Source organism: Grammomys surdaster, unplaced genomic scaffold, assembly GCF_004785775.1.
Source record: "Grammomys surdaster isolate TR1022 unplaced genomic scaffold, NIH_TR_1.0 185, whole genome shotgun sequence".
Classification (NCBI taxonomy): domain Eukaryota; kingdom Metazoa; phylum Chordata; class Mammalia; order Rodentia; family Muridae; genus Grammomys; species Grammomys surdaster.
Genome location: NW_021604630.1, coordinates 15875149 through 15936096, shown reverse-complemented (window position 1 = coordinate 15936096; position 60948 = coordinate 15875149). Strand labels below are relative to the sequence as shown.

General features: G+C 38.1%; 1 protein-coding gene across 1 annotated transcript; it reads left to right on the top strand.

Moving 5' to 3' along the window:
- Positions 1-1529: 1529 nt before the first annotated feature.
- Fgf20 (fibroblast growth factor 20) lies at positions 1530-9502 on the top strand. The gene is made up of 3 exons (XM_028768299.1): positions 1530-2061; positions 7419-7522; positions 8676-9502. The coding sequence occupies exons 1-3, from the start codon at positions 1776-1778 to the stop codon at positions 8919-8921; spliced, it is 636 nt and encodes a 211-aa protein (XP_028624132.1). The 5' UTR covers positions 1530-1775; the 3' UTR covers positions 8922-9502.
- Positions 9503-60948: the final 51446 nt, after the last annotated feature.

Here is a 60948-nt window from a genome sequence, read left to right as displayed (position 1 = left end):
AAGGAAGAGGAAGAGGAAGAGGAAGAGCCAGCCTTCAGAGAAAATAAAATAAGCCAGTCAAATCCATCTGAGCTCCCAAGTCTAGGCTTTTTCTGACTAGAGCACAACACAAGACTGAGCTTCTAATCTTAAGTTATTCTTTGAAACTCTACGCACAGGGAAAGAGTAAATCTGATCAGTGATTCTCAGTTTTTCTGCCACTTACAGATTTTCACTAGCCAGCTCTTGAGGCTGTTCAGTGGAACAAGGTCTTAACATTTCACTAGATATACTTCTAATGCCTTCAGGTCAAGTTTTTATTTTGCAACTATGATTAGGCACTCTTAAAGCTTACCAGTAATTTTGAAATCTCTGATATTCATCAAGAACCAAAATTATTTCTGTGTAGTTACTTTGACATTTTTATACTTGAAGAGTGAATTTAACAACAACAACAACAACGACGACGACGACGTCAGTTTCTAGGAAATTACAGCTAAGACAAAAGGAAGTGTTCTTAGCTTAGATAAGGGGACAAAGGCATCTATCCTTTATATCACTATTGTAGATAGTATTTTTCATTCACAGCAAATTATAAGGACATAAACCAGCCTATTTGAATGTACTGTTAACCGCCCCCCCCCGCACCATTCATGATTATACTGTGCTATTCGACTATTCTAATGAGAAGCCCAGGACCTCCACACACAATTTATCATTTCCATAGACATAAGGCAATCCTGGTTATATCATTTGCTGAGCTAAGATAAACATTAAAGAGAACTTGAGAAGGAGGTGTGGGGGGGAGGCAAGGCGTTTCTACCCTAAGCTTGATTATGTAAAGAAAATCCCCCATCTAAATGATAAAAGAAAAGAGTAATGCTTGTACATTTTATTAGTGTTTTAAAATTAGTGAGTTAAACTGTCAAAGCTTTGATTTTCCTTTCATGTGTGTCTGGGCAGGTCTAAGCCTCAGGTAACGCCCTTTCCCTTCTTCCTCCTTGCCTTTCTTTGCACCTGTCCACTGCAGGCTCCCAGCAGCTCCAAGGAGTCCAATTCTCTAGCGCCCTCATTTCCCCCCTCCACGTATCTCCGGTTCTGTACCCCCCCCCCACCCCGCCCCATCTATATTCTGCAAGCTGGGCTCTTTCTCTCAACTATCTCTGCAAGTGAGCTCACATCAAAGGTGGTTGGTTGTTCAGCAGCGGCTAAACAACATCGTGGTTGTCTCAGAGACAACCTAGTATTCCAGGTTGTCTACTGAGCCTCCCCGAATTTGCTAGCTGACTGACTTTGGCCAAGTGCAGGAATGAGTTTTCCAAGTGCACCGTTTTAGTCACTTCCGAGGAGCAAAACGTGTAGAGAGAGGAGGCTGGTTTAAGATTTCAAACAAAACCAACCTCCCCGGCGCGCAAGAAAGGACTTCATTAGCATATGTCAAGAGGACCCGCATATATACCGGGAGTGTATGTACACAGGACTCTGATCTGATCAGTTTGCTGAGCTGGAGCTCCAGCCCCCAGCCCCAGCCCCAAATCAGCAGCCTCAGCTCTAGATGTTTCTGCAAGGCCAGCAACCAGCTTTCACCTACCTAAGGAGAGAAGATCCATCCAAGACGGTGCCAGTGCCTTGCACTGTCCCTACAGGGACCTCACAGGAGTAACCCAGCCTTAGCTTTTTTTGGTACTTATTTGGCTATAATTTTTCTGCATTCACCTCGCCACCCTCGCTATACTTTTTATTGGGGGAGAGGTCTCCTGTCTTCTGGAATTTCAGTCATCCTGTCCGGCCCTTCCATGGCTCCCTTGACAGAAGTCGGGGCCTTCTTGGGCGGCCTGGAGGGCTTGGGCCAGCAGGTGGGGTCGCACTTCTTGCTGCCTCCTGCAGGGGAGCGGCCGCCGCTGCTGGGGGAGCGGCGGGGCGCGTTGGAACGGGGTGCCCGCGGCGGCCCGGGTTCCGTGGAGTTGGCGCACCTGCACGGCATCCTGCGCCGCCGGCAGCTCTACTGCCGCACCGGCTTCCACCTGCAGATCCTGCCCGACGGCACTGTGCAGGGCACCCGGCAGGATCACAGCCTCTTCGGTAGGTACAAGCATCCCTCCCCTGAGCCCTCAACTCCCCTCCTCTTCCTCTTCTCGCCTCCCACCTCCAAGCTGGCGGAACGGAATGAGCTGGAGCTGTGTGCTACCTGAGCCCCTAGACATTTTGGGTGCGTGGTTCCGGGCTCAGGCTTGTGAGAAATTGTTCTACCCTGTAGGAGCACAACTCTTGGTGCAGGGGGAGAAAGGAAGGATGGGTCCCTCACTCCGGGGTACAATGCTGCTCTGTTTTCTCTGCTGCCTGGGGCACAAAGTGTTGGACTAGGAACCACATTTTGTCCCTCAGCCTTGCCTGCAGTCTTTCCTTCACAGTCAGTTTTATTATTTGAGGAGGTTCCTATACAGAGTTTTCTTTCTTCCACTTCTTCAGTTCTGCGCCTACCTTTTTTGAAAATTAGTAACGGGAAGCATTCCAGTTCTTAAAACATGCCCCGCAGTTATGCGGCTAGTCTGCCCGTGTCTCTCTCTGAAGGGATGGTTCTTAAACAGGATGTGAATCTTCACGTGTCTACTCATAGGACTGCCTGGCTGCAGTTCTCTGTTCTGGTTGGGGGTGGAGAGCGAGGGAGATGGAGAGAAGGAGGAGGGAGAAGGACTGAGCATGCCCACCTGGCCAAGATTCCCTTTAGAAATTGCGAAACTGGAAAGCAGAGATCTTGGTATTGACCTTAGGTAAGAGGAAATGGGGGAAGCGAAAGAAGATATGGCTGGGAACACAGAGAATCTTTTCTACATACAACAGCAATGCCTGGGAGCAGAAGGGGTTAATAGGATGAAGGGACTCTAGATTAGATCAGTAAAGTATCCACTCTTAATGACTCCCCAGCCAGGCAGGTAGCTAGCAAGTGCCCCCCCCCCATGTGAGTCTTGCTTTCTTGCCCGCACAACAGACAAGACAGGTTAAATCAGATAGTTTGCTAAAGGTGCTTTCTGATCCTAATATCCCAGGATACTTCCCCTGTGGCTACATTTTTCATCAATTAACCTGCTAACACGCCCAAGGGACTTCCCTTATCTAACCTGTGATGTCGTTGAAGGGTGTCGTTTTATTAAAAAAAAAAAAACCCAACAACAACACAATGTCTTTTATTTGTCAGCACCATGAGGAATCGCGACACACATCTTTCCTTTTCAGTGTGGCATTTCCGGAGCATCTCATTTCGGAGTGGCTCTCTCGTGTCTCATTCTCTTCTTCTTACACTCCAATTTCTTTATGCACTTGCAGTGCTCATTAAAACTTTGGTGAAGTGTAAATCTCCACTGGAGAAGCATTTGTAACCTTAGAAGGGAGGAGGCGCACCATGTGGTGGTCATTTGGCAGCACTTAAGGGCTTAGAAAACTGACTTTTAAAAAACCCCACGTGTTTGCAGCTCCCACTGAGCCGTTCCAAATTCCCACTGACAATGAGTCAAGAGTGCCATGACCTAGTGGCCAACCTGGGGTCACTTTTGGAAAGGATTTTTTTTTGTTCTTTGTTTTTTGTTTTTAAATGGAGGAGGCTGACATTATGATTCTAAAGAGTTTGCTTTGCCTGACACCAGCTGGTTTACTTCTCTTCCTTTACGAATGACTGTATTGTACTCATTACATTAAAAATCTCCCCAAATGTGGTAACGCTTTTAGGCAAGGCAGCCAGAAGTTAAAGGTAGGCTACAGGCAATATCGACTTTTCTGCAACATACCAATGAGGTAAGGAAACACTTCCTTTAAGCCCCTTGTAATGTGGGTGTTATCTCTTCCACTGTGTTCTGTCTCCTTAGAAGACAGATTCTATTGGAAGAGATTGGTGGATACTCGAAGATGTGGTAACATTCAGTAAGCTGTACTGAAATCTGATCCTTTAGAAATGGGTGTGGCATATTCTTACTAATACACTGTAAAACTTATATGTTAAAAGATTGTTTAGGAAAATATGCTTCTGTGTTGGCTTAAGTCATGTTTTAGTGAGAGACTCTATAGAGAAACAAAATATTCACTGTTACATAAAAGAAAGACTGCCCATATTAGTATGTGAACCTAAAGGAACAGCCTCTTTATACTTCTAGTGCTCCGAGTGGCCTAGACACCTTAACTAACTGCCAGAGGATGAGGGACAAGGTCATACTTAGTGTGTGCAACACTGTGTGCTTCTCCATTCTCCTTTTGCTATTGCCTTAGTAACTAAGTATTAAATAACATCCCCCCCTTTAAAGAAAACTGACTTCTATAACATTAAAATATTAAAAAAAAACCCTCAAGGATGACTATTTAAGATATTACCTACCACTAAAATAATGTTATACTAATTTTAATTTAAACAATAAAAGCTCAGAATTTTAAAAACTTAAAACTATACCAGTAGGACATCATCAGAGAGTTAGCAGCGAGGCTAAAATAATACCTTAATTGAGCTTCCTGAATCTCCCTAGCAGAGTTTTTTCTGCACTGCAGTATAGACGAAAGACTTTACCTAACACGTAAACATAGAATCACTCCTTTAGAAAAAAGTGTAGCCTGAGATCAAACATATTCTTTTAAAGCTTTCTCCTTTATTCTTCTTTACTCTCCCTAGATTTGTCTGATGTGGTCGCGTTGTGGGTTGACTCACCTGTTTATTATGATTTAAGAAAAGGCCAGCTTTGAAAACGATACCAGGAAGACAAAGGACCTCCAAGTCTTTTTTATGGGACACTGGGCATTAGAAAATCTACCTAAAATCTGTGATTACCTCTTAAGGAAAGTTCTTCATGTCTATTCTTTGGGAAAGAATTAGCTTAGTTGCCACCTCATATTATAAATAAGAAAGACTTGTCAAATCTCATTTAAGAATCAAACGATTACAAATTACTAGGTGGTATACTATTTCTTTGGTGAGAAAAAGGATCAGAATTTAAAAGTGTGGCTAAAATCTTTAGGAGGGACATAAAAAAAAACCCACACGTAATGTTTCCCCCATCAATTCCATGAGCCATGGCAAAAATCATTTATGCCTGGTTGTGTATATGGTTTTATATGTTGTTTAAAATGTTAAAACTATTGGGTATAATTATTCTAAAAAAGACATGGGTAATCATTTTTACTTGTGTAATTACATATTTTGGACAGCATTATCTGAAGATAAGATTTAAAGCGTAGGTGGAGTGCGTCCTGGGGTAGGAACATGGGGTGCTCGTCAGCCATGCGCCCTTTTTAATCTGGGTGAATATTCAATATAATTTAAAGTAATTATGCATTTATAATTATATCCTGGGTGAGATTCCATTTATATGTATTTATGCCAATTATGTTTCAGGTTTATGTTTTCGTTCCTGACATGACTCTTCCACTTGGGAGCTTCTTAGTGGCTGTGATTCTCCTTCACTCCTCCAGTTCATAGTTGTCAGAGTGCTTGTGCCCTGTGAAGCCTAAACCTTCCTGATACATCTTATCTTCCGCACTTTAGCCTCTCCATTAGGGACACTTACTCTTTTAGGCCATTTACAGGCTATTTAGTAGGGTATTGTGCTGTCAGATCCCTTGATAGCTCTAGAATTCTACTAGTCTGAAATCTTAATCCTTCAAAAGAGCTCATCTGCCTTAATAAGAATCTACTCTTTTTGTTTGTTTGTTTGTTTGTCTGCCAAAGAGTGAATTAATCTTTGGGTAGAATAGAGCCTTCCATATCAGCAAACCATCAGATTCTGTACTTTCTCTTCGCCTTGAGAGTATCACAAGTTCAAACAGGAACTTGTACAATAAATCAAGAAATGGCTTAAGAGCAAGAGTCAGGGCAACTGGTACACATTTATGCTATTTGTAGAGCTTAGGGTGGGGTAAAGGGGTGAAGGCACAAGGCAGATGCAAGTACAGAATGTATGGTAATACTTGTTTAGCAGTCTTATGAAAGAATAATAAAAAATTTATCATTATTCCAAAGGTTAGTGTGTACAGAAAAAAAGAAAGAAAAAGAAAGAAAGAAAGAAAGAAAGAAAGAGAGAAAGAAAGAGAGAGAGAAAGGAAAAAAGAAAAAGGTATCCCAGAGATAGAAGTTGTGTCTTTTAAAATTGTAGACTGTTAGTGTATTAAGTTGAGAACTTTCAAAATTAGTTTACCTCCTAGTAAATCAAAATAACTTCAGAACATTATGGACAGAAAAAATCTATTTGCATGTTAAACTCTTAGTATCTTGTCATCCTATATATTGAATTACAAAGCTTTATTGCTTCTCTGAACTGCACAACAGACTTTTATAGATCATGGAATATAGCACATTTTGCAATCTACAAAGTCTAAAAACTATTGTGCTTCCCTCAGTAAACCATGCCGTGGAGCGTGGAGTAGAACCATTAGACTAGGGCTCAGAAAACGTAAGTTCCAGCACCATTTTTATTAATTACAAAGATCAGGTCCTTTAGCATTTCAGTCAATGTTTCTGAGCCTCAGTTTCTTTCCATCTAGCATGGGAATAAAAACTTCCCTTTTAATTATCAGAGATTATTTTTAAAGCTGAGGTAGATATTAATTATTAGCTCTTTGTTTTTAGAATTTTATTTTATATGTATGGAATTTGCCTGACTGTATGTCTATATGCCACGAGTGTGCTGCAATGTCCCAGGAAGCCAGAAGAAGGTGTCATATTCTCTGGAAATGGACCTGTAGCTGGTTTTATGCCATTTGGGTGCTGGGAACCAAACCTGAGTCCTCTTCAAGAACAATGTCTTAGTTAGATCTTCTATGGCTGTTATAAAACATGAGCTAAAATAAACTTGGGGAGAGAGCCACACACACACACAGAGGAGAGATACAGAGGATACAGGATTTATTTCATCTTTCAGTTTCCAGATCATTATCATCACTGAGGAAAGTCAGCCTAGAAACGTAAAGGAAGCAGTACTGTTACTGGCTGGCTTCATGTGGCATACTAAGTTCACTTTCTTATGGTACCCAGGACCATCTGACAAGGGATCCTTATGCCCACAGTTGGCTGGCCCACCAGCAAACCTAATAGCATTTTCTCAATTGAGATAACTCTATCTTGTGTCACGTTGACAGGAAATCTTACTCAACACAAGCTGCAAATGCCCTTAGCTGCTGATCCATCTTTACAGCCAAGAAGAAGCCCTTTATAAGCTTTAAAATAAAGTTAGACCCATATGAAGTGTAAGAGTTGGTCTGATTGTTGTAAGCAAAATCCAAATAATTCATGGAAAATGCTTATAATTAACTATTAGAGTCACAGAAGACCAGGAATAACTTTGTTCACCTGTCATGGTGAAGTATTTATTTGTTGAATGTTTAAAAGTGTTGATATTTATTGCTGTCCATTCTGTAGTTATATATTCATTAACCAACCCAAATCTTTGTTTTGCTTATAAATTCAGGTATCCTGGAGTTTATCAGTGTGGCAGTGGGACTGGTCAGCATCAGAGGTGTGGACAGTGGCCTGTACCTTGGGATGAATGACAAAGGAGAACTTTATGGATCAGTATGTATTATCATTTTAAATGATTATTATAATTCTTGAGATAATGATTATATATTTTAGTTAAAATCTCCATAAATATTTTCTGATAGACATTATTACATATAGCTGACATAACAGATATTTCTACATATGGATGCATGTGGAAATTAGAAACTAATATTCTAAATTTAAGCATACTGTGGTCATAATGTAGTTAGTTGTTCAGTCTCCCTTTTTAAAATTTCAACCAATATTGCTACAATTGTATCTGGTCTTTCTGTCCCAGATCTTTCCAATTATTCTATATTTTAATCACTCTTACCAGAAACAGAACTCTGGGTGTCAGCCCTGGATAAAGACAAAAGTATGCATTGTATAGTAATCTGAAGATAGAATTACAAAACATTTCATAGAATTTTGAAATAGCACATGCACACAATGTTCATGGTATGCATTGGAATAAATAAACAATGTGGTTTCACCTTTAAAATATATGTATTGCATATGACCACATGCACAGAGAGAGGGGAGAGAGAGACAGAGAAAGACAGAGAGAGAGAGCCACACACAGAGAGAGGGGAGAGATACAGAGAGAAAATTTTGAAAAAATAAGAAAGCATCAAATCTCTACTTCATTTTTTTGATATTAATGGTAGCACACTCAAGAGTTAATCATGGAGACTTTATCATTGAACAATATATTAATTAGATGATATCTGATTTGAAGTGATGAACTTGAGTTAGAATTTTTTTTAAGTTGTAGCAAGATCTTGGCTTGTCCAAATTGCTAGTAGAGATTTGATGCTTGTGCCTTGGGTATCTATCTCATGGTGGGACAGGATGAACTACAGATTGCTTAATGATGTCGGTGGAGTGGTGATAACGCAGAGCACAGGAAAGCTCAAAATACTTGTTGTATATTTGAAAATAAAATTGAGCATTGGAAAATTTGGTCTAAAGTTCCTTGAACTAATTGACTAGATTAAGTGATATAGAGGGGGAAAATTCCACATGCTGTATGAACAATATGAAAACATAACATTACAGTGTGACATGACAAGGCTATATCTATAAGCAAAGAAATAATAATGCAGAGTTGAGACTTTTGTAAGGAATTTGTCTTGAAGGCATTTCTAAAATTCTATATTTCTTTTTTTTTGTTTTTTTTTTAAAGGAGAAATTGACTTCTGAATGCATCTTCAGGGAACAATTTGAAGAGAACTGGTATAATACCTATTCATCCAACATATATAAACATGGAGACACTGGCCGCAGGTATTTTGTAGCACTTAACAAGGATGGAACTCCAAGAGATGGTGCCAGGTCCAAAAGACATCAAAAGTTTACCCATTTCTTACCAAGACCAGTAGACCCAGAAAGAGTTCCAGAATTATACAAAGACCTACTGATGTACACTTGATGAACCTAGCGCCATTATTTTAAAATCAGAGTTCCTGCTGTTAAATAACACTGAAGAAGACGTTCAGGATATTACAGAGTCTGCTTTTCATTGAAAGGCTCTATTTGGGAAGAATAAGGAATTAACTTGAAGCAAAGCAAGATAATTCTTTTTAAGTGGATTGCAGTTCCTTAGACACATTGGCTCAGTCGTACCAGTAGACTGACGCTGAAATCAGTTAATCTGTGGATAATGTGAACCTTGCTGCTGACGCCTCACGTCTCTGGATAATGTTTACTTGGACAATTACCTTCAAAATAGATACTTCATGTTGAAGAAGTGGATTGAGATGACATGATTACTGCCTCCTAAATTCTGAGGACCTTGTAGAAAGGTTATAACATTATACATAAAAAAAAAAAATAAAAATACTAGATGACTTTGATCCTCAAAACATGCCACACTGAGATGGAACTTTTCTTTTAGAAGAATGGACCTATTTATACATTTTTCAATTTACAAATATTTATTATATATTTATTTATTAAAGAGTTTATTTTTACTGGTATATGAAGACTATACAAAATAAAACAAACAAAAAGAACAACAAAATGTCTTTATTTGTGCTGTTGCATTATTTTGTTCTTGAGATAGAAAGGAGCCTTCATTATTATAACACATTAGCCACAGAATAAAATGTTTGCTTGTTTTTAAAAATTAAGTACAGCATAGATGATAATTTTATGCATTTACTTGCCTTCCAAATGTAACATGGGTCCCTTATGACCTTGAAAACTGTTTTAATTGATTTGTGTTGAACTTAACGTAGGTTTGAAAGGGAATTAAACATCTTCATTTTATGTTTTTGATAGCACTGATTTTTCAGGTGAGAGCTGTTCTGTTTCTAGAGGATAATTTTAAAATGAGAAAAGTCCAAGTCCCCTAGGGAAAAATCTTTAGTATTTAGAACATATAATGTTGAAGTTATCAAATAATAGAGCCAATTTATATTTACTTATTTTATTGGCTTGATATAGGGGAGAAAACTATTTTCTATCATCACGTGTGATCATAGAAAGAATTAGTCCTTTTTTATAGCATGTTTTACAAGGGGAGGGGGTAAGAGGGTCCAGGTGGTGGAAAAGTACAAAATCTTCTTGGCCTGTGCCTTGAAACATGTCATGGTCTATATGGTACACTGCCTTGAATTATGATCTACCTGCAGTTCTTCAGAAGATATGGTACACTGCTTGAGTTATGGTCTCCCTGCTATTCTTAAGAAGACATGGTACTCTGCTTTGAGTCTATCTGCAGTTGCTAAGCAGGATCTTGCAGTTGCCAAGCTTCAGAGGACATTGTGCAGGTGGGGAAAGGTAGGGGGTAAGGGTAAGGGCGAGGGTCCTGGCTTCTGGCATCTCCCCCTTCTCTGTTTAGTTAGAGAAGGCGTCTTACATATATATATTTGTGTATATATATATATATATATATATATATATATATATATATTCTCATACACTGAAAAACTAACATGCCATTCCTGAATAATATGGTTGACTTATTTTCACTCTATATTTTTCTCTCAACAGGACTCTAAAAAGTTCTAAATCACCTGGGTGTCTCTACTGTACAAGCCCTTTATAGAAACATTCTAATATTTTATTTATTTTGTAGTTATCATTCTTAAGCTCAAACTTTTATGAAAATTATGTGACAATATTCCCTTGTATATTCTTAATGATAATGTTTTCACTCATAATGTTATCATCAAGTAGATTACCAACAGTAAGCTACACCTGTTTATTCATGTTTAATAATTACGGAAAATAATGTCTTTTACTGATAATGATTAAGGTGAAATATTTCCTCTTTTGGATAATATTCTTTAGGAAAAATGAGTTTGACATTTAATTGCAATTACTTAATGTGAATTTTCTAAATATGTAAATTTTACCCCAATTCATGATACATACATAATATAAACTTTATTTTATCCTGAAAAAAAAAAAAAAAGAAAGAATTAGTCCCCGTAGAACTTCCATCATCAATGGTAAGGTTGTAACTACCTGAGTTTGGTGTTCTTCCCATTGCTACATCAAATATACATTAATAATTCCTACACAGCAGACATTGTGATGAATACCAAAGAGTGTGATGTCCAAGAGGAAGCCATCCCTGAGTCCTGGGGCTCCATGTGTGGTCAGAGAGAATTTTTGAAAACGAGTAAATTGACAAATATTCAAGTGTGAACTGAAATGTACTTCTACAGCTAAACAAGACATAGACACTGGAAAAAAAAAAGAGGGAGAGAACAGACCCAGAGAAAACTTTGCTAAAGAGGTGAAATTTCTGGAGGACTCAAAACAACAAGAAGGAGTTAACCAGGCCAAAAAGTGTAAATAAGGGAAACAATGAAGGCTCTTCCTTTCGAGAAAGCAGTTTTTGTTTTATCTTTCGGTTCTTTTGAGACAGTGCCTATGTGGCTCTAGCTAATCTAGAATTTGCCATGTAGACTAGACTGGCCTTGAACTCACAAATCACAGATTAGCTTGGTAATAAATGTGATTACTAATCAGCAGAAGAGCTTATGATGGTAATGTAATCTCTACAGTGCAGCTGAAGGAATGGTCTCTGCCTTCTCTGGGATTCTGAGTATTCCTTATTTTGCTGGTGCTCCCCACACCTCATGCTGTTGTGTAGTGGGGGTGTTACTGTCTTTCCTTTGGGTTCATGCTTTAGGGGTCTTGTTTTGGTATCATGAATATCTAAAGCTCACTATCTGGTTGAGTAGCAGGTTTATTTTCACCCAATCAATTGCCTGCATTGACTTCTTCTTTATGAGAGATGCTGGATAGATCTGGTTTGTCTTATTACTTACTTTCAGGAACTTGTGGGACGACATCTATTCTTTGCAGATGTGGAAATAAATATGGTTACTATTTCTTACGAATGAAGGAGTTAGAATAGAGGGAGACGCATCAGAAACTAGAATAGCATCTTGGTTACTTGAACCTAGATCTGAAAATCTCTCCTTCATCATACAGTGCCATAACATTTTCTTCATTATACAATTAAACATTTTAGCAGACATAGTAAGCCTTTAAACTATTTATCTAGTTTAAGATCAATCCTAAGCTAAATTCTAGAGCTAGTTGTCCAAGGTTGACTAGTCATACATACCATCTTAGTCACAGAATCTAATGTAAGGATCAACCAGGTATGTTAACCAAAGCCCTTCTGGGGGTTTCATGTGATTTCCTTGGTTTTCTCCTGACATGGCAGGTATTAAAAACCAGGGAAGCTTCCAGCTTCTGGTTCTCAGAGCTGATAGAAAGGAAAAGACAAAGCAGAGCTGAAGCTAAAACTAGGTAAAGGAAGATTGACAGAGATGATCGTGGAGACTTAGGCTTGGGACTCGAAACACAAACAAGAACTCTTAACAATTATTTGGCAAGATTTGAGCATCTTCCATTTCCTTTTCTTCCTCCTTTGTTCTTCAAAGAATGGATATCAATATGTAGCTCTATCTGATCAGGGAACTCACTCATTAGACCAGGCTAGTTTCTCCCTTGCAGTAATTCTTATGCTCTTGCCTCATCACTGCCAGGACTATAGACATGAGCTGCCATGCCTGACCTGTCTCCTTTTAAAATTAGAACATTGATAGCTTTTGCCTTGTGTCTATCTTATCACTGATATTGAGTATGTTTGGAGAATACAACTTGTCATTTTGGTTTCACAGGTACACAAATTGAGAGGAGCTGGGCTGTAGGAGCTAACTATGCATAGCCTAGAAAATTCTTCCATACATGAACTGATGTAGATAATAACACTTTAGATTTTTATATGCTGCTAAATAATGGATAACTTTGGAGACACTTGGGAGAGAAGACATTTCTGTTTCATGTCCTTTACATTCCTACCTGATGCTCATGCTTCTGTGCAATATCTCCCTGTGGGACTTATGTACAATGAATGAAAACAGAGTTAAAGTAGAAAGGCTGAAATGAAGGAAGTGGATAGATGCATACTTAATTCAGATGACTCAGCTGTCCACTTCTTACTGAACAGAATAGTTTTTTAGATCAAACCTTGAAACTGTACATTCTCTAGCAGTCTCTTTATTTTAAATGTTTGAAAAAATGTAAACACTGCCATAATACCGTATTGAATGAAAGACCAGATTGAAATTTATATATTCAGTAGCAGTTCATTGCTTAGCATGCACATACAAAATATGTAGCTATTTGATTTGGAATTCTTGTTTTCTTTTTAAATATAGCATACTAGAATAGGATTCATAGTTCTCGATGACCATGTATATCCATGGTTACTTGAAGGCACTGAAATTTTGTACATATACTTTCATTGGAGTGACCAAGTGTTACTGTCTAGCTTTCAAGAAAACATTTAATTTATCATTATATTTTGAGGACTTCACAAATGAGTACCATATTTACATCATTTTGACCATACTCTCTCACTCCAAATCCTCTCATGCTCCTCCCACCCACTCTCAGTTTCACACCCATTTTCTTTAATTATTATTGTTATACACACACAAACACACACTACACAAACACACTGATAAATACAACCTGTTGAATTCATTTAGTGGTGTTCATATGTATATGCATTTAGAGTTTACCACTTGGGATTAGATAACCTATCAAGGAGACCATTGCTAATTCATTCTCTCTAAGCAGCCATTAATAACTGGTAGGTTTTCATCTAAGGATGAGACCTTGTGAGACTTCACTTCAATGACCTCTGCAAGAACATGTTCAGTCACTGTGTTCATAATCTTTCAGTGTGTTTTGCCACTATGAATTCAGGCTTATAGAAGATAAGTTAATGTATTATATAATGGGAACCTTGACCTGAATTCTCTTGTGTTGGAAGGTTATGGTGTCGTCAGAGAACTTTTCTCCTTCAGACAGAATTAACTGTTTTCCCACAGAGACCAGGAATGTTAATATAATTCCACTAGCTTAAGGACAATTCCATGTGCTACAGATTTTTAATGTAAATTAATTAACTTTAAAAAAGAGCATCAATATATTTTTGTATGATCCCCAAATCAGGTAGATCTAAGGAACTCCAAATGGATCATGTTCATTTGTGCCTTTCACACTGTTACCCCAGAAGGTTCCTCAGGCTATGGTGTGATGTTTAATTATGTGGAACATATGCACTACCTTGCTCTTGTAATAATGCTCTTATTGAATGTTCTATTCAGGAAGGAGAAACATTTAATTGCATTATTCCATTGCTGAAAATGTCCTACTGAGCTTCATTTTATCATATCACTTCCCTGATACTCCAGAAACCATCCTAGAATGTGTCCTAATCAACTTTAATTGGATTTTCTAGCTGTTGAAATAGCTAGTTGTATCTCCTTGGAAGAGCGTCCTCGCTACCCACAGCCTATAGGCCTGTGTTAGGTAGGCTACTTTAAGACTGTAGTTATTCTTCATATAGAGCTCCTGACAGGCAAGGATGAAATGCATCAAACAGTGATAGCTGGTGAAAAGTTCCAACATATGCTAAGAATAGCTTTAATTCTCATTAGATTGAGTAACTTTGCATTCAGATCCCCAAAGTCCATTGAGATGATACCATAGCCTTGCTTGGTAGGATCAAGTCATAGAACAGAAATGCTAGAGAACTACGAGAGTTTAAAAAAGAGCCAATGAAGATCTCAAAGCAGAAGAAAGAATCCCCAAAGGTATTTTCTTCTTTTGAAATTTCCCTTTTCCTTTTTGTCAAACTATTTGTATACCCTTGTTCCTCTACCTACAAACTTCGCCTATAGTCTGGGTCTGTTGTAGAACACAAGTTCTCTGAGTATAGCGGTTGTTACCATCTTCATGAGAGCAGCTGTGACTATTTGCAAGCTACACTCATGTTGATGTTGCCTTCTCAAGGAAGAGTTGTGAGGAGGCCTATTAGAGTCTCACCTGAGATTCTAGGCACTCCTTGCTGTATTGATCTCCCAGTTGTATACAGTTCTCAGGGTCTTGGGAGTTGATAGAATGTATAAAGTTTGGGAGGTTAGCTGAAAAAGAATCTCCCTTTGTGCTGCTGTTGGGAAGCCACCATTCACAATAGAGAGAGGCTTTCTGATGCTGTAGCTATTTGGGAGATACCAAAGCTCCTGTAAGGAGCTCTTCATGTATGCTCTGTAAATGGACACAATAAATCCATCAAACTAGACTTGGGTGTCATCAGACTTTGGCATGTAGTTGGTGCCCTGTCTAGATGAAGAGACATTTTTTTTTACCACTTCCTAGGAAAGTTCACATAGCATTAGCCTCAGATTGGTTTAAATATTTTCTCCCCAAAAGGATTTGAGTATTTACTTTGTATATTTCTGGATACCAGAAATCACTATATTTCTTTATTTCATCAAGGATTTCTCTCCCCAAATAGTTACTGTTGTAGGGTGAATAGGGTTGTAGCTCCAGTTCATGCTTACCTAACTGATAAAGATATCCAGTATTGGCTAAGGTGGCTAGTGTTGGACATCTAGGTGGGAGGAGTATGAGCCAGCACAAATTGGCTAACACCAGATGCCTGGGGAACCCAAAAGTAAACAATGATGTAATCTGTTACATAATTACTTTTGGCAAAATGCCACTTTAATGTAGTTTGTTTTGTTTTGTTTTTCTTGTTTTTTTTTTTTGTTTCTATAAATATGCCCTGAGACTACTGGCGGGTGCTCTAGCCCAGAGAGCATTAACAACATTAAAGAATGTTGTGTGTGCTTGAGGATCAACACATCTTCTTGAATTTCCTGACCCCTTTTGATTCTCTCTCCGTTCACTCCCCCAGAAGTCAGGCACATTAGACTTTTAAGAAAATCTGATTTTAGAACCACATGTTTAACAACCAGCCAATTTTTTTCCACAAAGAACCATGTTATTCTTAATTCAGTGGTTCTACTACTTTCTGATACTTTAATAGAGTTTCAAGACTTATACTCTACTTCATCAGGTATCTCCATGATAATGAATATGATAAAGAATTCTTGATGTTCTCCCGTATCTATTGACTAGACTGTTACTTCGTACCATTTGTCAGAAGTCATTTGTGAAGGGAGACATTACTAAGAAGCTAAATTATTTTCCAAGGGTACCATAAATCACTCTTTGCCCTGTAACTGGAATTTTGGTGGCTACCACACTTTGGGTTATTTGTAATTTATTGCCTTGGAGATATTAGACCCAAAAGGTAGAAGGCAAGTATGTTTTCTTTAGAAGCATCAATGTGCTTTTAGCATTGTTAAAGGTGCTTTTTCAGGACTAGGCTCAGATTCCCTCATAATTCTGTGAAGGCTTAGCGCTTCTTTGAAGATGGTAACTCCTCTCTAATGATTATAATATTTAAATCTAATGGCAGAGATCTCAATTACGTATTCTTTCTTGGCAGTGGCCAGTTATATAGCTGACTGTCTTGGAACTCCTTGCTATGTAGACTAGACAGACCTCAAACTCAGAGATATCTGCCTGCCTTTGCTTCCCAAGTGCTTGGATTAAAGGTGAGCTCCACCATTGCTATAATATCCTAAAGGCTCTTGAATGTTTTTCTCTTGGTTAAATTGTTGTGCTATTGGTAGTCATCAAATTAATAAGAAACCACAGGGCTCTGGATACAACTGTTTCTAACTGCTAATCAATATGGCATCTTTGAATGAATACATTGTCTAAGGAATACATTAGATCAAGAACTTCTATTTAAATTCCATGTGCCTATATTATAACTTGGCGCTTGGGAGTTTGTCCCCAGAGTAAGATAATAAAAGTATAATTCTGGCTAAATAAAAGCAAAACACTCTGGTGACCAAAATAAAGAGATTTGCATTTGTTATATCATTGACCACGGATTAGTAAAGGCTGCTACTGCTGATGTAATGTCCTTCTCTATTTTAGACTAGTCAAACCAGTTTGACAGAAGGATAAATGGTGTTTTGGGTTATTCTCGGTTTCTTCAACACCCCTATTATGTAATTTGGTGTACTGCTATCATAGCTTGGCATCATTTTGTATTTGCGATTGTGCTGGTACAGAATTATTCTGGTGGTCCTCTTTTTAGCATGGTGACGACTGTGCTCCCGTTCCTACCAAATAGAATTTCAATGACTCTCTTGCAATTACCCACTTATGGAAAAGAAGTCCCACTCCAGGAAAACTTGCTTAGATCTCAGCACCTATCAATTATCACATCTTAGATACCTCAGTGGCTCCTCTCCAGATCTTTCGACTGTCTGAAGAACTTTCTTTTTATATTCAAGTGCCCCAAATTGTTGCTCTTTATCTTGTGTCTAAATGCTCGTGAGATTCTTGAGTACTGTCCCTTGTTCTAAGCAGGTCATAGGATTTAGAGTCTCTCCAGGTGGGTCTGATATTCAATCGACTTGCATGCTAAGAACTCTGGAACTATTTGTTCTTTGAAAGACTGGGTCAGATCCCCAGACTCCGGGGCCAGGTTTCTTAAATTTGCAAAGATCAGAAAATAAATCAAAGAAAATGCTTTAGAAGTTGTCCTTTGTTTTTCATGTGCAGGGAGATGTCTATCCTCAAGATTTACGAAGTCCTTGTTTCCGAGTTCTTTCTCTTGGCTCGGCTCCCAGTCATTTTAAAGTGACTTGTTACTATCTGTGTGGAGACTTTGCCAAGGTTGTTGCCATGGCTGCAGTGCCTGCAAATTTAGCTGATTCTTGTGTCCTATTGATCTCTAAATCTTAGCAGCTCACTAACATTCTCCTTATGGATTTGAGGTCACATTATCTCAAATCTAAAATGCTTCTGTTTTAGCCAAAGGAAAATTATCATGCAATTATTATATAATTCTAAAGATTTTCATTAGCCAATTTTTACCACAATCTCCCACGAAATTCATGCTTCCATTGAAAGCTTTTGGGGAAAAGTAGAAATCCATTCCTTTTAAAGCAGACTTAAATTTTGGAGAAAAAGGGGAGATCAGTGCAGAAGGACAGGGAAGGATGAGGAACAAACAACACTAAAGATGTTTACTAAAGCCTCAAGGAATAGTATTGCTTTATATTTACCCCAAATTACACAATATCCATATATCTACGTATCTATAAATTTAAGCCACTTAGTCATACAATGTTCCCTATAAGAGCCACAGAGTATTTAGCAAAACTCCAGTACTAAGCACAAGAAACCTCTGTTTGATGTTATTCAGGATAGTCTAAGTGATTACATAAATAATACAGGATATTGCTGTTGCCATTGGTTGCTTCTTAGAAGTCTCTGTTGCTAAAGACACAAGACTCAAAAGATTTAAGCTGGATCTAACTTGAAAGACTTTTTCCTGCAGTCTAGCTTTCATAGTACTAGAAGGTAGTATGTAAACTGTCAAGGGAGGGAAGATGTCAATAGTCTTATCCAGAGTGATACCAATGAACTATAACAATGGTCAGCATGGCAAGAAATCCCTGCAGGTGTAATAGTGGCACTTTTATCTTGGCAGTAACCAACTTAACTCAAGGCCCACTCATTAGGAGAGGAACCACTGCTGATTTGAGAAATGTAGCCAACTACCAAGGGCTAGAGAAGTCATGGGTCTTTGAGGAGGGCCTACTACCACTACAAGATCAGCATAATTTCTAACTGCATTCTAAAACTTATCCTAGATCCACAGATACGTGTAAGGATCACCCGGCAGCTTAGAAGCTTCTCTTTACAGCACATGGAGATCATTAAAGAAAACCACAATTGGTCATAATGCAGAGATCATGTGGAGTCTAGTCTCAAGAGATACACCTACGTCATAAGTCCTACATTTAAGGCTCATCATGGTAGAGGGGAGTGGAGAGATTGTAAGATCCATCGGATCAGGAAACCTGCTGTGAGATTGTGTCTCCTAGAAAGGATAGGGAATCTATATCCATGCTACTTCAACAACATGGCTGCCTAAACAGGATCTGAACAATGATAAGATCAATAGACATATCACAGGCTCCTATACTAGAGAAAGAACTACAGGCAAGCAATGATTGCTGAGAGACAGAAAATTAGTCTCTCCTAGGGATAAGCCCCCCTACTTGATTAACCAACATAAAGTTGTCAGGATTGAAACTGAATACACACAGACCACATTAAATGGAATCAGAAGGTTGCATTTAAATGCATATATATATATATATATATATATATATATATATATGGAAAAAAAGACCATCAACTTGGGAGCCTGTGATAGAGCATGTGGGAGGGGTTGAAAGGAGGGGACATAGGAGGGGTTCGTGGGAAAACAGGTAGAGGGGATGTGGTATAACTGCATTTTAAATTAACATTTTTAAATTTTTTAATTAGTCATTTTATTTATTTAATTTCAAATGTTATTCCCATTCCCAATTTCCCCTCCACAAACCCTCTATGACCCCAGCCCCTCTGAGGGTGGTCCCCTACCTGCTCACCCACTCCTGCCTCAGTGCCTTATCATTCCCCTACCCTAGGTCAATCGAACCTCCATTTCCCCTACCCTAGGTCAATCGAACCTCCACAGGACCTAGGGGCTCCCCTCCCAGTGATGCCCAGTAAGGCAATCCTCTGCTACACATTCAACTGGAGCCAAGGATCCCCCGTTTTGTACTCTTTGGTTGGTGGTTTAGTCCCTGGGAGCTTTGGGGGTCTGGTTGGTTGATATTGTTGTTCTTCCTATGGGGTTGCAACCCCTTTCAGATCTTTCCGTCCTTTTCCTAACTTCTCTATTGGGGTCTTCGTGCTCAGTCCGATGTTTGGCTGTGTGCATCCCCATCTGTATTTGTCAGGCTCTGGCAGTGCCTCCCAGGGGAAAGCTATGCCAGGCTCCTGTCAGCAAGTGCTTCTTGGCATCAGCAATAGTATCTGGATTTGTTGTCTGCAGATGGGATGAATCCATAGGTGGTGCAGTCTCTGGATGGCCTTTCCTTCAGTCACTGTTCCATTCTTTGTCCCCAGGTTTCCCTTTGACAGGAGGAATTCTGGATTAATATTTTTGAGGTGGCTGGGTGGCTCCATGCCTCAACTGGGGGCCATACCTATTCACTGGCTATAGTCTCTACAGGTTCTATCTCCCCTTTGTTGGGTATTCTGGTTAATGTCCTCCCATGGGTCCTGGGAACCTTTTGGTTCCCTGGCATCTGGGAATTTCTAGTGGCTACCTCCAGTTCCCCTTCCTCACTGCTACACACCTTCTTTTAAATTCCTGACCTTCTGTATTTCTCCCCCATCTCCTCCCATATCTGAACTCTCCTCCTTTTCCTTCCCCCTCCTCTCTCCCTCCCAGGTCCCTCCCCTTCTACTTCATGAGATTATTTTCTCCCCATTTCTGAGTAGGACTTCAGCATCCACTCTTTGGTGTGGTCTTCTTTCTTCTTGGGTTTCATTAAATTAGCATTTTAATGAAAACAAAAATATACAGAAATAAATAAATAATTTAAAAAGACAGTAAACTTTCTTTGACTCTGTTGTCTACTATCTGGAATTCCAAAGCAGAATAAAAACCTGATTAATTTAATTATGACCCATGAAAATGCATTCTGAATGTCAATATAGAGAACAACATATTAAATATAATTGCCAATTGTTTTCTTTCTTTCTTTCTTTCTTTTTCTTTTTTTTTTTTTTTTTGGTTTTTCAAGATAGTTTCTCTGTATAGCCCTGGCTGTCCTGGAACTCACTCTGTAGACCAGGCTGGCGTCGAACTCAGAAATCCACCTGCCTCTGCCTCCCAAGTGCTTGGATTAAAGGCGGGCGCCACCACCGCCCGGCGCCAATTGTTTTCAAGAAGGCAAGTTTCTAAATATAATCCTCTAGGTCTTTGCGTTCACCCGCCTTTTTAATCTGAAGAGTGGTTCTCTAAAGTTCCTCCTCCTTAACCTACCTGAACTTTGATTTTCAGGGTTTTTTGTTTGTTTTGTTTCTTTGACTAGTGTTGTTTCCCTATTCCTTGATGTTTTTCTTTTTTTTGCTGTTGTTCGTATTTGCTTTATAAATGAGGTTCTCACCATGTAGCCCAGGCTGGGATGAAAGTTCTTATGTAGCCCTGGATGGTCTTAAACACATGATGTTTCTCTCTTCAGACTCTTGAATGAATGCAAGCATTACAAGTATATGCCACTATGCCTGGTTTCTTTGGGATGATTTTATAATTTAAACATCATATCCATACTCTGCTCTAGCAGAGTTTTATTTTTAGATCAATCTTTTTTTTTTTTTTTGGCCTGCGAAATGCCTAGACTTTTAAGATATACGGTATACATATTTAATTAAAATCTACATTTTAATTAAAGGTGCTTGAAGCTTATATACATGTCACTTTAATTAGTATATTTTAAAAATACAAACCAAAGAATAATTTTTAAGAATGTACCTACCTATAGATGCATTGTCTAGAGATATGAAAATGTCCTGATCTATTAGTATACTTTAGAGTCCACTCTTGGCTTACTTTTTCCAAGTTGTATTTAGAAGAAATAATCCAGATTTGGTCTTTTAGACACTATAATGGAGTTTAAGGTGCAGAATGTTTACTAGGCAGTGACTAGAGTCAGTAATTGTGGAAGGAAAGGCAAGAAAATCAAATGAGGCAGGAGGGTTGATATGTGACATAGATGTCGGTCACATTTGTCCACTCCTACAGAGATATATGGAACTAAACGATCTAAGTGTTCTTGGCTGAGTTGGTGGAAGATGTTTATGCTTTCTGAGATCAGATGCTACCTATAGACTGCTCCAGGATTCACAGCTTTCTGCAATCGATGGAGGTCTTAAAGGGACTGAAGGCGCTCACGCAGGTGGAGGGATAAAAAATGTCCTTGCTTAACAGTGAGGCAGAGGGACATGCAATAGAATGTGCTTGTCCATATCATAGTAGTCTACCACTCTGCTTTGATTCACATTTTCCTAAGCATTTGGAAAGCACTTCCAGGATTCCGTCAAGCCTGATTTGAGGAACTTTGAAGATGCACAGCAAAATGAATCCTAGCCCCTGCTGCTGAAGGTGGCCTTGTAGTCACAAAAGATAGTCATACTCTTTATCTAGAATTGCCGAGTTTTCATTCCTGTTACCTCACTGAGGCTACCCACAAACAAGAGTAGCCTGCTGCTACTCTTGGTGATTTTGGGGTAGTAAGTATCAGATTCTAACACTGAGGACGTTGTGTCTTTGAACTTTATATATGTCTGAGTTTGGGATTGTTTAAAAATGTCTCATCTGATTTACAATTCACAGAATGTAGTAAGAGACACCCACGACTAGGTCTACATACTTTTCTTCAGGTGCCAATTATCTAACAGCATTCTGTCATCTCCTGGGGAACAGGGCCAATCACCTGTTCCAAGATGATGATTCCTTTTATTTTTTTGTTGGTTTCCGCACACAAGGAAAATGAAGCACCAAGGAAAGTCATAGGTTATAGCTTACTAGGACTTTTGATACTCTCCCTTGAAGTGTTTCTATTTGACAACCAGGATTGTCAAAACTGTCTGGATGTCTAAATTCCTAAAATGCTGTTGAGACTGATGGTATGCAGGGCTATTTCTTCCTTTATTGTTCAATGGGAACATAGCACAGTATAGAAACATTTGAACTATGATTTATATTAAATTTTGGAAAATATGATTTTATCACTGAAAAGTATCACTTCTAAATTTAAGCTTCATTAGTGACTTCATGAGATTACTGCAACTCTCATCAGGACCACAGGTAGTGGTCCTGTGGAACTTGACATGACTAGTGCATCTTCTTGTTATGAACTTGCTCCCCATTCTTCCTTTGCTCTGTGAGATCTTGTGAATATGGAACAAATTTTTTCATGTTGATGTTCATTGGAACACTGTAAGCAAACCCATACCAAAGTCTATTCTTGCTGGAATAAATTACATGCTTTCCTATGTCACCTTAGCTACTTTCCCATTGCTATGACAAATCACTCAAAAGAAGCAACTCAAGGGAGGAAGAATTAATCTTGGCTCTGGTTTTGAGAAGTCATGGAATATCTCCATAGAGCAGCAATGATGGGTTCATGGTGGCTAGTGACTGTGGAATCCAGAGCACATTGATAGATCATGAAAAAGAGAGACCGAGGGCAAAAGTATGCTGAGCTAAAATTCTCAAGTAACCCACTTCCTTCATATAGTATATATGACAGGTTCTACAGCATCCCCAAACAGAATTCCTAGCTAGGTACCAAGTGTTCAAACACATAAGCCTGTGGGGAACTTTTAATATCCAAACCATACCATGGTTCTAAGAGGCCCAAGTAGCTATAGAGTGTCCATGAGGAATGGAGCCTTATAGATGCAGTGTTTGATTTTTTTTGTTGGAATATTAAATGTTCAGAGACAATGGGTGTATCCATACATCTTGCAAAATGGAAGCCCATGATGCTAGGCTTATATCTAACCTCTGCCTCTGTTATCATGACTACAACTTCATCTGACTATTACTTGAGCATGAGGATGGCTAAAGCCACAGACCGGTTGATATCAGCCTGCTAAGCCATTTTGTGTACTTGATTATTTAGTGTCTGTTCTCTGATGAGAGCTCTTGGATAGGTCTCAGGGTTTTTTTTCTGTTTTTTGTTTGTTTGTTTGTTTTAATCTTTTCCCTTCAGGCCTTTACACATACTAGGCAAGTACTTGTACCTCTGAGCTACACTTCCAGCCCAGTGCTTACTTTTAATAGAAAGATTTTTCATATTTATGACCCCCAACATTTATCTATAGATTATCTTTTCTGTCAATTTTCTTTGATTTCCTAATCATTCTAAAATTTTTTTCAATTAGAGACAACTTTCGACTATCTTTACATCCTTTTTATTCTGTAATCTCTAACAAGATTTTTTATTGTATATAATGATAACCAGACATATCATCAAAATCCTTCCAATTTTGAAATTTTACCCCCTGAATTAGTCTACAGATATTCTCATCCATATATGATGAGTGTAAACCAAAGTCGGACATTTGTATCTTCCATGAGCTTGGTCTTTGAAATGTCTTTTTTGAGCCATAGGAGTGAGCCAAATGAAATGTGTTGATGGTGGTGACATGAGGTCTTAGCTTTCTGAGCTGGTTGATATGATAGGATTCAACTCAAAGGGAAATTCTCACTGTATGATGCCTCCCATATTTTGGCTACTAAATTGTACCACAGCTGGATAATATGACAAATGTTGTAATATTTAAAAGAGATCTGATCTCCATTGCAAATAGTGAGACCTTGTTCCAGTAATAATGGGTTTTATAGTATGATAACTCCTTCATTACGTCTTTTGCCAGTACTGATGTTTACCTATAATAAATGAGTTTCTGATGGCCCACATGACAGGGTACAACTTAAACCTAACCACAAACAATATCAGATTCTTCTACTTCCATTGAAATACCCTTTGTTTGATATTTTTCAGTGCTAAGGTCTCATATATATTAGCTCAGTACTCACTCTATCATTGGGTAATGACTCCAGTTCCTTTGTTCTATTCAAATAGTTATTTTTAGCATAGTTTCTATAGAGTATGAATAAGGGTCTGAGCTTTATGGGGTATAAGCTATAACTGAACTATTTAAGAAGCTGCTTTCAGTGCATTTTGAAAGTTTTCTTTACTCTATGGTTCACTAAAGATATTTGCTATTACCCTCAATAGGCTTGAAAAAGTTATGTCCATAGTTAATATGATTGCACGAGTTTGTGTGTGTATGTGATATATCTATATTTGTCCATATTGAACATAGATTTTTCTTATATAATGTATCCTGTTTATGGCTTCTGCTCCCTCTACTTCTCTCAGTTCCTCTCTACCACCCCTTCCACCTGGATCCACCTCTTTTCTGTCTTTCATTAGAAAACAAACAGGCTTCTAAGGGATATAAATAAAATAAAATAAAATAAAATAAAATAAAATAAAATAAAATAAAATAAAATAAAATAAAATAAAATAAAATACCAGACTAGGACAAAACAAACAGATAGAAGCACTCTCTATCCCTTGCCAAAATCACAAGAATCAGAGACCCAACCATTCACACATTCAGGGATCCCATAAAACACTAAATTAGAAGCTGTAATTTATACACAAAGGACCTGTAGGGTAGAAAAAGAGGGAAAATATAAATAAAATAAAATACTTATTTTTAAAGTCCTAATATGGCATTATGGGACAAGAAATCTGCAAAGATACTGCTGTTCATTTCCTTTGACCATCTATTGCTGGGCGTGTAGCCTATTCTTAAGAATAGTTTGTTTCCCCAATGACAATGACAACCTTGGAGAAAACTACATTCTCATTTGCAATTGGTTTTCAATTACAGAGGCTTCTGGGTTAGGGAGGGGAGCATGGGTCTACTGTTCCTTTTATCTCTAGGACCCCCTCTAGTGCAGACCTAAGCAGGTCCTGTGAACACTGCCTAGTCTCTGTGAGTTCATATGTGCATGGATCCTGTTTTAGTAACCCTTGGGTTCCACTGTGTGAAATGGGTCTTTAAGTCAAATCAGATATTGTTTTGTTCTTTTTATAAGCTTTGTGCCACCATCACACTAGCCTATCTCACTGGCAGGACATCATTGTTTATCAAAGGGTTTGTGGTTGGGTTGGTGTTCACCTTTTTCATTTGGTAGCTTACAGAGAACTTTTCTGTACCATAGATGTAGGAATGTAGAGGTGAAGGCTCTATCTAGGCTTAAGCTCAACTTGTTCATGTTCAATGAGTTAGGCTGGTGTTGTCTTCAGCAATGAGACTTTGCCAATAGCTTGGAGAACAATCAGTAGCCTTGGCAACAGCTTTCGTTGTTTAGGGGCTTCCATGGGACTCCTTTGACCAACAATTCAGTTAGATATAATCTACTTCCAGTATTGCAAGCTCCATTTGCTGATTAGAGATGTCCAGTTGGGGTTCTGCTCCCCCGTTATATGGTGATTTCATTCCGGTCACCTTCATATGTTTTTATACTTTAGGAAGTGTCTACTGAAGCTAGTTTCTGGACTACTTCTCAAATTGCCCTTAATTTTAGCTGTCTTTCCTCACACTTCCTCCCTTTCCCCCATTCCCTTCCCTACCCACTTAATCCTCCTCACCTAATCCTCCCCACTTGATTCTCCCCACTTAATCCTCCCCACTTGATTCTCTCATAACAATCTTATTTTTCTTTCCTAGGGAGATCTATCAGCCCCCTGCTCCTGAGTCCCTTACTCTATACCTAACTTCTGTGGTTCTATGAATTGTAGCTTAGTTATCATTGATTTAATATGCATATATACACATATATGTATAAGTGAATACATACTATATTTGTCTTACTGAGTCTGGGTCACCTCACTCAGGATGATTTTTTTCTAGCTTCATTTATTTACCTGTGATGAATTTCATGAATTCATCTTTTAATGGCTGAACAATATTTCACTATATAAATATACCATGTTTTCATTAACGATCCATCTATTGAGGAACATCTAGGTTGTTTCCAACTTTTGGCTATTATAAATAAAGCAGCAAAGCACATGGTTGAACAAGTGTTTGTGGTAGGATGAAGCATCCTCTGTGTATATGAACAAGAGTGATATAGCTGGATCTTGAGGTAGATCAAGTCCCAGCTCTCTGTGAACCTGCCATATTGATTTCCATAGTGGCCATACATATTTGCAGTCCCACAAGCAATGAATGAATTCTTCTGGGATCCTGCTAGGTGTGGCCACTGTGAATTCTGGGTAAAATGTGTTTCTAGGTATTAGGAGCTGATGATTACAAATGGGGATGGATTAGGAATTGGGTTCTTAGGGAGTCTACAAGATGGATGTTCCACAAGGATCTGCTTAACCCCCTGGGAATTGGGGCTGGAATAAGAGGACAAGTGGGGAGAAAGATTGGAGAACTGTGTGATCTCCTGGAGAGAGGAGCAGAGAGGAGGAGGAGGAGGAGGAGGAGGAGGAGGAGGAGGAGGAGGAGGATGCCATAGAAGGTAGTGTGCTACAGAGCTGGAGGTGACACAGTGATTTGATTTTTGAGAGGAAGAGGGAGAGGTGATGGCCTGAAGTTAGCCTACTTCCTTCCTGTGGAGTTTGCTGTGAATGGGTGCTGATGCTGGGAGCTGGGATAATGTAATGAGTGGAGGAAAGGAAGGTTGGGAGAGACAATTTGTGTGATTCACTGGAGATGTGTGTCTGGAGGGCAGGGTGGGTACAGAATCAGGGTGAGACTGGGGGATTGGGTTTGAAGAAGAAGGAGGAGGAGGAGGAAGAAGAAGAGGAGGAAGGAAGAAGAAGGAGGAGGAGGAAGAAGAGGAAAGAAGAAGGAGAAGGAGGAGGAGGTAGAAGAAGGAGGAGGAAGAGGAAGAAGAGGGAGAAGAAGGAGGAGAAGGATGAGGAAGAAGAAGAAGAAGAAGAGGAAGAGGAAGAGGAAGAAGTAGAAGACCAAGTGGAGCAGGAAACAGAGAAGGTAACAGCAGGTCTGGCAGGATGGCAGAATGTCTTTCAAGTTGGCTGCTTGTTTTTGCTTAGATGGAGCAGTGAGTTAGTTTTAGTATTTCTACCTAGAGAGGCAACAACGAGCTGGCATCTACCATAACCAATACTATAAACAAAATATTAATAAATATAAAGTAAAATATTGATATGGCAAAAATATGTGACAGTACTTTATATCTTGAGAAGAAGAAATTCATACTATTTATTCTAAAGGAAAAACAGAATTTTTAGTTTTCTGATACGTCTTCACTATCAGTTCAATCACTTCATTTTACAGACAAAATCTTTTATCTCATTGATTCTTTTCAATAAAGCCATGAAACATTTTTTGTTGTTGTTTCTAAGTTAGTAAATTTATCCACTTGCTTTTGAAAATCTCTTTTATGATGTTGGCTAGCAATGGTAAAATTAGCATGTTTTGATCTTTGTGCAAGTTGTTCAGAAAGAACTTAAAAGAAGTATTTAGGAAAATCCAAGTGCTGAAACATTTAAGATATGCTTTGTGGTCTCAATTTTCTGTGATTGTCAGCCAGAAAGTTTTCTGATTAAGATGGCCTGCCAATTCCCTGCCAAATACATAATTTATCACACTAATGGGGATTTCCTATTTGAGATGTTAAAGACTAAATGTAGCCAATGTCATTTCCCTTAAAATAATTGGTATAGAGCAGTTCATGCTATTCTAAAAATATTAAACTTAAGGACAGGACAGAGGTCCATGAAGGCAAACAGGAAGTTGGTGGAAATACAGTAGATTTAGATGGCTTAGAGAATTTTTATTCATTATTGACAGAGAAACTTGAAGCTGAATGTAATTGAACTTGTGTTTCCTTTTATGAGCTCTATTTTTTTTTGTAAGAATGAAATAACTTTTATCAAGGACTGCATTTAGTTATATTAAGATGGCAGTTAGAATATTGTAGTTAGGTGTTTATATTTTAGAAGAACAGCAACTCTGAAATGAGGTGGGTTTTATGTTCACATAAGTAATTAAGTTAACAAGGACTCTAAATTTTAGTTAGTGTTAACTATATAGCAAAAATATATGTAGCTGTGATTATAATAGGCCAGATACATTTTTATGATTATTTTACAATTACGTTACATACTATAAATAAAAACAATGTGTTATAGTTACAGAGGCAATTCTTTCAATAGAAACTCAGAATAGGCCCTTCTTACGTATGAAAATGAATCTGTGGGTGGAAGGTGGGATATTTGTAGATAGTAAGCCAGGAACAAGATGAAAATAAGCCTTGTGGTTACAAAAGAGTCTGATATAGCTAAGGAATTAGAAAAAGGCAAGGACATCTGGAATAGTCATTGCAGACAAATTCAGTACGAGATGAGGGCACGGTGATATGGTGGGCCACATCACACTGGCCCTTACAGCCATTCAGAGCCACTTGAATGTGTATTTCAAGGCATTGGAAGGTTGTGGAGAGATTTTGAACATGAGAAAGACAAAATTTCATCAATGTCTTTTTCAAAGACCACGTTGGCTACAGTATATAGACACTAGATTAGGTTGGGGTAAGAAAATAAGTAGTTATTGGCAATAGAGAGTGAATATAGTCTAGACAGAGTTGGGATAGTTTAGATAGGAATGTTAGCAGTGAAAATAAAGGATTGTGAATGGAGGCAGGGTATTTTGAAGATCAAATTGGGGAGCTGTAGAATATTAAAGATGGGAATAAAAAAGACAAGACAAGATGAGACCAGATTTTTTGCTTTAGTAAATGTCTTTATGTATGTTGAAGATGTCTAATAGTATTATTTATAGAAGTAATTCAAGACCAGAGGAAACAATATTAAAGAAAATGAAGAGTTCAGTTTTGGAAATTGCTAATTTTATGATGCCATGTAGATAGAGAACTGAAAGTCAAGCAAGGAGGCAAACAGGTCTGAAAATATCCACTGAAGGTGTAAATTTGTGGTTATTAGTATATAGATGGCTGGCAAAAAATGTATTGAGATATATTAGACCAAATAGAAGGGGAAATGTCATTTAGACAGAAGGAAGGGGAAAATTGGTGAAGACACGATCCAAAACACTATCCAAGACATGATCCAAAACAAAAGAGATATTTATAGAAGGAATAAGTAATCAATTGTGTTGTGTGTCACTGGGATGTCAGAGAAGATGGGAACCAACTATATTGATGCAACTTGGAAGTTTGACAATCAGTGGTGATTTCAAGAGCAAGGGAAACACGTATCAGATTAGAGCAGTTGAATAAAAGGAGAGAGAACAAAGTGGAGGGAAGCGATAGACATGTGGCTCATTTGCTTTCCTCAGTGCTATCAAACTCCTGATTTTCCAATGACGTCTGGGTGATCAGGTTCCTTAGGGAAACACTCCTTTGGAATTTTGGGGCAATTGATATTGTCTAAATAAATCATAGTAGTTTCATCAAGTTTGTCTTGTGATCTGTTAAGCTATGAAAGTGCTAAAAAAGTAATATCAAAGTTAGCAAAATACCTTCAACTTAGGGACACTGTTTGGACACCGATTTTATGCAAATGCTCTATTCTGAAAACATCCTTACTACCTAACAATTAGAATTGTTATTATTTATTGCTTTATTGCTATGTATCAGATGTCTTTAGAGTTCAGCTAAACCCACAGCACCAATGTAAAACACAATTCCTTTTCGTTCTGACTAATGAGCCAAGACATGGAGAAATTAGTTAAAATGTCCATGGCCATAAACAAGTAAAGAGAAGTAGCAGTCACTGACTTGCATAAGCCACTAGAACTGCATCTTCTCTGCAAGATAGAGTCTGCCACATATTGCATCTATCTAAGGGATCTTTTGCTCCTATGCTCGTCTGCACTTGCCTGTTTTCTTCCTTGCTCAGACTTGTCCTTTTGATTCCACTGGCTTTAAGCCAACACCATTGCACATGAAGATTAACAACGTTGATTTTACCAGACTGACCCTATTGGAAGATAAGCTTTCTCTGAAGATGCTGGGGGAGGGCTTGGGCTATTTAAGGACTGACCACAATAAGAACATTATTTGTCAAATTTATTACTATATATTTCACATTAAAGGAAAGAAATTCATTGAATTATTTGGAAAATGGTCTCAAATAGGTATTCTATAAAATTATACAGCATTGCCAGGGCTTCATTTTGATACAGTGGTTGAGCTTTCTTTTGGAAACATGCCAATCTGTAGTGTTTTGACTATGAGGAATAATTTGGGCACACTGTATTTTTCTAGGAATTAGATAACCATATTTTCATTTAAGACTTTGATGCTTTAAGACATAAGGAGAGTTCATAGTTTTCAGAACTTGTTTTATCATCTGTGTAATGGACATACAGATTTCTTGTTTTCAAATCTCAAACTCAAACAAAACAATCTAAAAATGTGTTTCCTAGGCATTGTAAAATATTTACACAACAGTCAGTGATTTAGGTGCTAATGTAGGGCAAATGGATAGATGCATAAATATCATGCAAATAGATAAAAAGTTGTAATACAAACACATTGAAATCCCATAAGAATACAAAGTGGTAGATGATGTTGAAAATGAGACTGGCATTAAAAACCTGCATGGATAGTACCACAAATTTTTGCTCATAGGAAATGAAAACAGAAAATATAAATATAGGAGATATGTAATTTTATGTAAATATAATAAAGATGGTAGGGTTTTTTGGATGATTCTATAAGCTGAGTATAGAAGGTACAAAAATCAGTCATCTTCTTTTTTCTAAAATCCAAAAATAATTAATGAGCCCCAGACAGGGCTGCTAACATAGAGACAGTAGTTTTATAAGTTATTGTTTATTAATAAACCACCTTAACATTACAACAAACTCTGATAATTTATCATCAATCCCTGTATTGGCTGAATGGCCCATGTCCTTGGGTTCATTCTGAGGTAACATTGAAATGGTTCTATCAAGGTAGCTTCCCAACACCGAGAGTAAGCTCAAGGTCCATACATTTAGCAAGACTTTATTTGAGCCACATTTGCTGGACCCATTGGTGAATAGGTCACACGTCTTAGTGTAGCAAAAGGAAGAAGAGAGGATGACTATACTTTGTGATAAGAGGAGTGGCAAATGCTCTTGACAAGTTTCAGTCTCTCAGAGATGACTTGAGAAGAAAATGATGTTTGAAGGAAAATGTGATGTGGTAAGAGTAGAGGAGATTAAGGAAGACACATGAGAAGAAGTGCTGTGTGAGCAGAAGCAATGAAGACAAATGTGAAATTGGTTAACAATTGAACAAGGGATTGGATTTGAGCATTTTGAGATGATGCTAAAATTGTTACCCATGACATATGCAAGAAGTTCAGAATAAGAATGTAGAAATAGAGATGAAAATGGATTGCAGTGGAAATATAAATGTACATATTCCTGGGTTATAGATCCGTGATGCTACAGAGGAGGATTAGATTTGTTTATACCTTTTATCTTACACTCTCTCTTTAAAGAACATAAACAGGAATGTGATATGATGCAGATCCCTCCTTTGACACATGTGCATACAACTGAGGCCCAGAAGTCTCAGCAAGTTGATTTGGTTCTGAGAGACAGTTTCCTATACACTGGAAAGAGGGATCATGGGATTAGGATAAAATGAAAATTTCAACTATTATTTTGCATTGTCTTCTTTTACAGTTTCATCAATTTTTGCTGAAACAAGTAGGAAGATTATTACAGGATCCACTTTTGCAATGGGAAAAATTAAATTGTCCATAGTTAGCCTGCTAGTCAGCTGTGGAATCAGAACTTGCACTATTCCTGTCTCGCTGTCAAGGCTATGCTTTTTCTACTCTTTCTTTTATGAATAAACAGTCTTTCCCATCATGGACTTCCCTATCTATGGTGAACCTCTGTGGACCTTATTTATATATACATTTTATTTAAGTATTTATATTTTATATAATGACACATATCCATTACTAATTCAAATACTGAATGGAATATTTTATTGTGTTGAGTGTTTTCACCCTGACCCAACGTATTCATTTCTCACTTAGTCCTGCAACCATTAGCAACCTCTAACTTATAGACTGTTTCTATAGTTTTGTCTTAATCTTACTGGAATCATACATTAGATGGTCTTTCCTATTGGCTTATTTTATTTAGTAATATGCATTCAAGTTTCTTCTCTGTCTTTTCGTGGTCTTGTAGGTAATTTTTAAAAATCATTTATTTATTTACTAAAGTATGTATGTACATTACATACATGTGAGTATGTGGGTGCTAGCATTTGTGTGTGTGTGTAGGCCAGACGATGACATTGGTCTTTTTCTATCACTCTGATTTGCTGAATCTGAAACTTAGCATTTTCTCTAAGCTTTCGAGTCAGCAACCTCCTAGATCCACCCTCTTGTTTACTTGGGATTATCAGCATGTGAAGCCATGCCTGATTTTAACAGCTCATTTCTTTTTTTATGCTAAAGAATATTCAACTGTCTTACTTATCCACTCACACTCTGAAGGAGAGCTTACATGCTTCTAACTTTTGACATGTATGAAAAAGACATATGCCAACATCTGTGTAAAGGTTTTAGAGTATACATGTTTTCAACTTCTTTTGGAAAACAAAGGTCTCATTTTCTAGATTGTGTGGTGAGACTTTGTTTATATAGTTTTGGAAGAAAGTGCTCAGTGTCTTTCAACATAGCTGGATCACTTTTCACTTCCACAACCAATGAATGAGACTTCTGCATACTAACCCATCCAAGCTGGTGATAGTGTTTTAGATTTTGATATCTTAGCAAATGTGTTTTGTTGTTATTTACCCTGCAATTCCTTCACAACATGTGATTTTTGCGAGTATTTCATAGGCTTGATTGTTAACCACTATATCTTCTTTGTTGCAGAAACTCTTCAGAATTTTAGACTTCAACATGAAATGTCCCGTAATCTTGGTCCTCAGCTGGGAGTGGAACTTTTAGGGGACGGTAAGGTGCCTACTTTTAAATCTTATCCCTGCTGACTAGATTCCTTCCATTCTCTTGCTGTCTGCCCACCATGAGGTTAAGAACTTCTGCCTCCATATTGTTTTGCCCAAGTGCACAGTGCCAAGCAGCCATTTGAGGAAAGATGTAAAAGTATGTGCTAAATAAGTCTTCCTCCTTTAAGTTGCTTTGGTTAAAGTTGTACAACTCATAGTGCTATGGCCTGAGCATTAGGCAGCCTTCTTAGTTTCATGTACTGGATGCTGGGTTTCCAGGTAGTGGTTTTGTACTGGAAGGTGATAGAAACTTTAGGAGGCGGGGCCAACTTGGACATAGTAAGTTCTTGGGGACATGCATCTAAACATTTGGTTCCCAGACCCTTCCTTGTCTTCTGTTTTTTGTCAACCATAAAGTGAACAGATTTCTCCTTCTCTAAGTTCTTCTGTTCCTATGGTATCTGGCTTCACTATGGCTCCCAAATCAGTGAAAGTGTGGTCCTATGAACTCAAGTTTTCAGAACCATGAAAATTCCTTCCCCATTCTAAATTGCCAATGCCTGGCACCTTGTCACAGTGACAAGAAAAGTAATTGTCAGCCAAATTCATTATCTATTTTATATTCTCTTGACATGCATTCTTGATTTTTTTCAAAGAATTCTTCCTACATTTCACACAGTAATCCTTTATTATTAGATGTACCATTTGCAGATATTGATCCTAGTTTGTGGCTTGTCTTCTTACTGTCTGGACTTTTTCTTTCACAAAATAGAAGCTTTAAATTATACCGAAGGTATGGTGGTTAGTTTTTGTCATGTTGACACAAACAGACACACCTGGGAAGAAAGAGTCTCAATTTAGAAATTGCCTGTGGGCATGCCTATGTGGCTTATTGTTATTATTATTATTATTATTATTATTATTATTGATTGGTGTGTAAGAGCCCAGCCCACTGTATGCAATGCCAACTTAGGGCAGGTGATGCTAGACTCTATACAAGAGTATGCTAAGCAAGCCGTGGAGTGCAAGCTAGTAAGAAGTATTTCTTCATGGTTCCTGCTTCAGATTTCTGCCATTGAGTCTTTGATCTGACTTCCCTCAGTGTTGTACTGTGATCATAACATATGAACCAAATAAATCCTGTCCACCCCAACTTTATTTTGTTCATGCTGTTTATCACAGCAACAAAAAGCAGATTAGAATAGACAGCCATCTGGGTTTTCTCCTATACTGCTTTTTAGAATTTTTGAAGTTTTACATTTTACTTTGGTCCCAAATTTATTATTTCTTTACTTTGAATATACTTTCTAGTTTCTAGTTTTCTAATATATATTTGTAATTTTTATATTTTGGAACTTTTTGAGCCTTCCATTCTTTAGAAGTATATTGTTTAATCATCTTTATTTATTATTATTTTTTTATTTTTTGAGGGGGAGGGATTTTCTAGTTGTCTTTCTGTTATTGATTTCTAGTATAATTCTGCTATGGTCTGAGAGCAAAGATTGTATAATTTCTATTCTTTTAGATTTGTTAAGTTGTTTTTGCTGGATGTGAATGTGATTTTCATTTATTAATGATCCATATGTGGTTAATAACTATAATCTGCTTTGGCTGGGTGAAATGGTCTATAGGTGCCAAATTATCCAGTTGTTTAAGGAATGTGTTAAACATCTGCCTTTTTGATCTGTGCATTTCTAATAGAGTAGCTTTAAGTTATAATTGTAGATCTATGTACTTGTTCTGCTCTTTGCTCCCCCCTACATATTGATATTCTGATATTATGCATATAATCTTTAAATATTGTCTTGTATGTGAATGTATGTGTATGTACGTGTGTCTATATGTATTCTTGTGTTTTTACTTTGGCTCTCTCTCTTCGCTTTATTTATATGTTTCTTTGTTTTGTATTATTTCATTTAATTATTATTATTTTTATTTATTAATCATTTGATTTGTTTATAGTTCAAATGTCATCCCCCTTCCCAATGTCCCCTTCATGAGCCTCCCACTCTAAGTCCCCTCCCTTTACCTCTAAGAGGATGCTCCCCCACCTTCCAACTCACCCACTCCCATCTCACCCCTCTAGCATCCCCCTTCTGTGGGGTATCAAGCCTCCACAGGACCAAGTGCCTCCCCTCCCACTGATGCCAGATGAGGTAAACCTCTGCTACATATGTAGTGGGAGCCATAGACTGGCCCATGTATACTTTTTAGTTGGTGGTTTAGTCCCTGAGAGCTCTGAGGGGTCTGGTAATTGATAAAGTTGTTCTTCCTATGAGGTTGCAATTCCCTTCAACAGTCCCAAAGCTCAGAGTACCCATGATACAACTCACATTCTACTACTTTTAAGTGTTTGTTTTTTAAGAAGAAAAAGAAATGGTATGGATTTGGATGGGAGAGGAGGTAGGGAGGACCTGGGAGGAGATGGAGAAGGAGAAGGAGAAACTGTAATCAAAATACACTGTATGAAAAATATCTGTTTTCAACAAACAAAAGTAGAAAACTTATCAGAGTTTTTAAACCAATAAAGCTAAAATACTTTTAAATATATAGTAACAAGGGAAAAGATGGAAAAACCTAAGGAATGAAAAGGAAAAATAAAGAAAGACATAAAAGGTGACTGACCAATATAAAGTGTCAACACAATCTGGTAACTCTATACATTATATTAAAACATAATAGTTAAAAGTTTTGTGTTATTTTATTTTTTTTTTAAATACAAGGTTTCTCTGTGTATCCCTGGCTGTCATGGAACTTACTTTGTAGACCAGGCTGGCCCTCAAATCAGAGATCCTCCTGTCTCTGTCTCTAGAATGCTGGGATTAAAGTTGTGTGCCACCGCTGCCTATTTTTTTAAATTAAAAAAAATTAGACTTACACATTTTATTTTATTTGTATGGACAGTTGTATGGACATTTTTCCACGCGTGCGCACACACATGATGTGTGTGAACCTCATGCTAGTGGAGGCTTAGAAACGGGTATTGAATCCCCTGGAACTGGAGTCACAGATGGTTGTGAGCTACCATGTTAGGGGGAACTAAAACTGGGTCTCCTGAAAGTTCAGGAAGTGCTCTTCATCTGTAAGCCATTGCTCCAGACTCTGTAATGTTTTTAAATTCATAAAATAAAAACTACTGCTAAAAGAGGAACACAAGGAGGGGGATAGACAGAATGCTGAGAGTCAGTTCCATTCTAGCCTCCAGGTTATGGATGGCAGCTACATTCATATCGGAGTGTCTGCTAACTGAGCTTGGGAACTGCCTTGCTTCCTGTGTATCCTTCACATTGCGTAAGTGTGTGATGCCAGCCAGAGCTGTCTTCTCCTTAGTAGTTTTGCATCTTTGTGTACCAGAGGCCTCTGCTAGCCTTACTTAGCTTTGCACTCTGTGGGATGAGCATGTTCTTTCAGATCTGTACAGGAGGAGGACCTGTCTTCATGTCTCCAGACTTTCTAAGTATTACTAAGCTGCCACAGGACACAGCTGTGCATGTCCAGAGAATGGCTAGAGTTCTCAAGTTGTAGAGTGGACAGATAGCTCCAAGGCAGATCTGTCTGCTGATCTCAGGCTCAGGCCTATGAATCACAAGGTTTGTTTTCTGGTCTCAATCATTAGGAATGACTTCTCCTCTATACTTGAATGTCTGGGCTGACCCTCCTGCTGCCTGCATTTGCTTTTGGTGTGTTGGTGTCTTTTTATTTGTACTGTTGTGATTTTTCAAAGCTTTTACACTCTGCCTTGAGAAAAGAGTTTATTTATTTTGTTCATATTTTGACTCTTCTTCACTGAGTCACATAAAGGTAGCTTCTAGTTCACAGAATTTTACCTGGAGGTTCCCAGGTTCAGGTCCTTAAAGCTTTTATGTTTTCCTCCTGTGTTTTAGCACGCCTTGAGTTTTGTTGAAATGAAAACATAATACACTGCGTGAGTGGAGCTTTGTTGGTATGCCAGAAAGATGTAAAAGAAGAAGGTGTCTTAGGAGCCTGTGATTTAGTCTTAGGTTCACAGCCTCTCACTGTGAACATCTCCTGTGTTTCTCATCCTTTATGCATGATACTCACTGTACTTATTATGGGATAGTTAGAGAGGGCTTGCCACTAAGCCTGATGAACTGAGTTTGATCTCTGGTACTCACCTGGTAGAAAAAGAAAGTCTACTTCCCAAAGTTGTCCTATTACCTACATACATACACACACACACACACACACACACACACACACACACACACAGAGCTCATATGGGCACACCCCACGAACGATACAAATTATCCCCCCAAATGAGTACTCCCCCCAGAAAAAACACACACACACAGAACATATGAGTACACCCCCAAGGACACAAATGATCCCCCAAATGAGTACTCCCTCCAGAAACAACACACACACACACACACACACACATGCGTGTGCACATGAACTCGCATGTGTGGCATGTGTGTGTAACCCCCACACAATAAGTAAGTAAGTAAGTAAGTAAGTAAGTAAGTAAGTAAGTAAGTAAATACAATAGAAATAGTTCCTCACAAAGAATAGAACTACCAGAAGAAAAATCCCTATACAAGAATTGGAGAGGAGATGGAGCAGACCATAGACCAGTATTTGAAGATTTTCATTGTAAAATGTAACAAAAAAGACAACTATAATGAGTGGGGAGAGAGAATCAAGGGAGCTGCATAGTGACTAAGATTTCTGAGTGCTGAGATATTGATTTCAGGTTGTCTTTGAAGTTGTGTTTTTTTTTTTTGTGATCCCTAAGGCAACCGGTGACAGATCAATACAAATTGATATTGTCAAAATATGATGGATTATAGTGGGACAGTAAAATAAATCTGCATAATACTAAGGCAGGAAGAAAAGGAGGGTCAGAGGGGCAACTACCACTACCGCCATTACAACCCAGACTAGAAAACAGATCATAACCCAGGTATCTAAAGACAGCAGCAACAACACCATGTGCAAATAGTCTAACCATGACAACTAGGGTATTCACAGGAGTGAATCAGGTCTGTTTTTTTCTTAAAGAGATTCACTTAAAATATAATACATGTAGATTAGAAATAAAGGGGAGAGCTATAAGTACTCAAAAGAAGACTCAGTGGCCACACAAGGCAGTTTGCATAGCAAACAGAGATCACCCATAAAGATATGGTAATCAACCAGTCCATCTAAGACACAGAAGGAGCCTAAATATAGTTTGAAATTATGTAAAAATATAATAATATATATTAAAAACACTGAAAAAAGCTGCATCTACCTATGCACACATCTATCTACATGTACTATCTTCTAGGTATTTATCACCTTTTTTAAAAAAATAAATCTATCTGTATAAAATCAGTCATTGTTTGAGCTATCAAATAATTAAACTAACAAAATAATAAACAACTTTATTGAATCATTTATAGAGATGATATTTGTGAGTTAGAACTAATCAATGACATTGTTTTCTCATTTTTTTGTTTCATTTTACTCTCGGGCTCATTCATTTTTAAAAATTTCCTTTTATTTTTGAAATTATAATATAATTACATTATTTGTCTCTTTCCATTCCTCTATCACAAACTTTCATATACCGTTACTTGTTCTCTTTCAAATTAATGGCTTCTTTTTCATTAGTTGTTGTTACATGCACACATTTTCTTTTTGTAAAAGGGTAAGATTACTATTTTGTTATAATATGATGTTAGTTGGGTATAGAGTCTAAGTACTTCGTTTGTTTTTGAAAATTAAAAATATTACAGGTTTTAAACTGATGGCTGATTATACATTTTTCAGAGTCTAATTAAGCACATCCATTAACAGTGATTTCACATTTTTTTTTCTGCCCTTTTAGGAGGAAGGAAGACCAGGGTGTGGATGCTTCAGTCCTGCGTTGAGGGAGCAACAGGATGATCAGGAGAAGTAGACGGAGGGGAGCCTGGGAGGGAGAGAAGAGGGGGAGGTAAAAAAGAGAGGGCAGGATCAGGTACTGGAGGGGATGGGAGAGAGGTACAGAGGGTCAGAAAATCGAATAAAACTATGTAGCACTGGGGGATGAGGAACTGGGGACAGCCATTAGAGGGTACCAGACAACAGGGAAGCGAGAGGCTTCCAGGACCCAACAGGGAAGACATTAGCTGAAATGCGTGCAGCAAAAGGGAGACAGAACCTGTAGAGATCACCTCCAGTAGACAGGCACGGACCCTAGTCCAGGGATAGTGCCACCCATCCATCTCAAAGTTTTTAACTCAAAGTATTTCTGTCCAAAGAGACAAAAAATGGAGCAGAGACTGAAAGAAAGGCCATCCGGGGACCGTCCCACCTGGGGGACCCATCCTGTCTGCAGACACCAAACCCCAGCACTTGCCAAGAAACGTTTGCTGACAGGAACATAGTGTGGCTGTTCCTTGGGAGGTCCGGGCAGCAACTGACCAACGCAGATACGAGTGCTTGGAGTCAACCATCAGGCTGAGCTTTGGGACCTCGGTGAGGGAGCTGGCTGAAGGACTGGAGGAGCGGCGGGGCATTGCAACCCCATAGGAAGAACAATGTGGCCTGACCACCCAGGGCTCCCAGGGATTAGACCACCAATCAAGGCTCCAGATACATATCTAGCAGAGGTTGGCCTTGTTTGACATCAATGGGAGGGGAGGACCTTGGTCCTGTGGAGGTTCGATGCCCCACTGTAGGAAGATGCTGGAGCGGTGAGGTGGGAGAGGGTGGGAGAGGGTGTGTGTGTGGGAGCACCCTCGTAGAGGCAAGAGGGAGGGGGAAGAGGGCACATGTGGGATGGGGAGGGTGTGGAGGGGTAGCCAGGAAGAGGGATATCACTTAAAATGTAAACTAACAGAATGATTAAAAAATTTTTTTTCAAAAGTGGGCTAAAATGGAAAAAAAAAAAAAAAGAACCTGAAAGGCTGGTCATGCATCTGACTTCTAAGTCAGCATGGCAGTATCTTGACAATCATTTCACATCCACTTCAAGGAATACCACATTGGAACACTTTTCACAGAGAGAATGAAAGGAAGCTTAACCACTCTGCAGGCTCCACACCACGTGACTGACAGGTCTACCACTACAGCCTTATACCCTGCAGTCCAGGACCTCCTGGGAGCCTTTGTGTTCTCTATCTCCTCCACCATTTTGACTGTTCAGAGATGTATCTGATAAATGACTGCAGGAACCAATGGAAATGGATCCAAGAGGCCATATTGGGCTTTCTTATGGAATGTAATGAATATAATTGCTAGACTAATAAATCACAAAAGAAAAAAAAAGAACTATTACTGCCGGTAGACTGCCATTTCCTCGTGTCTTTTAGGCGTATCTAAATTGACTTACTATTACATACAGTGTTTGGTTCCCAAAGATGTTAGTGACATTTTGTGTGCATTCTATCTGTTTATCCTCAAATTAGTTTGCCTGATGTAATAATATGGGTTTAAAAATGTTAGAATTTTCCAACGCTCTGACTTTTCTATATATGTTTAAAAAAAAACCATAAAACAATGGACTTCATTTTTGAGAAAACTTGAAATGCAAGGGCATTTTATATGCATATGACCCATCCCCCACAAGCTGTTCTACAATTGGAAATTCTATTTGGAAAATTAAATTTACCTGAGTATCGCTTTCGAGGAATGCTTTTGAGCAGTGATGGAATTGGAAATTCTAGGTTGAGTTTATGACCTGGTGAATTTGAAAAGCTCCAAAGTTCGGACTGAGCTGATGGGCTTCTTCCACTACAGTGTTCCGATAGAGTTCTAAGACTAACAAAGGTCGAACATCCCACCTCACTCTGTTCAAGCATTCATCTCTCACGGAGAAAAGTTCTTGCAGCCAGGCCAAGAGAGCACACAGAGAGAAAACAAAACTGAAAGATGAGAAATTGAAAATAGGCTTGAAGAAGGCAGTAAAAAGGGGAGGAGTGTTAACCTTCCAATGCAAGCCTATTGTTCTGACCTCAGAAGATCATAAATCTGGGTACAGCCTTTCATAGACCCAGAGAGAGGGTCAAGGAAATCTAAGTCTTCTTTGGGATATTAGATCCTGTGCAGCAACCTAAAACGACCAAGCAACACTTAAGTAACTGAATAACTGGGCCAGCCACCCTTCAACATGAACAGATTAGCTAATGTCTCCCCATGAAACAGTGACAGTTCCCTCCCTGGAGGGAACATGAAGATGAAGAGGAATCAACTGGGTCTGTGAAACTTCACTCTCATTAGAGAGAGACTCTCACTCACATGAATGCTCTGAGTAACCCATGAAAGGATCAACCTCACACTAAGCTATGGATGAAAACTAACACAATTAAAATCCGTGGAATTGTTTTACTTTCAAAGTGTCTTTGAAGTTTTAAAATATATCAACCACAAAAATCACCAAGTAAGTGGTAGCTACCTTGTGATTAGCCCTGAGAAAATGAGTGAGAAGAACCTATCTAAATTCTAAAAGACTCACAGACTAAAAATAGGAATAAAGGAGCTAAGAGATCCTTTCCCCTGGTTTAAGTTTCATGAAAAGACCATAGGTCTACTAAAGAAAGAACATATGTAAAATAATAGTCCTAAGTGTTGTTCATGTGCACATTTAGTTGGAAAAAAACTATTAAAAATCAAGGAAGCAGGGATGTGGATGACTTAGTTGGTAGAAGACTTTGGTGCTCTTGTAGGAGATCCCAACTTGAGTCCAAAAACACATATCAGGGAGGTTGCATAGCACCCACATCGGGGGGTCTCAAAACCTCCTGTATGCCCAGCCCTAAAGAATTCAATATCATCCTTTGGCTTCTCCTCAAATAAAAATAAAGCAAACATTTAAAAATAATAACTAAGCCTTTATTAAGACACTTTTGATCTACATGATGTGCCATTTATTATTATATAAGTTTTCAAACATTAAAATAATATCATTTATCTAAGAAATCCCCATTTAAGGTTGTCACTAAGTATAACAAATAAGGTTTCCAAAATAAGTGAATTTACTTTCATTTCCAACAATTCTCTTCATAAACAAATGGACATTTCCAGTATTGTATCAAGACACTTAGCTATTAGTGGAAGCTTTCTTGAGTGCAAACATTAGCACATCCTTCAATCATGAGTATGTATATTATGAACTGAGAAGAGAAGATGTTGTTTTTGCTATCTTGACTATGACTTTGTAGGCAACCCTGTAAGAGTGGTGTGAGTCATCCCTAAGCTATAGAATTTTCCAGAATAAATGTGGAAAACAAACACAGAAAAGGAAGACTGTCAATAGACAGCAATAGGCCTTTTGTTGTACCCCATTGAAAGGTAAAACTATCTATTCATTAATAATATGAAGAAAGATATTGGTGAGAAGCATCTGGATTCCATTAACAAAACAGCTGTGCTGAGACAGCCAAGCTTCTAATCCTATAAGGCTCACACATGACAACAGAAACTATAATGTGACTAAGAAAGTCTAGAAAAAGGTAGATGACGTAAGTCAAGTCTCAAAGCTGAAGTTTTACTCTAGTGCCAATTAATTATCCAGCATAAATAATCTGAGATGAGATTGAAAAAAAAGGTAGGCAATAAATAAAATATCAAAGTTACTTCCAGCTAGTACAGGCCAACAGAAGTTTCAAACAATAAGGAAAGGGTGTACAAAATGACGAGGACTGAAGGCTTGACCTCAAGTCGTTATCACACCCTGTCTGGGTTATCACACACTCTTTCCCCTAGCAATCTATTAACTGAACTGTATCCTTCTGTAATGTTGAGTCCCTGTTCTCTTCTGGTGTGAGCCATTTTTTTGGTCTTTAAGACTGCTCTGCCTGGGCCCTATCCATATTCAACCAATACCTCCACTCCACGCTTATCACCATCCTCTTAATATCCTGTAACGTCCATGTTCTTATTTATCTTCTAACATGACATAAAGTTTTTAGCCACTTCTCATGCTAAGTTCTTTGCTCACCTAGTGTTGTTGAGGCTACATTCACTTTCCAAAATCAAAATGTTCAGGAATCCAGTTCTGCTGCTTGGTTTAAATACGATTTAAGATTATCCATTAAAGGCTCATGTTCTGGAAGCTTGGTCCCAGAGTGACCTGTTAATGTAGTAGAACCTTTAGTAGATAGCACTTAAATCAAAGTGATTAGGTCCCTCTCCGAAAGGATTAGTGCTGATCTCTCAGAGTGACCTGGTTCTTGGTAAAGCAGGCTTTTATACAGCTCCTTCACACAGCTGTTTCTCTTTGGACTTATCCGTCACATTGTGAGTTAGCAAGGGATCTCTCAGTATCGAAGAACAGATAGCTTGCTTAATCTTTAATTTTCAGCCTTCCAAACTGAGCTAAATAAACAAACCCTTTTTGACTAAGTACCTAGACCTAGAGTCTAGTCCTTTGTGATAACCACAGAAAAGGGGCTAAGACATCTATCTACTAGCTACCTGCACTTCAAAGCTGAGAGGGACTAAAGAAAATCGCTGGATCATACTGACTATCTTAACTTTATACTCATGGGGTAGCCTCTTAATACCAGGAAACCCCACTATATGCCACAGGGCATTTCCTTCCTCACTCACCTTTCCACACTTATCATCATGTTCTTCTTAATTTCACGATTTCACATCCTCTGTATATTTTGGACCTACAAGAGTCCATCCTTTCTCACCTGCTCAAGGATATTGTTTCTGGAATATTCCAGTCTTTCTGGTATCATCATTTTTTTTTCTCTGATGGGTTATTTCAACTGATACACAATCATGTTGCCATTTCCCCATCATCTTAATGGAAAGTAAAAACTTTTCATTCACTCTCAATTCCCAATCTTGTTACCAGATCAAATTGGTGTGCTTTTGTCAAACACCAGACCTTTCTTGGCTTTTCTAGCTCATCTTCCTTCCTCTTCACTCTCCTTTTTAGGTAACTTCTCTTTAACCCTTTTATTTTAGAGTTCCTGAGAGTTCAGACCATGATTTTCTTCTTGACCTTTTATTTTTTTAAAAATGCTCTTATCTTTGGTGATTCTTAAAATTTGAAATATTAGGTGTAAAAGGTGTAAAAGCTGGTGTGCTACTTATGGGCCTATGGGAACAAAGGGTATATGATTAGTTATGGCATAAAAGTTCCCGAGGTCAGATAGAGTCAAAGTCCCTGGATAGAGTCTTTGAGACACCACTGCACGAAGCTGTAAAGGTGAAGCCCAAGCTTCAATGAGGACATCATGATGTTAGAGATATAGGTACCATGGAATGATGCCCAAGAAAGCTGTAGGCAAGGAGTGAAGCCAGCTCAGGAAAGAGGGTATGCATGCTGCAGGGAGTAGGGCCTATCTTTTTTGGAGCCCAGATGATAGTATCATGTGCTTTAGTTGTAGGACATGAAAATGAATGATTTAATGTTTACTCTGCTGAGTTTTCTCCTGTTTTGGTCAAATAACTCTATTCTTATCATTTGACATGGGAATGTTTCTTCTGGGTCACCACGTATTGGAAATACGTAGTTTCTTGTTAAGTTTTACAAGAATCCACAATTACAAGAGTGTCTTGAATCTCAGATAAAACTTGAAATTTAGACTTTTATGCAGCTGCAACATGTATGATGACTTTTACAGTTGGACTGAATGAGTTTTATATTAAGAAATGGCCATGAGTATAGGGAGACAAGTTGTTATGGCTTAAAAGTGATTGTTCAAGGGTCAACTTGAAAAGTGAGAGAGTTCGTTAATATTGGTTATCAATGTGACAAGATTTAGAATTACCATAGTAATTTCAATAACTGGACACAACTGAGAGGAATTCTCTAGATTATGTTAACTGAGGTGGGAAGATCCAAACTAAAAATGGTGACACTATTCCATGGGCTATTGTCCTGAACTGAATAAAAGGTAGAGCTTGGTAGCTTTATTCATTTCTCTGCTTTGTGTCTGTGGATGCAATGTAAACCAATAGCCTCATGTAGAAGAATTCTAATCCTGCAACATGGCTGCTTACACAAGGGATCACATCCAAAGATATGATCTGGCTAGAATGCAGACATGCCCTGGATTACTATATGATCTGTCTGGAATATAGACACACCCTTAATACACATCTTTAATCTCTTACAATGGAGGTAAAGTTAGCTTATAGAAGGAAGTAGTCATATTTGAAAGTGACTTCTAATTGAGGGCAAACAAAGTGATGAACCAGAGAAAGATTTGACAGTATGAGTGAGGATGGGATATACCCAACTCACATGAGAACAGCAGAGGAAGAGAGACTACTCAAGGGCAGTGAAAGAGAAAAACGGGGTGGTGTGTATGGTGGGTGGTAGGTGGTGTATGTTTATGGAAGTTTTAATGGGATAGAACTAGCCAGAGAATGATAAAGAGCCAGAAAATTGGAACATACTGCCAAAGTTAGTATGAGGCCAGGTAGAGCAATTCATTCAGAAGCTGAGAAAAGTCAGACAGAATCAGGCATCTTGGAAGATTAGACCGTGTAGAGGATAGGGATAGTTTTAAAACAGAGAAGCTATGGACTTACACAGCTTAGGTGCAACTTTCATCTCATCACTTCATTTGAGGAAATAAAAGTGAAATTTACAGCCTCAGGCTACTGCCACCATAAAATCCCCACCACGATGTCCTGTACTATTGAAACATTAGCTAAAATAAACCCTTCCTTCTTTAGTTGCTTTTAACAAGTGGTTTATTTTTCACAGCAAGTAGCCTACATTGGTTTACCTACTCAACGTTAACTTCTGACCTCCTACCCCACCCAGCGTTCCTCATTTTCTCTTTTCACTACTTTCTAAAATAACATTTATTGTGCATTTACTTTTCTCCTCATTGTGATAATACATTACACTTGACAAAAGCTACTTAAAGAAAGGACTTATTTTGGTTTATAAGTCCACTATCGAGGGGAAGAAATGAAGGCAGAAGCATGAGGCAATTGGATACTGTGGTGTTTTGGTTGAGAATGGTCTCCATAGGTTCACATATTTGTATGTATGCTCCCTGTTGGTAGAACTATTTGTGAAGGATTAGGAAGTGTGACGTTGTTGGAAGAGGTTTGACATTGGGCGTAGGCTTTGAGATTTTGAAATACTCTCATCATTTTGAATTAATCCTCACTGTCTCTGGATAATGTTTCAAGATGGGAACTCTCAACTTCTGCTTCAGTGTCATGTCTGCTTGCCTGCTGCCATGCTGCCTGTCAAGACAGTCATGAACCTTAATTCTCTGGAATAAAAAACCCACATTAAATTCTTTTATAAGATGCCTTGGTTCTGGTGTGTTATTATGGCAACAGAAAAGAAAATAAGACAGAGACATTATATCTGAATCCAGAAAACAAAAAGAGGGTTTAGGAGATGGCTCAGTGGGTGAAAGTGCTTGCTATGTATGCCTAATACTTACTTAAACAAACAAACAAACAAACAAACAAGAACAGTTATCATGATGCATACTCATAACACCAGAACACCAGACCTAGTTGAGCAGAGAGAGTTAATCCCAGGGGCCTAATGGTCACCCAGTATAGCTGAAACATGGAGCATCAAATTTGGTAAGAGATCTTTTTCAAAAGTAAAATAAGGTGGAGAGAAATAGTGGATGATTCTCAAAGCTGACCTCTGTGTTTTACAGATGGACATATAAGCAAATGTACCAGCATACACACTTGTAATATTGAAACACATACATGGGAATTGGGGAATAAAAAGATGAATGTTGGTGCTCCATTCTCCTTCCACTTTCCCCCTTTTATTTGCTTCAGGATCCCAGTTCTTCAGATAGTGCTGGCCATATTCAAGGTGAGTCTTCTTTCTTTAGTTAAGCCTTTCTGGAAACACCCACAGAGGCAGCGCAGAGGTTTGATTCAACATCCAGTCAAGTTAAAAAATGAAGATTAACCACCACACACCACTTTTTAAAAGTTGTAGATAATTTGCTAACGTTTTCACTGTCTTTTCCAACTTTAAATTAAGGTCCAGGAAAACAAAGATATTTTTTCTCTCTTATTCATAACTGAGACATGTAGAACAGCCTCTGTCATTTTATAGGTACTCAATTACACGTTTTTAGATGATGGACACAAATGTAAGTTTGCATGATATTAAATCAATTTTCAAAAACATGTTTTGAGTTTGGATGGTGTAACGGCTTGAAAAGGAATGGCCCCCATGGACTCATGTGTGTGAATGCTTGGCTCATAGGGAGTGGCATTGTTAGGAGATGTGACCTTATTAGAGTAGGTGAAGCCATTTTGGAGGAAGTATGTCACTGTGGAGGTGAGCTTTGAGGTCTTATAAATTAAGCTACATCCAATGAAGCTTAAGTTAGTCTCCTTCTGCTGCCTGTGAATCAAGGTGTAGGACTCTCAGCTGTCCTCAAGTAATATGTCTGCCTACATGTTGCCATGCTTCCTGCTATGACAATAATGGGCTAAACCTCTGAACTGTAAGGCAGTCCCAATTTAAAATCTTTTCCTTTATAAGAGTTGCCATGGTCATGGCATCTCCTACCAGTAATAGAAACACTCACTAAGACAGATGGACACATAAACTTTTATAAATACTAATTGTTAGGTTGTTGTCTGTGACAAGACTCCATGTGATAAGACTCCATGACCAATAGGAACTTGGAAGAGGAAAAGGTTTATTTGAGTTATAGTGTATAGTCAGTTAACCATCAAGGAGTCTGGGCACGCGCTCAAGGCAAGACCATAGAGGAAAAAAACAGACTCCATGGAGGAGTGCTGTTTACTGCCTAGGTTTCAATCGACGTGTTCAGCCTGCTTTCTTGTACAGCCAGGATTACCTGCCCAGAGCTGGCACCACCCACAGCAAGCTGGGCCCTTCTGCACCAATCATTAATCAAGAAAAATGTTCCACAGACTTGCCTTCAGGGCAGTCTGGTGGAGGCAGTTTCTCATTTGTGGTTATCTGCCCAGATGACCCTAGCTTGTTTCAACTTGGCAAAGAACTAACCAGAACAGTGTTTAAAAGCAGCTTTGCGGAAACACCGTGTTTCCTAACAAAACACTAGACTTTGGTTTTGTATACTATGCTGCCATCTAATGCAGTAAACATAAATTACATAAATCTCTTTCTCTGCTGTTTCTGCTTACTGCTGTTTCTTCAGGATTACATCTAACTGATAGAGTCCCAAAGACTTGAGGCTAATGTTAAGCAGGAAATTTCCATCCAGGTCTTTAATTGTGTGCAAGTAGAAGCATGCAAACAACTCTCTTGAAGTCTGAGAGCACCCGGCATACAAAGCAAAAGCTAAATAAAAGATTTTTATCAATTACAAATGTGTTCTCCCCACTTCAAATAACAATTGCATAGGGAAATGAAATAAATAACTTGAAGGGTTATGCTTATATTTACAAAGTGAATGTCTGGTTTGACCTTGTACTGACCTGAAGCATGGGGGATTTCTTTGCCGTAAAATGGAGCCTAAGGGAAAATTTACAAGTGACTCAAGGTAGGTGAAGTGAAAAAACATATTTTTGTCTGTACACCTGGGCCTCAAAAATGGCTTACCCAAGGCTGGACTGTTAGGAGGAGTAGGCTACAATAAGATTCAACTGAGAAGTGGCATTTCATGAAGTGCTACAACGGATTAGAGGCATGGATAAGCTTTGCCGTGCCAATGGAAGGTATTGAGGCACAGAACTGATCTCATTGGCTGATTATGGAGTAACATTATGGAAGAAATAAATGAAGACACAGTAATGCCTTAAAAAACTTAAAAATTTCTATTTTCTGTCATTTTATACTTGGTATGCAAATGTATGAATTAACATCTTAAAAGTTTCCTTTATCTACAGACCATAACATAATGTCTTTTTTTTAATGATTCATAATACGAGTGCTAACTACTGTTTGCTTATTTCTTCTTCAGAATTAGTATGAAATCTTGCTTACTTAGAGACTGATACAATGAATGACGTCAGACACTAAGGAGAAAACCCACCTAGAATTCTATTCAGTCAGAACTGAGATGAGTGCTCACTCTTCCGCCGAAAAGACATTCTCCTCAAATGTGTTCTTAATGATTATCAGCATGTGAAATAAATCTGTGTATAACTTCAATTTGTGTAAGATGTTGACTTGTCATCACTGTGACAGGTTCTGAGTGACCCCCTATCTCTTTTGTTTCTTCCGTAATTTGGTGGTCCTGTTTGTTCTGTGTGGAAACGTGTTTTGCTTTTGTAGTGGTGGGGAACTGTAACCTGGACCTCCCACAGGCTAGGCACGTGTTTTCTCCCTGAGTTATTGTTCTCAGATGAGGCTGTGTCCTGTGCACCACTGCAGTTCTGAATCATGCCTGGAAACTAAACTGAAAAGCTGTAATAACCTCCAGTATCGTAAGAGCAACAGACACAAAGTTGACTTAAGTAAATCAACAACTTTTGCTTATAGAAATTGAGCTGTATTTTAAAATGCTACTAGTTCTGAATTTGTTTATTGAATGGAGTATTGAATTTTAAATGATATTTTAAAAACCAGCCACTTATTTTTCTCTTGTCATAATTAATAGCAATTTGATATGCTGTTTCTTCATATCTGGAAGCTATGTATGAAGAACTGTGGGTCATCTATTCCTGCTTTTTCAGTATAATTAATGTTTGTTTAACAGCACACCATTGTCATAACGATTGCTATCTTTGTTTTTATATTTTTTTTCAAATTGTGCAAAATCCACATTTCCCCTTGCAAGCAAGAATGTATTTTAGATTTTTTTGTTTTGTTTTTTGAGATAGGGTTTCTCTGTGTAGCTCTGGCTGTCCTGGAACTGACTCTGTAGACCAGGCTGGCCTTGAACTTTTAGATGTTTTGATATCTTTAAATTATAGACATTCATTATGGATGTCAGATATTCCTAACCTGTCTACATCCTTCATTCATTTCCCTGTAAATTCTTCATTTGACTGTAAAGCTCAGTATTTTCAAGTAGATGATAACCACCAGATAGAAAGAAAATCGAAAATTTCTCCCATTCAAGCAAATGACTAAAGAAGGTAGAAAATATATGAACCATTGAGAATCACTGCATATTAAAAAGAGAAAAGCTGTGGTACCTAAGAGCCTGATTATCCTTGTGGACTTTGTGGTTGGTCATGTTCCCCTCAGTGCAATACGACTCAAAAGGATACATCTCATAGATGCTGGCCAAAGTGAAGTGAGTGACCCATACATTTAACAAGTGAATAGGACTATATTTAACTCACCACCAATTGCTAGGATTATCTTTGGCTTATACATTATTACCAATAGGGAATATAGTCATCTTCTAGTATCCAAGGAGAAAAAAATAACATCACCACCAACAAAAACAAAACAAAACAAAACAAACAAACAGACAAACAAACAAAAAGCAGAGGCTCTCTTCCTGAACACATTTCTGTAAAAATAAATCATGTCCCATAGTAAAATATCCACTTCCTTTTAAGACTTCACTTAAAATGTAGGCTCTTTCTCAAGCCCAACTTCCAACTCTCAGAATCATTTTCACAGTACAGAGCATAATAGGATGTTTTTCTAGTTCTTATTTAATATGTTTTCCATATAACGTCCCCATTAGATGATAAAACTCATGGGGTTTGAAAAAGTCCTCTTTAGCCTAGGATGACATTCCTACTGATTATTAGGTTGCCTACTTCATTACCGTTGTTCAGTAAATTACTCACTAAATTAAACTGATAACTTATATTTGTGTCAGAAAAATAATTTAATCAAGTAAAGGCATGGTAAAGGGCATGGTTCATATGATCTCTGCGATTTCATACAACAATGTTGGAAATAATACTCAAAGGAAGTAAAAGGGCTTATACGGTGCAAATGGACTGATATGGAGCTTCTTTATCTATACTGAGTTATTACAGAGCTACACTCAACCATTAATAGTTAGGTACAACAGCAGAAATAACAGATGTCAGAGAAAAGTGACCTGTAGGTTAAAACTACTGCTACAGCTATCCATATAGTGAAAAAAAAATGATCTCGAACAAGAACTCAGCTTCAGCTTTCGAATGTTTCCTTTTCTTATCTAGTAGGTGAGAAAATTGAAGGATACACACACACACACATACACACACACACACACGTTGACATGTTAGGAAACCCTGCTACTTAAGGTCCTAGTCTACCATGTCTCGATAGCCTCTCTGAGCTCCATGCAAAACGGAGGACTCCTTTTCCAGCAGGGCTTCTGAACCTCTGCTCTTAGCCAGGGAGCTCAGTCCTCATACCCTCTACCTGAGCAAGGTTACATACCTTGGCAAGCCTACAAGTCCATCTTCCTCTTTCCCAATAAGAACCCACCCAACAAGTACCTAGGATTCCTGGAATGCCTCCTCATACAAATGAGGCATTCCCAGTACTTTAAACTCCAGCCAGTGATTTACATTCCCTATGAAAACTCCTTCCCACTCCCCAAGGTTCATGTATAGCCTTTGTTCACCCCCTAATAAGTGTATGTGTACCTACCAGCTGTTTCACTGAAGAATAAGAGCTGTTTTGTTGAATACCATCTAAAAGAGCTGTAACACTAAAATCCTCAGAGAACACCCCCACTACCACCACCCTTTCCCTGGCGCTTCCAGCCAGACTGTGATCCTGCAGACCTCATCTTTTCTTGGCTCTGATTCTTCCTTTCAGCCTCTGGGATCAGCTCTCCCACCTGCTTCAATTGGTGAGGATTGAGGGAGGTAGGCATCTCTCCTTCACCCTTGCCACCACATGGCAGACAAGAGGCAGGGTCAGCTCTCTAGTTCACATCTTTGCGGGCTGGCTTGCTTCAGTCTCTGCAATGAGGGTCAGCTCTATTGTGTCACTCAGGCATGATGTTGGATCGGTTATCCCAAGTGCTGCAGCCAATATGGGGTAAGACCAGCTATACACAGATGTTGTATATCAACATGGTTTTAGGGGACAGGTAGCCCAGACCAGGGACATTGGCATGGCCTTTGGTGGTAATAAGAACCATGGATATTGACAAAGCCTCCTGCTGCCATATGGCCACACTTGACAGTGCTGCCCTTAGCAGTAGCACTGGCTGGAACTTTACTCTAGCCTTAGGTGGCAGGGCAGGGACTTACAACAGGCTATATTCCTCTTCATCCTTGTGTCTCCAGCTCCACTTCACTTTATAGTCCTAAAACCATTCCGTTTCTCTTTCTCCCCTGTCTCTCCAACACTTACTTGCACATCTTAATGGTTCCCACTGCAGTGGGCCCCTTGGTACCATCCTGACACTTTACTCTTAAATATTTTTTTTGTGCTTTATTTTTAGTAAGGATGAAAGAGAGGTACCTTAGAAATAACACATGCCGGTAAAACAATTTTAAATTAGGAAGCAAAACAAATTAGAAAAAATTAAGATACAGGAACATTCTCAAATCTTACTATCAGGATTGAGCCAGAATAATCTCCCCTAGGCCACTTCAGTGAGTGATAGCTGTTAGTGCTTAGATGGAATGGAGGAGACTGCTCTGCTATAGCCTCGTGGGGGCTTTGTTTTTTCATCATTCTCCACAGATGTAACATCTCAAGAAGAGCTCATGCCCTGGCTGCCTTATATATCCACCTGACTCTGTTTCTATAGAGGCATCCACTGCCTTGATGCATTCTTCCATTGATTCGGTTTTGGGAGACAACCAAACCAAACTAAATCTTTATTACATTCACCTTTTGACAAAAAAGAGGGTAGGGACACAATTGAATGTGTTAGTGCCTGAATCAGTCTTCTCTAGGAGTCTTAAGGAATTCTTGGCTAATAAGAAGGAAGCTATCTAGTGGTTTCAAATAAAACAGACTGGATCTTACTTAAAGACACTGACATAACTTAAAGCCATATGTTACTAACCCCACTCTTGTCTGCTAACATCTTGGTCCTGAAATCTCAATTATGTCTTCAGACATTTTGTTTAAGCTTTATAATTGCAAGCACGACAATATAAAGTTGCTCTAAATGCTTTATTGATAGTAATCTGTATAATTTACTCACTTAATAAGTAATTAAGCATATTACACTCCAGGCTTTGAGTAAATGAGCAATGAACAAGACTCAGTTCTTATTCTCAAATAGTATACAACCTCATGAAGCAGATGTCTATGTGCAAATTATAGCACAGCGTTATGACACATGGCATATTATCTATAGGGGATGTGATAGGTGCAAAGTGGACAGGCAGTTAATTCTTCTGTGGACTTGAGAGAAAAATGGTGCTGTGGAAAGTTTGTCAAGAGGACTCACTAAAATATGCAACCTAGAGGAAAGAGTATAATTTTTAGTTGGAAATCCACAAGAACTTAATAGAACTTAGTTGGGATTGTGAGGTAGCTTGGTTATAGTAGCCCCAAGTTGTGTAAATTGTGATGTAATATAGTAAACACTATCTATAATGCTTTCAGTTAATGTGAGAGTTGCATCGTTTGAATTAGGAAATTCACTGGTATAAAATCATCGTGAAAAAGCACTGATGAGACACTCTATGTATAGATATGTGCTTGTGCTTGTATGTGTGTGTTTCACAGAGATACTTAGTAAAAATAAGTCCAGAAAGGAAGGAATGTAATATTAATGAAAGATAAAAAGGGACTACATACATAAGTGTGAAATTATACCTTAGTATTGTATTAATTGCATATCAAGTAAAAGGCTAATGTGTTTGGATAGATTCACAATATGTGTACGCTTTCTCTGTCAGGGCTTTGTTTGCAATCTCACAGTATCTAGCACTGATAATATTTGAGCACATATGCCACTGAGCAGAACATTTGTTGGGTTGCATATAAACGCAGAGTGGATCTCAGAGCCATCTGTTGTGTACTTGGCTAGATGGTGTCAGAAAACTAGCAGCTCTTTGAGAATGCAGCAGAAAGATCTTGAAATAACAGTAGTATTCACAAGATTGGGAAGGACTTAGAGATATTCGGTTCTTCTACTTAATGGCCATTGTTTATTTATTTTTAAACCTCACTGAGTATGTGGTCAAAGACACAAAGAAGTAGGCAAATACTACTTTTTTTTCCTCCTTCCTGCTCCAATTTCAATGTGTGCTGGGCCTGCCAGACTCTGAGATTCATGTTGAGGATATCAGGAATAGATCTTGGCGTTGTGCAACTCCATTCCCTAAGAGGAAACATACAGGACCAGAACTAATTGCTGTATTATCTAATAAGTACTGAGCAAAGATTTGGGAAAAGAAAAAAGAACAGTCTATAATTATTACCCAAACAGGGGTGGAGGTATTGAAGGATGGACAAAACTTTAGCCTTTTTTGAGGGAAAAGACAACAAAGGATTGTAGACTTTAGACAGATCTCATTTTCTTGTTATTTAAAAACGAGGCCATTGATTCTGTACTCAGTGACCCAAGAATCTGTAGGTAAATATTAATGCTAAAATAGGAGAGGAATTAAATTCTAAAATTGGCTAAAACCTTGGAACTATATCTGAACCCAATACTGAAATAAAGAAGAAAGGAAAAATAGTATCTTGATTGCTGCTATTTGGATAATTAATAAAGCCAATCAGAAACCAGCAGATCAGGGTTGGTATCTATGCCTTTGTAAAGATAAGAGGAATGGGGTGTGGGAAGATGGCTGAGTGGGCAAAGGCACTTTTGCTGCCAAGCCTGATGATCTGAGATTGATTCCTGGGATCTACATGGTGAGAGGGATTTTACTCTGACCTCCACATACATTTTTTTTTTTTAGCACACATGTTCCCTCTGTTTATAAATCAATTTTCTGGCTACAAATGTATGTTCAATTTTCACGCTTCATTCTTGCCTATATACACCTGTCTTGAGTAAATACCACGTAAACATACACAAAAGCAAGGTTTGCAAACAAATAGATGCATATAAAAATAAATACATATAGACATTTACACATGTATATTTTATATTTATTCTTTAAGACAGCTTATGGACATTATATACATTAATATTGTAGAGCTACTCTTGCCCATAAACATAAGTAATTTAGACAAGTGATGTTTAACCTTTCAAGATACCCTATTAAAAATTAAATTAAAAATTAATTTATATAAATGGTCATTATCAAACTCGAGCATGGCTTGACCTGTGCTATTTTGCTTTATTTTGGGATGAGAGTCCAGAAGGGTAGCCTGTACTGGCATCTCATCCCATCTTGAGCTCTCTTGCTGGAAACATTTCAGCATCTAGGTCGCTTACTGTTTGCCAACACTTAGAAGTGTTAAAATCTCTCATGTCAACAGATTGGGGATCTGGTTATTGAGCCAATGGGACATTCTGTTGACTTCATAAGGTTTTTACAAAGGAGATCAAAGGGTGCATTATGTTTCAATACACAGCTTTATAAGACAGATGGAATCCACCTTGAAAGACCCATGACACTTAAGACCGGATTATCAAAAGTTTCAGACACTCAAACCTATTAGCTTGCTCAGCCCTTATCCGCACACTGTCAGCACACTTTAGCCTCATTTATGGGGAGTGGACAGTCCAGTTTGAATTTTAACTGCTGCCAAAGTTCAATCATGGGTTACAGAAGTGGCCACTGAATTATGAGTTGTGACAAATGATGCTCTAGTTTGGGATGTGGAACCCACCTGGTCTTCCTGATGGTGTCATTGCACCAATGATTAAATCACTTTGTTTGTAAGGAGAAAAAAAAAAGGTCCTTACAACTTTTGGGAAAATTCCAGATCTAGAATGGTCTGTGGCTCCGTGGGAGCATCACCAAATTGCCCTATCTCTGGTGAGAAAGAAGCATGAAAGGAAGTTATTTATTCTTTCATCTCCCAGAAACTCCAAAGAGATTTGTTTCTACCCACATCTAACACTGGAAAGACACACAAGCTTTGAGTTTTCTCCCTGAAGCCTTAAAACAAACCACAGTATTTTAGAAATACGTGGTGTTCTCGAGTATCTCCATTTTATCAATGAAATGAAATCATGTCTGAGCACCTAAACTATTACCTATTAGAGCCCACCTGGACCGTCTGTCTGTAGCTGGTTAAGCTGTATTATTTTTTATCAATTAGAGACCTGAGAGATCTCTTGTTTGATGATAACCAAATTTAAATTAGAGTTCCAAAATATTTAAAAATACAATTCAATGTCAATTGCTTTAATGGACATAGTCACCTAAATTTGCTGTGTGAGTGTCTGTATGTGTGTATATGTATTTTTTAATATGTTGCTGCAAGTGAAATAGTTTGGATTTTTATAATGGGATCCCTTTAACTTGTACAATGATAAGATTTAAAAGCTTTTTTTCCTACTTATTTAATGAGTAGTTTGGTTTACTAAACATTACCTCAAATGGATGTAGTTTTGTTAATTTCTTAATGATTCATCTATTATCAACTAAAGTCTACCTAAAAAAGTAGGTTAAATAATTGCGTGTTGTATTTTAAATCATGTGAACATACCAGACACTGAATTCAGTGTGCCAACATTTAATCTCTACAAGTTATACATTTTCCTTTTTCATTCTGTAGTACTTTTGGGAAACCAAACACACACACACACACACACACACACACACAAAATCTATCCTTAATAAATTTTCTAATATTAAAATTTGGTTAATACATACACTACAAAATGATGTAAGCTTAGTTTATTCCAAATAATAACATGTTCTTTTGGTGTTATATGAAAAGCCTTATATTTTTTTCATTTTCGTGAGGAGCAATTGTGAGAGCTTCCACCACTTAATGTAAACCTCCCTACCTATATGTTGCCAGCTGCGTTCTATAACTAAACATTTAAGTTTGTCTTAAATGGGAGCAGTTTTGTTTGTCTGCTCTCCTTAGCCCCCGCCCCACCCCACCCCTTTGTAGTGCACTCTTTTCTATTTCTTGTGGGAATCGATCAAGAGAAGACAAGGGGTTAAAGGCATCCACCCATCCGACAGGTGTGTAGGTGGGAGAAGTTCCTGTCTCCCTTTGTTGGCAGCTGTGGACTTGCAGGTGTGAACAGCAGCAGCATTTGAAAGTCAGGCTTTGGATGTGTCAGGTGGGGACATTTACACTAAAGCTATGGGGAAACCCTCTCATAACTTTGTTGTCTAGCCTGAGAAGCATAAAACAGTGTGTGCGATTTTTTTTAAAAGCTATGTTTAAAGCTGTAAAGCTTCGTGTGGCTTCACCTGTCAAGCTTGTAGATAAAAGTCTTGTTTTAACTTGACACAAAGAACCAGATACAGTTTATTGCTTATTTAGAAAAACATTAAGCAGTTTTGAATAGAAATCTAACTGAGAGGTTCTAAGAGCTCTTGGGCAGAGATGACCTTTTGTTGGATTTGGAAAATACACTACCGTAACTCATTTCTATTTGGTCTGAGCCTTCAAGTTGAAACTATAATTGTTCTTGCTTGTTATCACAGTTACCCTTCACTTTAAATTAAGACATATGTGGCATTAGGTCAGAGATGCTGGAAAGCCTCTCGGTTCAAAACACAGGCATTATCTTCGGTATCTCTTGGTTGCCCTGGCTCCAATCCGGCCGTCACTTCTTTTTCATGATTCATTTGGGTAATGTTAACCAGATGCCGATGTAACAGTCTATCATTGCCACTTTTGCATTTGGACTCTAATAACCAAACATAGAAAAACACTCTGAAACCCAGTGAGACCTGTTTTTTCTAATGTATGTACTATTGTCAATCTGTAACCCAAGTGAAATTATATGTATTAAAGTTTTAGTCTGCGTATGACTCTAAAAGAAAAAAAATGTTTACCTCTCATGGAGAAGTATTAGAAAGATTTCCAAGGCTCCATGTGACAACAAACATTTCCCTAAATATCTCTCTTACCAAATGAGCTAATATAGCCCATTCCAGAGAGGCTTGGCAAATGCAAGACTTTGACAAATTGAAAATGATTTATCCAATTAAATTTACTTGTATCTTACACCATAGACACTGCAGTGAAAGATTTTTTCATGTTTTTATATATTTTAATATTAAATTTTTGTAAGATACTATTGCATAAAATTAATTCTTGAGTATGCTGATAAAATATTCATCTGGAAATTGAATGACAAGACATAAGATAAAAGCTGATTTTTTTTTGCTTTGTGTCAAAGCTCCTTAATATTTATATGAATGGATAAAATAAAATTAAAATGAGTTGAGTTTTCATAATTGCAGTCATCCATATAGTAATGAAATAAGATATTTCAATTAATTATACTTTCAGGATAGAGTATATTCATTATCAAAATATGTATTGGACTGTCTTTGTTCCCAAAATGCGCGCGCGCGTGCGCACACACACACACACACACACACACACAGAGAATGAGAGAGAATGAGAGAGCTTTAAGAGTTAAAATAAATGGATAGCCTGATCATTTGGATATTTCCTGTGTGCCTGGAATGGATTGTTCCACTTAATTGTCAGAACAAATTGAGGCAGATATTGCTTCCATTTCCCACTCACACAGTGAACAGATTAAAAGCTACTAATTTCACAAACAAGCTGAGAATTCAGGGTTTGAACAGAGAATCTCTCACTGTGGAGCCATGGCTGGGTGATGGATCCTTTCTCGGGGGAGAAAATTTCACTTCACAGGCCTGAATGTACAAGTTCTTCTATATAGTTCACATATAAATAAGCTAACAAATCTAATTAACCATACATTGCCATCTCATTCACTCTCATACTTAACTGCTGAGTAGACATCATATATGATTTTATGGTGTATAAGATATATGGTGTATTTGTAAATTTGTATGGACATTGCCATGCTTATATCTATAATATTTTTATATGATTAAAATCTCTAATTTGCAGGCTGGGAGTTGTGGTTTGTACCTATACCTCCAGCACTTAGGAGGCAGAGGTATGGAGATCAGGAATTTAAAGCTATCCTTACTTGTTATATAGCAAGCCTGAGGCCAGCCTGTATTCTACAAACTCTCAAAACAAACAAACAAACAAACAAACAAACAACTCTAAAAACAAAACAACAAAAACCCCAACCAAACTCCAAGCTTTTTTTTTTTGTATTCAAGTAAATATAGAAAAATACATGGTCATAGCGTTTTTTGACATTGTGAGTTTTAGGATTTCTTATTTTCTCCCAGACAATTTTTTCACTACTTCTTTTGGAGATATAATTTTGAGTCGCTTTTCAGTTTTCTGGAACATTTGGAGTGAAAGCCAGGTGTTTTACTCCAAAGTAGGTAGCTCTACTGTGATGGAGTACTGATAGACTTTGCCACAGAGAGTCCCTGGTCTGGCAACTGGGCACTGGGTTGTCATTCAAATCGAGAAACAGTATTTTCTTCTCCAGTTGTTTCCCGTTCCTAAGATTCTAATGACATCATTGTTTTTTTCCTTTCATGAAAACATTGTTCATCAATCCAGGTGAGCCACTCTGAGACTCTCTTGACCTCGGAACCTCTGCATTCTAGTTTCTTTGTTTTACCAATGAGGGAAATGACACATTGAGTAGCATTTGTCAGTTTGTTCACCTTTAGTTTATGAACTGAGCTTCTCCCAAATCAGTTCGTGTAGAGGCTTCATCTGACAAAGCGCTTATCACGTTACACACCGTAGTATTCTTAAAATGTATCTCCTTAACACTTTATCTTCTGTATGTAGTGAGGGGCTTATTGCTACTATTCTGTTCTTTTATCTCTTTACTTATCATGTATGAGAAACCCTACAGAAGACACTTTCCACAATCGCTGATGAAAGCTGGATCTTCAGACTCATGATAAATTTGGATTTTGCATCTTAATATGTTTGCTCTGTGTTTTGATGTTTGGTGTCTGTTAGAGAAGACAGAGACAAATTAGAGGCTGACTTAAGAACTAGGGTTTTAAGGATTATTAGTTGGCTTTAAGGATTGTCGGTCTTGTTTTATTTTGTCTTGATCATTTCTATCCAGAGTCTCTTTCTTTATTACATGAACAATTATAAATACTATACATTTGCTTGTATCACATAAAATATTTCATAGAAATACTTGAATAAATATGCATATAGGTATGTATTCACACAGATATTATATCTTCCCAACAATCTACTTATTTTAGTAATTATTTTTCAAGGCAATAACCTAAATAAAACCATAACCAACTCTTTATTGAAACAGTGATCTAGCATGATCATTGTAGAAAAGGAGTCGAACAGATTCTCAGATTTGAAGTCAGGGCACTATTTTTACCATGACCATCTACAGTAGTGGTTCTTAACCTGTGGGTTTTCAACTCCTTTGGGGTCACAAATTAGCTATCTGGTATATCAGATATTTCTATTACAATTCAAAGAACAGTATAGTAGCAATAAACCCTCAGTAAATACAGAAGATAAAGTGTTAAGGCGCTACATTCTAAGAATACTATGGTGTAACATGATATGCACTTGTAATGTAATTCATAGCAAAATTAGAGTTATGAGGTGGCAACAAAAATTATTTTATGGCTTGGAATCACCACGACTGTATTATGGGGGTTGCAGCATTGGGAAGATTAAGAACCATTGATCTAAAGGATCCCATGATGTGGATATCTGCTCCATAAATATATGATATCATTTAAAGTTCATTTTCCTTGCCTGAATGGTTCCTGAGGAAGGCACCCTGTTTGAATGAGTTTGCACACAGTGCAAACCTATTTGTTAGGTGGACATTTCATGAAGGCATTCAGTGATGCACAAAGTTACGTTATGTTCAGCTCATATGAGAGA

Coding starts and splice junctions, on each gene's coding strand:
- Fgf20 (XM_028768299.1), top strand. CDS start 1,776: ATGGCTCCCTTGACAGAAGTCGGGGCCTTCTTGGGCGGCCTGGAGGGC. Junction 2,062..7,418: donor GCAGGATCACAGCCTCTTCG/GTAGGTACAAGC, acceptor TTATAAATTCAG/GTATCCTGGAGTTTATCAGT. Junction 7,523..8,675: donor AAGGAGAACTTTATGGATCA/GTATGTATTATC, acceptor TTTTTTTTAAAG/GAGAAATTGACTTCTGAATG.